The sequence below is a fragment of the Magallana gigas genome, chromosome 3 (genome assembly GCF_963853765.1).
Source record: "Magallana gigas chromosome 3, xbMagGiga1.1, whole genome shotgun sequence".
Classification (NCBI taxonomy): domain Eukaryota; kingdom Metazoa; phylum Mollusca; class Bivalvia; order Ostreida; family Ostreidae; genus Magallana; species Magallana gigas.
Window position 1 is genome coordinate 6,710,005 of NC_088855.1, and position 72,089 is coordinate 6,782,093.

General features: G+C 32.9%; 5 protein-coding genes across 12 annotated transcripts in view; 1 reads left to right on the top strand and 4 right to left on the bottom strand.

Moving 5' to 3' along the window:
* Window positions 1-3,457: 3,457 nt before the first annotated feature.
* On the bottom strand, window positions 3,458-12,465 carry LOC105321707 (small cardioactive peptides-like). 5 transcript variants are annotated; one of them, XM_011420116.4, is made up of 7 exons: window positions 12,276-12,465; window positions 7,320-7,352; window positions 6,800-6,838; window positions 6,442-6,504; window positions 6,224-6,340; window positions 5,768-5,848; window positions 5,395-5,651 (listed from the first exon to the last, which is right to left on the bottom strand). In XM_011420116.4, exons 1-7 carry the CDS (start codon window positions 12,339-12,341, stop codon window positions 5,526-5,528), a joined length of 525 nt encoding a protein of 174 aa, XP_011418418.2. In that variant the 5' UTR covers window positions 12,342-12,465; the 3' UTR covers window positions 5,395-5,525. The 5 variants fall into 5 exon arrangements, with proteins under 5 accessions (NP_001292304.1, XP_011418418.2, XP_065933711.1 ...); XM_066077639.1 differs by lacking the exon at window positions 6,442-6,504 and having other exon boundaries at window positions 5,400-5,651; window positions 12,276-12,463; XM_066077640.1 differs by lacking the exons at window positions 5,395-5,651; window positions 5,768-5,848 and adding an exon at window positions 5,981-6,026 and having other exon boundaries at window positions 12,276-12,460.
* A 20,902-nt stretch (window positions 12,466-33,367) lies between these two features.
* LOC105321708 (MICOS complex subunit Mic10) lies at window positions 33,368-38,741 on the bottom strand. 2 transcript variants are annotated; one of them, XM_066078272.1, is made up of 4 exons: window positions 38,580-38,741; window positions 36,143-36,190; window positions 33,679-33,817; window positions 33,368-33,482 (listed from the first exon to the last, which is right to left on the bottom strand). In XM_066078272.1, exons 1-3 carry the CDS (start codon window positions 38,653-38,655, stop codon window positions 33,684-33,686), a joined length of 258 nt encoding a protein of 85 aa, XP_065934344.1. In that variant the 5' UTR covers window positions 38,656-38,741; the 3' UTR covers window positions 33,368-33,482; window positions 33,679-33,683. The 2 variants fall into 2 exon arrangements, with proteins under 2 accessions (XP_065934344.1, XP_011418422.2); XM_011420120.4 differs by having other exon boundaries at window positions 33,708-33,817; window positions 38,580-38,740.
* A 3,519-nt stretch (window positions 38,742-42,260) lies between these two features.
* On the top strand, window positions 42,261-43,248 carry LOC136273302 (uncharacterized). Its single transcript, XM_066077721.1, has one exon. The coding sequence runs from the start codon at window positions 42,494-42,496 to the stop codon at window positions 43,235-43,237; it is 744 nt and encodes a 247-aa protein (XP_065933793.1). The 5' UTR covers window positions 42,261-42,493; the 3' UTR covers window positions 43,238-43,248.
* A 3,385-nt stretch (window positions 43,249-46,633) lies between these two features.
* Window positions 46,634-52,360, bottom strand: LOC105321709 (substance-P receptor). Its single transcript, XM_011420121.4, has 3 exons — window positions 52,061-52,360; window positions 48,943-49,625; window positions 46,634-48,426 (listed from the first exon to the last, which is right to left on the bottom strand). Exons 1-3 carry the CDS (start codon window positions 52,287-52,289, stop codon window positions 48,175-48,177), a joined length of 1,164 nt encoding a protein of 387 aa, XP_011418423.2. The 5' UTR covers window positions 52,290-52,360; the 3' UTR covers window positions 46,634-48,174.
* A 15,184-nt stretch (window positions 52,361-67,544) lies between these two features.
* Window positions 67,545-72,089, bottom strand: part of LOC105321710 (uncharacterized) — a 21,719-nt gene continuing 17,174 nt past the window's right edge. For all 3 annotated transcript variants that reach the window (XM_034483372.2, XM_034483373.2, XM_066078273.1), the window contains 8 exons: window positions 71,931-72,089; window positions 71,475-71,716; window positions 71,050-71,243; window positions 70,557-70,714; window positions 69,972-70,106; window positions 69,370-69,645; window positions 68,828-69,190; window positions 67,545-68,550 (listed from right to left, as the gene is read on the bottom strand). The exon at window positions 71,931-72,089 is cut by the window's right edge and continues 26 nt beyond it. In XM_034483372.2, coding sequence (XP_034339263.2) covers window positions 68,054-68,550; window positions 68,828-69,190; window positions 69,370-69,645; window positions 69,972-70,106; window positions 70,557-70,714; window positions 71,050-71,243; window positions 71,475-71,716; window positions 71,931-72,089 — 2,024 coding nt within the window. In that variant the 3' untranslated portion in view covers window positions 67,545-68,053. The remainder of the gene's footprint in view (window positions 68,551-68,827; window positions 69,191-69,369; window positions 69,646-69,971; window positions 70,107-70,556; window positions 70,715-71,049; window positions 71,244-71,474; window positions 71,717-71,930) is intronic.

The window sequence follows — 72,089 nt, forward strand, 5'->3', positions numbered from 1 at the left end:
GCTAAAATACATTACCCGTCTTTGAAAAAATGACGTATTTTTTGAAAGTTTTGTTGAAAGAACATTGCATGTAACACTCCCATCCCCCCCCCCCAAAAAAAAAAAACAGAAAAACAAAACAAAACCAAGATGCAACAAAAAACCAGGAACTAATATTTTCTAATGACGACCCGATAACGAGGGTCTGATGGTTTTAGCCATTTTTACACCACACCTGTAATTATGAGTAATACTTTAGAAACAAAATTTTGTTGCAGTTAGTTCGAACGTAACATGCTTATTATGGAACCCTTGTATTCATAGTAATGGCTGAGCAACAGAGAAATTGAAAAAGAAAATCGAGAACCGTCTCTCCAATTTTACGGAAGAAAACTAGAGAAAGAGATCATTTTGAGACCCTTTTAAAAACATTTTACTTCTTTCAAGGAATATGATTCTAATTTTGATGGGGAAGATGAAGATTAACTTTCATACAATATAAACTGAAAATGATTTTTGGCCCAACCTTACCCTCTCAAAACAGGTTGCTTTAGTTTTCAAAAGTAATTACATTTCAATGATATTTGATTTCCACAGCAACATCGCGAAATAATGCTTCAAATTGATTAACATAGGTATTATGTCAATTTTGCACAAAAAGCAAGAGAGAGTGTTTCAAAGATATGATATACAACATCATGCAAATCTTTCAAAATCGCTTTAAACTATTGTATATTTCTATTCTCTTACTTTGGCCACGGTTGTCATTTTTCTCGCATAGAGAATATGAAACGTGTGTTTTAAAATATTTGTAAGGATAGAGAAATTTTTTTTATAGTTATCCTTTTGAGCCTGATAAAAAATCTTTTTAAAAAATAACAAAACAAACACCACTTTTTTCAAAATGTCGAACGGTTACAATAATAATCATCTTTGAATATTGATATATTCACCAATCTCTTTCTATAATTTGAAAATTGACGTGCGTGGACAAAATGACGACGTCACATTAAATCTCAAAGATAGCTCACATAAATTCTATGTACCTACGTAACCTTTTTTTCATACCAAAAAAAAAGAAGAATTGTTTCCGATGTATGTGATATATTGGTAATAAAAATTGGTTAAAGCTCGTTAAAGAATTTTTCCTTTTACAAAAGAGAATTGATATTTTGTCAATGAAAAAGACTGCCTACATTTACATTCTTTTCCAGCTTAACTAAAACTTAAGAGAGCACATCTTAGGAAGACTTTTAAAGGAAGAGACTTTTGCATTTTCAAGCACCAAACTCCGTTTTTTTGGTAAACGCCCACTGTTAACAAAACTCATACACCCAGTTTGTTTGCTCTATGATTATCAGGAGTAAAGAAAAAAGACAAAATATTAATGCACTATTCAGAAGATATTGCCTTGACACATGTACTATACACACTGTCAAACTCTCAAGAATCCCATTTATTCCTTGTAATGAGATGTAAGATATTCCCTCTAAAGGGTTCCGTTTTAACAAGAAAATGTTTTCTTTCATACGAAGTTCTGTTACGATGAGATGAATTGAAGTAAAAGAAGAAAGAAATATATGTAGAACAATTTACAACAGTGTCTCTCAAAAGATACATTACCATATACAACTGTATATATGGCTATGTGATGAACGGATATTATTGTATTTTAGGTGATAGCTTATCTCTCCATAACAAAATTCAAACGCACTCGATAAAGCACATTCGAATACACGTTACTAGCGTTTATTTATAGAACGTACGAATCACAACAGCTCTGCTCCTAATCCTATCTAAAACAATCTTTAAAGTTCGTTATGTAACTTGTATCGAGGCGAATGTGAGAAGTTGTCCAATGGTAGATTATTTTATAATCACCCTTCATGAAACACAAATTGTTGTTATCATTTTGTCATAACGATGTCAATTCTGGTTGCGGAAGCATACTTATCTAGCCTTACAACTGTCTTCACTTAATACAGTGTACTAAACGACACAAGGATGGTCTTACGTCTGATATTTTTTAGAACGAATCTTTTCTTCTCCACTAATCATCTGCAAATTATAAAAACCAGTCTTCCGAACGACAAGCTATTTTTTGTGTTTTGATTTTTTTTTTTACATGATGGATGAAGATTTTTAATTGATAATTGACTATCATGTAATTCCATTAGCGAAGCTTATGACAATCTTAACGTTGATCCAAACGGCTGTTACCGCCATGTAAATCAATCGGAAAGTACAGCTCAGCTCTTTCGTCTTTCCAGTAACACCAGGCCAACGCGCCCAGGCTCCGCGCACCTGCTTATTGTCTCTTCATTAGTGTATATATTTAAAAAAAAAATACGTAAAACTCATCACATGTGACAGCTGATATTTAGGTAGTAAGATTTACTCGACATTGTTAATTAGAATATCAGTTCGGTGTGCTACCATTGCAGAAACAGAAAATGAATTTTTTCTCTAGCTGTAACACAACAAACGTTTTTCCACGAAATGAATATTTTAAAGTAGATTAGAATTTGATCAATGAAAAGTAATCAATAATTACATGTTAGTAAGGTTGGATGCTTAAGAAATAACCCATTATCTACTCTAAAAAATTTTACATGATTATTTTAAGTTAAAAACTGTGGTATAGTAAAAGTCCTTAATGTAATTTATTTATTTGTTTTTGTTGAGAATAGCCGACTAAATGGTGTCCAGTCCAAAAAGTCGAACAAGTTCCAAAGAACAGTTACCGGTGGTCCTTGGTTTCTACGAATTCACAAACCAGATTTGACAGTTTTATTTTGCATTATGATTATGAATGCAATATACACCGAGCTGTGGCTTTTATTCTTTTTTTTCTTTGTTTTCTTTTTATATGTTGCCGAAAATGATCAGATTCGAACCTTTACGAAAGACATTAAGAGAGGATTAAGTCATGATTCCAAAGCTTCCCAAGACCATAATATATTAAGTATCGTTAGAAGGTCTGTTGGTTGGTTTGTGTAATCCACGAATCCTTTCAGACCAGATCAAGATTGCGATGCTTTAAAAGACATCACCACTTCCCCAGTCCCGCTCCATAAGATCCCTCCTATTTAAAACGTTATTATAAAATGCAAATATCATAGCGGAGGCTCAGTAGTTTTTTCTATTAATTGATAACGATGAAATATTTATTTAACATGGCATAGGATCCTCACAAAAACAAAGATGGCTCTGTTTGTCAAGGCAAATGAAGGAGAATACAAGAAATCTGGCTGGTCCTGATAGCATTGACAAACATCCGGAATTAATTTTCTTTTTAAAGCCTTTTGTTTCTTCTCAACGTTCACCAGAGCCATTGTATGCATTGGAGTCGTCAGTATTGGAACAGTTGACATAGTGCACGGAGAAATCAGAAACTTGCTGAAAAACACACTCTCTGATTCCATAAATGGAGAGCAGAATCTTCTCTCAAATTGCAATTATTAACCAAAATCCGTTATATAATCAAATATACAAATTTATTTCACTGTACAATTATAACATTGAAGTTACATTATTAAATTGTCAATTGCATCAATAAATGACGCTGTATTAGCTCTTCTGCTCCATTGGAAGTGCAGCCTGTAATACAAAAAATCAAGTGCATGATTTAGAGAAATGTTTTGAGAGAGAGAGAGAGAGAGAGAGAGAGAGAGAGAGAGAGAGAGAGAGAGAGAGAGAGAGAGAGAGAGAGAGAGAGAACATTATTTGCGACTTCTTAAGTACTTTATGATAACCATCTCGATCATTATCATCATTTGCTATGAAGGTGTAATATCAAAGAAATAAATTAAATAACATACCACATCAGAAACACATATTTCGTAGACTGTTAGATCGGAATCCACATAGACTTTTGAAGACAAATGACCACAGCATTTGGCGGCGGGACAAATACGTCTGGGCTCGGGATCCTCTGGGCCCCAGGCCCTGGACACGCCCACATTGCAGCATGGAATGTCCTCCTCGGATTGTTCCTGGTCAGCTGATTCCTGATTCCTGCCCATCCGTGGGAAATAAAAAGCCTTCAAGCAAACAGACAACATATTGTATAGTTATTTGTTTAAACAAAGATTCATTTGTATCTTTTCTTAATTAATTGTTACAATGGCAACTTGATCTTTTCAGCAAATACTAACATCATTTAACATATTTGTACATGTATCAGATACCGAATAGAAACATTACCGTTTATCTGCCAAGATATTCGATTTCAAAATGGTACTTCAATGCAGGAAAAGGATTTTTTTTCTTTATTGAAACAAATGTTGAGCGTGGAATTGCAAACACAGATCGAAACCTTTTAGCTTAAGTCATGAATGTCATCTAGATTGGACAACTATTGCATCGATTTAAATACTTCCAATAAGCCAATAAAACAGACTTTTCATTGGGCTTTTTTAATTGAAATCCATTTTTTATGAGATTACCCGGATCCTGCTTTTAATTTAATGAGAAATAAAATACACTGAGTATACTATGCTAAAAGTAACATCACTAAAACCAAGCAATGTATGGTACTTCAGAATAATAAAAAAGTCGTATAAAAGATGCAAAATATTGGAACTGTCATTTGATACCATATTGCTCCAAAGTGAGAATATCAAATGAACAGCACTCTATTACATAAAAGTCTTTCGTAATCTACTCAAATACTAAAAAAAAATGTTTCTTCCCACATGTCATTTGATTTCTTTCAACATTCAATACCTTACACTGGCCGCCGCTACTCAAATATATAATTATGTATATCTGGCTTAATGGTATATACAAAGCCTTCAGAATTCAGAAGCAAGCAAGACAAATTAATGAAATATATACATAGAGCTCCTAATTTAAACTTCTATTGTGTTTTCCTCATCCCTTCAGACCTATCTACTAGTCATGCATGTTCTTCAATAAGCCGACTGTAGTGATCTGCATTTGCCTTCTCCTAATGGCAGCATACGCTGGGGAAATCCGCCAGTTGCAGTGCTAAGACAATGTATTTGGAATACAATTTACTTCTGGTCTTTACAGATATATTAATTTTATTCTAAAAATCGTCTAAATGATTCTATGGCGAAGTCTTGACATGGCAGAACAAAAAAAAAGCCAATCAAAAGCTAAGACTATCCACTACTGTATAACATAGAATTCAAATTTCAAACAAATCGAACATAACGTGACACAACAAAGCGGATATATTCTAAAATTTGGTTGCTTTATCTACCATACTTACCGATCGACCCATTCGCGGGAAATAGAAATATTTCTGGAAAGGTAAGCATACCAAAATGAATACAAACAAAGGCAATACTATTTAGATTATTTTCATTGCTTCTAAGATATGTAAGTCACATAAAATGGTAAAAAAATAACGACAACTTTCTTTTTAAAAAATCATTTATTAGACAAAATAGTAGTACATTTTATGGTGAAAAGACTAAAACCTAAATAAAGAGATCGTTTGAAATGATATGATGAATCAGCTATCTAAACAGTCTGTAATAAGTCTGTTGAATAAGAATGGGCTAAACGTGACAGATTCAGATGATGATGATTCTATTTGTCGGTCCCTCGTCATCTGAGTGGAGCATTGACAACAGCTTCTCTCTAATGTCATGTGGAAAATCGTCATCTGCCGAATTTAACATTTTTTCTGCATATTCTCTCTGTAAGGTAAGGAAATTTTAAAATGGCTTGATTTACGATTTTTAAAACATCAGATTTCAGTTGGATATGAACAAATCTTCACTTTCTATTGAAAAACAACTTGTCTTTAACTTACATAGGTGTGCATGTCAGCTAATGAACTCCTTTTTCTTCCCAATCTTGGAAACTGAATTCCCCTTTTATTCACTTCGCTTTCCTTTAACATTGTAGAAATAAGTGATGTTAAATTTAGCAAGAGATGATATAGCTCTCAAAAAATAATTTCTTTTTACATGTTATTGCACATATGTTTGTGTTGTTTTTCTTATCCATTGCACATGCTCTTTACCTGCTTTTTATTGCAATCGAGCAACAGCATGCATTGATGTCAACATCTGAAGGGTGAGAGAAGGACGGAAGTTTCAATGAAGAAAATGGCGATCAAAGATGGCGGCAGACAGGAGAGATATCAAAGATTTACTTCAGAAAAAAACGTTTCACACTGCATTCGCTCACGTCACAACAGATGAAGGAAAGATGAAAAAATATCCATGCAAATTTTTGAAGGCTTCTGTGTGCTGTGCAAAGTTACCTGATAACGGTCCTGAGGGGACAAATCATTTTGTCCCCTTAGAAAACTATCTATTATATCATCATTTAAAACCGGTTCAATTTCTTCGACATAAATGTCTGGAGAACTGTCAAACTTCTGAAATTTGTACAAAGCATGAATAGACAGGTTACAACCAAGTTCAAAATACGCGGCTAGCAATGATATTTTTTCTTTATTTCTAAAGTCCCCTGACGTACCTCGGGTGGAGAAGATCTTTTCCCACCCAAGCGTGGAAATTGTAAGGGCCGCTTGTTTACTTTCTGCGCAACATCAGTAGAAAGAATGTAACAATGATGACAAATAGATGTTTTAGATTTAAATTGAGATATGGCTTTAATTTTTGAAAAAATAATGAAAAATTAGAATTATAATATTTTGTTCCGTGTTAATGATAAATTTAGAGTTAAATTTAAATTTATATTAAATAGATAAAAACAGACTGAATAAGATTATAAGATATACATGCTTAATGATGAAGAAAGCAATGGAGAATAAGAGAGAGTTTCATTGAGCATGCGCTGTGCGTAAGTTACCCTCTGGTACATGTAAACCTACATATTCTTGTAACCTTCCCAAGCGCGGGAATTGAAATCCCTGTTAAAGGATGTCAAAAACAGTGGAATATTAAATAACAATAACAAAATCGCCGCACAAAAAAAATGAGCAAAACATTTGATTATGGTTGGATCCTGCAAACGCCCCTAAAGGCACCTTGGAACGTTTATTTCAGACATCACCAAAAACTGCTGCCATTGACAGGGGAAGCGTCCCTCTGCCAACGTCTTGTATCTATACCGTATTACATAGCCTTACCTGCAGGCTTAGACGTTTTGCGACTAATACGACATACTCTAGGCTAATTCTGCCTGTCCTTCGTAAATTAATGTAAAATTACTCCAAGTTGTCATCTGTGGAAGTTTTATATACAATTTTTCCTGCCTTAAAAATCATATGGAAGCTAATTCTTAATTTTATCATTTCTCAGATTTTTGTCGCTTGCATGTTTCTCTTATTCTTTGGGGTTTTTTAAATTCAAAGTTGAACTGTAATGAATTACGCGTAATTGAATACTTACAGGAGCACGCTTCTGTCTTAAAGCTGATGTTGGCTGAAATGAAAAAAAACAACGTGTCAATATATTATTCATTGTACGTCGGCATTGTTTTGAACACACAGGCGTAACTATACAATTCATACCTCAATTCAGTTACATACAATATGTATAGAACTTTACTAAACCGCATCTGCTGATCAAAAATAAATTCTTGTAAACTTATAAAAGATTCATATAAAAGCATGAAATGCATCCAATATATGGTGCAGCTATTTTTTCCTCCACAACGGCTCGTTTTTTGTTTGTTTGCTTTTTTTAAATTTATTTATTTTTTGGTTTTATTTTAATCATACACAAAGAAGTTTTATGATATTAGCAATTCTTTCATATTTTTCATGAATACACAGTTGTTACATAATTCCTTATACATGTAAATGTTATCTTTGTTGCAATGATATATGACATCTTAAATTAACGAGATGTATTCTTAAAAATAAACCACATCGGAGAGATTCGTAAATTATAATTGACGTAAAGTGTTGGGAAATTAAGTGTGAACAAAAGATGAATGATCTTAAGGAAACTAGCACCATTACGTAGTCACTTAAGTCAGGTCTATTTCAATCATCGAGGACGAGGACTTTCAATTTGAAACACTCCTTTGTCACCGATATGTCAGAAGAAACATGATTTTAATGTGATTTGCTGAATTTCAACACCCCGCAAAAGTCCATTTCTGCGGTTCCTCGGCGAGCAGAGTAAAAGGTTGGTCGGGGCCGGTGCCAAGCATTAGCTAGGATTCCGTAAGGATCCGTCTGAACGCCTCCCTAATGACAAAATGTTCTCTGTAATTATTCCCAATCAATTCTGACGAAGCGGAAAGGGCACTAAGGAATTTTGTTTTAAAAGACATAAAAAAAATTTTGACAGTTTAAAAAAAAAAACTCCCCAGCATAACATCTCGGTATCACAACTTGATGGCGATGTACATTATGTTGAATGCAAATTGACGTCTGTCATAACTTGATAGTCATTAAATGAGAAAGGTGAGATGACACTTGAAAATTTGATACGAAATACAAGGAAGTTTGGTACAAATACTTGGGATAAAAGGAAGTTGCATTTTCAAATGCAGATATTGAGGGGGTCACAAAAGAAATATTCGGATCCAAAGAAACAATAGATAAAGTTATATGACCATTTACAATGATATAGTTCTGGTGGTTAAATCAATATTGTCAAATGTATTGTTCATAACTATTTGCATCTGAAATTAATATATGCCATTATTGTTCTTTAAACAAATAATAAACTTGGCAGCTCCAGCGATATAGTAATAATTGATAACTGGTATATATAAACTGTAGGTGTGAGAATCCACCATAAGCCTTACAAATCTCTTGCCCGGTTACCATTCTAGATGTTACGTTAGACTAACATAATGATTGATTTTCTGTAAGTATTAGAAACTCTATCTATTTACCCGAGCTTTACCAATACAGGCCACTTTTAATCACTCCATATAGCCTATTGATCACTCTTAATTTTACGATGTTCCCTTTTTTACGATCCTCTGCTTTGTTGAATTAAACAATATATTAAGTGTGAGGAAATTTGATGCCTAATTGTAAGCAAAGTGATCCTTTGATGAAATGTTCAATATCCATTGTTTGGGAAAAGACATGGTTAATACTGTTTTGCATGTTTTTATACAACACTGCTTTGGTTATCAATATTCGATAGTGTGGGGTTAATAACCTTAACATTTACTAAAGCCCCCTTCTTGCCAAACATTAAGCAAAGGGAATTTGCTCTCACATTATTCAAACAAACCTGGAGAGGAAGCCATTATGGAAACGAATCCCGTACAATGTCAAGTTTTCTTCCAACAATACTAACTTGAGTAATGCAAAAACAATGAAACCAAAACTTTTAACAAGAACTGTTGTTCTCTTTTGAAAATACACTTAACTTCTATAAATATTATTTACATACAATTTCTTGAAGTAAGTTTTTATTAGTATTGTTCTTAACATAAATTTAGATTAAAAAAAAAAATAATAATGAGAAATTGATATTTAAATTTAAAAAAAAACTTAAGTTTTGTAAGTGACTGTATTACAAATCATATTTCATTTATTATCTGCAATTTGTAAAAACATCACAACTTAAATCGTGATACTTAAGTTCAGAACCTGGAACGAAACGGAAACCTGTGTTTGTCCATCCATGTCATAATGATGTTAACGGTGAGTTAAAGAGCTATCGTAATGAGTACACAAGAAAGCCCCCAAGAATGCAATCCCTGCCATCCGTAATCCGTATACAACTAGTATGTCTGGGCGAATCAAGATGGAGCAAAGTTGTTTTGCAAGTGTAGAAGGGCGAAAATAAACCTGTACACAGTAACATCATATTATTGTACTCGGTTAATTACAAAATTAGTGTAAACATTCTAGAACTTGTTTAAAAGTAAACAAGAAAGTCCCGTAAATGTAATCTGTGTAAAAATATCCCTTTGGAATATTCAGATACAAGATTAAATGGGTATCGAAGAGAGATGAGTAAACCTGTGTTTTATTTGAACATCCCAAAAGTCTTGTAAAACGCTAGAATAATCATAGAATCTGGAAAATATTCTTTTACAATTAACAATAGTTTAAAGTAAAAATACAGAGTTAGGGCAACAGGATAACATTGGTTTGTGCTTCTGAATGATTATTAATTTTTATCGATTTTCTGTCCTGTTACCATGAAACTTCAGAATTCATTTTAATGAAGAGATTATAACAATGTGAACTCAACAATGAGATTTGTTGACATAAAGATTTTATTTAAGAGAGAGACTCTCGTTATAGATTAAGTCAGCAAGCCTTGTTGAAAAAGACGACAGAATTTATCATCAATTCATTAACTTGTTTGATAATTATAAATTCTTTCTTTTTACTTTTAGAAAATCCTTTGAATACCAATAAACAGCAAGTAACCATATATCGTTACTAAACCATTTTGTTGACTCAGGTTTTTCTGTGCATTAAGTATAACATCAACATTAAGCTTTATCCATCAAACATCAAACTAAGTCAAATCTAAACTAAATATGGATACTGGTAAAAATCATCAGCGAGCGATTGAAACATAACGTTATCTATGTTTTACTATCTTCAGACCGATCCTTACTGTTAAAGACAGACGGAGGAGTTCCAACGAACTTGTCGTCTCCTTTCTCGCTCGATGAAATAAAACGCAACTGTCTTACAGGAGAAAAGGCGAGTTTATAGCCTGGGTGTCTGTTTAGTTTATTCCGCAGCATGATTTCGTTATTACTGAGTGGTGTTATCAGTGTTAGAATCTCAATCTGTAGTGTCATTTCATTTAGATACATTTAAAAACTCCCAAGTGCCCATTGAGGACAGTAAAGTATCGCTCCAGAACGACCGTAACTGCTGGAGCCAAGTGTTCATCGGTACATTGCAAACAGAGGATTCACGGACATACAGCAAAAAAAAAACCAACGTCATTCTCAGAACTGTAATTTTGTTTGAGGGTTTGTTTTTAAACATTTAAGATTTTTTCTTATCAAACATTCAGTTTATTCTTAATGGGGCAGCAATAGGCTTCAAACTTTTCCCATGCCATTTTAATAGTGTAAAATATCATTTTATATCATTTTTTGTGAGGGCACCTGTTATGACAAAACTAAACTTTAAATTATTAAACTAAAACTATTAGAATTATCTGCATTACTGCGCTATCCAGGCGTTATGATTAGTTAGAAAAAAATATCTGGTTGGTAGGTTTATTTCAATAAGGATTTATGTTTTCAAATGATTAATCAGGGTATGTTATATGTCTCAAGTAATAAACACAGAAATATACTGAAATACGTTAATCCCTCTTAATCGATTAGAAATATAATCACCTCTGATAAATTACCGAATTTAATCAAAATGTATCGCCTCTTGCAAAGACTCGGATAGTCCATAGTAATCTGCGCAATAATTGTTTGATTAGCTTGCTAATCGCAGCACATTTCTCGTAAGACACAATCGTTAACCGCACTCATAGATTGTAATCAGGACCGAAATATATCTCAATCTTAAAGACAATGTTTATCCGCGAACAAGCACCTTTCTTCTCGACACAACATTAGAGGCATTAGTCTTTAATCACCCCCTGTAAGTCTTGCCTTATATGATAATACATCAATGTCCTTTTAACAGATAGTCGCACAACACGATATTCAATATCACTGTCGAATTACACAACGTTTTGGTGTACTACTAGTATCTTTACCCTACATCCTTTCTTTGCTAATTGTGAGAGATACATTGATTGTGATAATTAAATCTAAATAGTGAAAAGTTTGTCAAGAGAAACTCTCTGATATTTAACATTTAAAAAGTCAGTTACCAATAGAAAGATGTGCTAGCGTGGGAGATTTTTGAAAAACGTTGTGTAACAGGATTAAAATGTGTCTAAAATAAGTAGACAGGTGTGGAAAACAGTTTTAAAAGAAAATAATTGTAGGACAAATGGGTTTTATATGTTGCCTACAACTAACACGAAACATTTTGTTCAAGTTTTATGAAAGGTTGTAGAGATGTTGTTTTTTTTTAAACATGAAAAGGAATATCAATGCAATTTACAGTCTTGTATTCATCAAATCACCGTGGTTTCATAGTTTCAATAGAAAAATATAGCATAAAACAGGAAAGTGTAAAAAAAAAATTGAAGATATCATTCTAAGTCAAAAGTTTGCCAAGATCCTTCGTAGTGAAATTCTCAAATTGTTCTTTGGCAAAATGTGGTTTAAACAAAAGAATGAGAGCATTAAACAAAAAATAATGATGAAAATAATAGGAAGACAGGATAAGTATTTTGAATAGTTTTCAAAAGCTAAGTAGAGTAGTTTAAACAGAAACATAAAATGAAAAGAGACGGAAAGCAGCAAGGGTATTTTGTAAAGTTTCTTACCTTTGCATCCGTTTGCAGAAGCAAGACAAAAAGGAGCATGAAAGATGTAATCCCGGACACAATCATAGTGATTTGTTGTTGCTCTGACTCTGGTGAATTCCAGTGACCCTCTGAAAGATCAAAGCACGTGTATGCAGACAAATACTTCTTGACCACCCACTTCCAGAACACAAAATGACGTCATCAATTATTAAGCACGTGACAAATTTTACAATCTTGAAATCTATATGGAGATGCCATATTAATATTTAATCGCAGACAACCAATGAAAGCCCGTCTACAAACCTTGCGACTAGGACACGATAATGATTTCCAATGTCTAGTTAAGCATTTAATAACAATCTCTGCCTGCTTCTGCGATTTCACTAAATGGGATGTTTGACGACTAAACAAAATAACTGATTGGTTTTTTGGTCTCCTAAAATGGTGGTTTTGGCAGGAGGTGCCAACATAGACGTATAACAACTGTTGGTCCAGTCTCATCAACACACATTAGTCCATGTAATCAGTACAACTCGCAGCTCGTGTGAATCAAACAACCCTCGCCCAGACTGCTGGAATTTTGCTATTTTTTTTCTCGTATGAGCTTCAAAGTGAAAAACACTATCAAATTATGAAATCCCTATTGTATAAATTCCATACCAGCTTACTGAGTATATTTCGGATGCCATTTTGGTAACTAATAACATTTAATAAATGTAATTGAAAAAGTAAAAAGTAAAAGTAAAATATAGTTGAACAAGTATCTTTTTATGGCCCAAACAATTATTTGAAGGGACTTGGATAGGAAAAAGGTATCTTAGCAAACATATGGACCAATGTATTGATACTCCAAAAGTAAGTGCCAACTGAACTTACGTAAAACCATGATACTGATATTTGCAGTAATATTTCTGCTGCGTCCCTACATTTAAAAGTGTTGTCATCATTGATACTATAATACACTTCTGTACACACTGCATTGAAAAGTATGTAGTTACATGTATCATTATTGAAGAATCAACGACTTATTGTTTAAACCTTGTATTAAAACAATTGCAGTAGAAGCAGGGCGATACATAGTATTCTGCATGTTTAGAAGATTTTGATCTTTGACTACTTCAAGCTTTAAAAATTTGTTTTGGAGAAAAAATAAAGAATTTTTTACAAAGTAAAGTTTATTAAACAAAACTAGGGTAAAAATATTTTGACAGTTGCAGAAAATAAATAAATTAATCCTTTAACTTTTTTAAGTGCAACATATATAAAAATGCAATAATAAAAAGAAAGAAAATAAGCCAGTTTTATCTATGAAATTATAAATTTAAGTCAACTAAATCGATTTTTTGAAATATTCTTAATTTTAAATTCAGTATTATTTGCCTACAAAATGTCTAGTTTATCAGTTTTAATATAAAAATGACAACTGTTATGCCTTGCTTAAAATATATTAAAAACAGAACAAATTGAAACTGGCTGAAAAAGTGTTATGAAAAAGGAATATGTAGAGATTCTGGTTAGAAAAATAATCTGTTAAGAGATAAATGTTTCGGACAAAATGTCTTACGAAAAGAATGAAAGGAAAAAACAAATATTTTAAAGTTACTTTAACTAAAACATTGTTGACTAGGGACCAACCTTTATTCGAGAAAAAATATATATTTATATATATTATAAACAAATGTTCAATAAAAGTAGATTTGGACGTTCAGTAAAACCTATTAATCATGGGTGCATGTGAGCTATGTCACCCATTTCGCATGCAAAATTTTGCGACATTGCAGAAAAAAATACATAACCCGCGTTAGCAGCATGCGGGTTATGTAATTTTTTTTCTGCAATGATCGCTACCTTCATAACCCGCATAACCCATCAAACAAAATTAAATTCTTAATATATTTTTTATATCAAGATCTTCCTTTTTAACAAATTAATGAACTAATCGTTAAAAGTATGTAAAAGTAACTAAAGTATTGCTAATGTACAGTGCGTTACATAAAAGAAATAGCCAACTCGTCTTATATGGGAACTTGAGTCTTACATCAGACATCAGTGTAATTATTTGGTTGGATCTTTGTTAAGTTGCTGAAGGTTTCCACCAATGGATAAACTAGTTAGAACTTGATCTTGTAGATTTCAGTCCTGTCAGTTTCTATACACCCGTGACCTACAATCAATTTTCGTATGAAATACTTAGTGGATGTAAATATAAATCTTATGAGATATAGACAGGACTTTTTTTATAACATTTAAAGAAATCTTAATTCCTTTTAATGTCAAAAAGGTCGTGATTTCCTTTTGGTCACAGCACAGGCACCCATAATCAAAAAGTTTGGCAATTACGCATTGTACGCAGCGGCTGTAGAAAGGATATGCCTTTTCGTGACGAAGTCTATTTATAATTCGGGCGTTACGTCTTTAGAATGATTTAGTGTATTTCCATACAGCATGCAAAGACTAAGAAGCAGGAAAACGGTGAATAGAAACATGCCGGTCACGCTGTATTTTCACGTGGAGTCTGGAGATGGGTTACCATCATAAACAGTTATCGCTAACGTGTGAAGATCAATTATTCAAATCTTCAGTTGAAACCGTTGTTAATTAATAAGGACAGCTGATTATTCATGCTTAAGACAGTATATCATTTATAAACATAACCCATTTGCATGAATAATTTAGAGGATTTTATGAGAAAATTAATATTCAACTTTAGTTGACAAATATTGGAGATAAACTTATAAATTGTATTTTGTAAATAGGGGATTGTTAAATTTGCCTACTTTTTTTTTTATTCTTTTCTGGGAAATCATTTTGGTATATTATATTTTTCAATATTTTATTAGTAACCATTTTCCGTGATTCTTTTCCCCGTGGTGTCGTTTTGTCATTTAAACACAAGGATGTTGATTTTAATATTTTTAATGCATGACCATTTTTGAATGCATATTTTTTAACACACGACATGTGAATTTTTCATTCTAACACCTCTTTAAGTTCTTTCATAGACTTAAAAAAGTCATCAAATTGGATAGTAAAATGTAATTAGTTTCAAATTTCATACATTTTGACATATGAATTAAAGATTATAGAATTATGTTGGACCGAGATGATGGTATTGACGGTACAATGAATAGTTTAAACAATAGAATACGTTAGCGACAAATTGGAAAAGCACTTTTGATCTGAATTGATTGTAGGATTGTATCATATAATTATATTGTATGAAGTTTTAATGATTGTAAATATTACTCAGATGTGATAAAAAAAATTGATGAGTCAGACTCAACTATTTAGTTTACTATTAGAGACAAAAAGAGGGGGGGATTGAACTTCAATTTTAAATGTTACACTGTATGTTGCTGTTGATGTTGAATAAGGCTTTGTTAGTATTAAAGCGATTTACAAAGAATCGTAAATGGTTTTAAGTGCATACCAGTATGCATAACGGTGATAATAAAATGCCGCTAATGCTAAGAAATTTTTAAAAAGATTAATTCAATTTTATTTTGATAAAATAACAATCCATTATTTCCACAACAAACTCACTTGTTTTAATCAATTTGCCTAGCACTAATACAGTTATATCTTTTATGCGGTGTTTTTTTGATCACGTAGTTTACAATACCGATTTGTTGCCCAAGTGTTAGGTGTGAAGAGACATGTTTTCCACTAAAAGCATCCAAAACAGACACTTAATGTTTAATGATAAAATGACATCATCATAATTTTTTTTTAATCAAAATCATTAATAGGCAAGTGGGCTATGGAAAGTGTTGATAAAATCAATGGACGACCGTTGCTAAGAAGTTGTTAAATAGTTTTGAAGATACAAGCTATTTATGTATATGAAACTTGTAGTTATATCAGAGTAGAGAGTGGAGCTGTGTGTGGGAATGTTAGTTAAAGATCAATCCCTTCTTTTACACATTTTGATAAATATTCTTCTTTTATGTAAAAATGTTTTGGCAGCATTCGCCATAAAGCATTTTTTATCATCAATGGTTACAGAATGATTTCTTTACTAAACCGCACAAGAAAAATTAAACATTTCATCAGCCAATCTTTGTAACTGAATTTTCTTATCTAAAGTTTTTCTAATTTACTTTACAATAAAGATTTGAAAAGCTTTGAAGAGATCATTTATTTTCTATTTTATAGATGAAAGATTAAACTTTAATTTTAATTACGAATATTGTAATGTGCCTTAAATCCTCTTACAAAATACAAATGACAAACTCTAATAGTAACATCATTAATATTGATCTTATATTTTAATGACGTTTGACATTCACCAAGCAGTACAACATTTTGAGAAAAGTTTAAGAAATTTAAGATGTTTGTTGCTTTCAAAAACATTTTCTGTGTTTCAAAGATGTTCGTATTATATAAAATTACTAACTAACCTGCTCGATATCATCAGGGTGTACTTCTCGTATAAAACGACACCAGCTTGGTTTATTGTGGTAAACATCAGTGTTCCTTTGTACACGACATAAAATATATTCTACTATTTTCCTTTTTTCTTTTGTTTTTATCAGACTTTTTCCATATTAAAGTGAAGTTCATTGTTTGTTTTAGTTCTATTTTTCATTGTAACAAAAAGATTAAAGTGCTTCAAGACCTTGATCCCGTTACAAGCCCAATACATGGCACAAAATGTATAGCGATGCGGTAAAACTATGAATTAATGCATCTTTTTTGCCTTAAGTGATCATGAACTCCAAATTTATTTCAATGAATTCATTGAAATCCTAATGATAATTTTTTTTACCCCCATTGAACACCAAATATTTTCAAAAGAATTTTAAAGATATTTTAAATTACCTTAATGATCCAAATAAAAATAAATTTAACTTCAATCTTCCCTCATTATATAACACTGAAAGGAAATGATATATTTTACTTTTTGTACACTAACTTAAATAATAAACGTCTCTGGCAATAGCTGTTTTCCAATAGCCAGCTAACATTTCTTATTTTCTACCCCTTGAGATTTTAAAGTTATCTTTAAGATAGATACTACCAAATCTTCTAGAACCCTAAACTGTATGATACAAAATAACAACTCATTCTTTTAGAATCACATAGATTTCATTTGCTTTCCTTTTATAACTGATGGCCATTAATCATTATACCGATATATGCCAATTTTATCAAGACAAATAGGTAAGTTATGTAAAATGTTTTTGGAATAAGTTCCTTTAAAACCGCACTCTATAATTGTTCTAGTGATCTTTTTAAGGTCCTCTGTGATACCTAATTTACATTACGAAACCAACATGATGATGCTGCTCAAAGAATAAATTCATATGAGAAAAAAAAGATGAAAAGAAATCTTTTAAATATTCATCAGACCAAGGAATACTGCCCACTTCAGAACAAACAGTTTACTTTTGTATGGGAAGTCAACTAATTATGTCATTTATGTTCAAATTAAGCCCCTAAACTTCAATTATCATCATAAACCATTTTGTCATTTTACAAATTATTCATCAGATATAACTTCAATTATTAATATTCATTATTATTATTTCTAAGCTATAAGCTCTACAACTGGTACAGAAAAAGCCCAACAAATTTAGCTTTTAAGTTTGAATTCATTTTTTACACGTAGCTGTTCCACTCACGGAGAGTCTAAAATAGTTACAACAATTTCGCTCTCAAAAGACAAAAATTGCTTTTAACAATGAAAAATTCTGACAAAGAGAAATACAATTCAGTTCATCATTACAATATTTATAACTCAGTAGCATTAGAATCGTGCTATGAGCAATGAGCCAGTTATTATGAATACAATCTATCCCCTACGACTACTACAGTGTATTTCCACTACGGATAGGGGTAAGTAACATCTGCAGGATGAATAGGGCCAAGTGGAAGTGTTTTATCGCCGGGAGGGAATCAGATCTCCGTCCCGATAAAGGTCACTTTAGGTTGATTAATCTAAATTATTCAACATGTTTACAGGGGAAGGTTTGATTTACCATAGTCTAGTACAGATAAATCGAAAAGCATGAAAACAAGACCCAAGGGGAATCCAAAAGGCAGGTTAAATTTATTGCTTAATCACAATTCTTCCCTTAATATTCAATTAATCGGACGTGTTGTTACTCTTATTCCCAAGACGAAACAAAAGTCACAAGAGGAAAAGAAATGGTTTAAGTTCTGATTTCTTTTTTTTTAGCATAATTGCAGTGATATCGTGATATCGGTGTTTGTAGATACAGTTGATCAAATGAGCAGAGTGTGACAATTTTAAACACCGGAATTCGTGGATTCGGACACATTAACTCGCCACTAGAGAATCTGTTGCAATTAAGAAATTGTCGCGAACCTTATGTAAATTTCATCTGAAATATATTGATGCTTAGTAGAAATGGCATCCATTTGTTCTTCTATTTAGATTCTATACATTATATATGTGATGGTATTTCTTTTCTGCCAACGTACTGGTACTTTATATCATGAACAAAAATACCAAATTTTTCAATATAAAATTGAAAATCGTTCTTTGAACATTATTTGTTTTCGTTACAGTAATCTACTCAAGATTAAGTTTCAAATTTGTTTAACCTTAATTTATTTATTTACTTTACTTAAGAATATAAAAATTCAGTCCTTAGGTATTGTCGTGACCAAAGCAAAAACAAAATGAAATGTGTTCGCTTTCACGAAAGCAGTGTACAGTTTTGTTCGTAAAATGTTTATTGCCATTAAGTCCCCGTTTTATTCCTTTAATAACATAGACGGACTCCAAGCATTTAGCATTAAATAACCATAGAGCTGAAACCAATATTGATAAAACCATGAAACATGGTGGTTCGATTAAATATCATAGAATTCCCAGACACGGTTCAGCTGCCCAAAATGAAATGGTCGAATGCAATAGCAGTTAAACGTTATTAAAAAAAATCTCATACTGCCTTTAACCAGAATAATATTGGACATCTAGGCAAAAGATGCCATGATTAAAAGGGGAAATTAAATAAAATACGGTGAGAAAACTATCTTCAACTCAGGAAATCAGGGAGATCTGGTGATTCAACGCCAAACACAGCTCTACCAACTCATCTATAAAATCAAAGTATATCAAACACTTGAATTAACGTTTTGGGCTCGCAAAAAAAGTCACAATATAGCGGGAAGCCTTAAATAAGCACTTGATCTCTAAAAATGAACCGTTTTATTTGCTGTAAGTGTAGATTAACTTTATTTTTTGATCTAGTATTTTCAATTGTACTACCTTTTTCCATGAACTGCAATTTATTCCAATTACCTTTTTATTTCAAAATTAATGCCGGTATTAAATTTTAATAAAGTTCGCATGGGTTAGAGAGATGTGTAACAATTTTTTCAGTGCTAATTATTTCTTATTGCTCAATGATCACTCAGCATCATCTTTAGGAATGCATACAAAGCTGACAGTGTTTATTATTCCATTACTTAACCGAAAACAACAATAAAACACACAAGGAAATGTATTAACTTAATTCCAAAGAATACCAGACTTGTCTCAATTAAATGATGTAATATAAGACTTGCATTTATCATGCGAATTAATGGATACCAGTAAAAATTTGTTCATATAAACACAATATGGCATTAGCAATTGAGTAATATTTTATGCTCCATAAATGCAAGGTGTCTATCAAACGGTTTCTTGAATATTAGCTACTGAGAATCCTATCCTAAAGCGCCCCATCTTCAGATTGTCATGTCTCGTTGACAATTTCATTTATATGTCCAGTTAGTAATACAAAAAACAGTGATATGCAGTGTCTCGTCTCATGAATTCCATGGACATAACTTACAGTCTCTTATTCCAGTAATGTAGATTTATGTCCGTTTGATTTATATTCAGTTATTCCGATACATTCTAATATTAACGTAGTCACTTCACACACATACTCACGATTTACATGTCATAAAAACAACGAAGTTATATGGCGAAGTATATTAGAATATTGAGAGACAATAAAGTGTTAGCAATGCAAATCAACCGAGTACTAATATCAGAAAGAAAGAAGCTTCAAGATCCTACGATAGAAAGCAAATCTGAGTGTTAATTGACAGTGTTAATTAAAAAAGAAAGTTAGATGGTAATTGAGACTAGTCTTTATCATACTTGTATGTCCTTGTAATGTAAAGTATACAGATATAAGAGATATTTTAATAAATTCTACTGTTCTAGGTATGCTTTGTAGATTTTCTAAACTTAATGTATTTTTAAATGATAAACCTTCTGATTAATATTTTTACATGATTATCATAAAACATATAAAACCGACGTATACGGTCCCAAGCAAAAATATCTAGACATGATAAAACGCCATCATTTCAGTGTAAAAGCTACACATCGACCTATCCTAATGTGTCAAAGATCTCAAAGGGACCTAAAACAGTAATAGACAAATAACATATTATACCAAATGAATTTCTGAAGATTCAATTTGTTCAAGACGCCTTTTGATAAATAGTCTCAAATTAGTGGTATTTGATGTGTTATGGGATAACGTTTAAAATACAAGACAGTTTAGTTCGGCTTAACTAATGGGTAACAAATGTAACAAATTATTTGAAGAAACACAGATTAGCCTCAGAATACACTGTAATGGAATTAAACTTGTTTCAATGTAATGTTATTAAGTAAAACATATTATTATCAAACAAACTAATAAGCATCGGTAATATCTAGGTTAATTTAAACCGTTAGTCCTAGAAACAAACAAACCCATTGATCACCACTGTCCAAAACAATGAATGGTATTGACTACCAATTAAACGTTTACAAACATGATAATTATATTTATTGCTTAAATATGTTTTAGATGTAGTCTAATTAATTTCTGATGTTTTAATAGGTCAAATTGTACTTTAAATCCATCAAAACTCTGAATGATAATATTACCATGTTTGCACACGAAAATGTTCAATGTACTATGTACACATAATAAACTGAGTTGAACAGCTACAATTAAATGAGTTAGATGTAGTTAATGTCATGGCTAAAAGCGGGTTTTTGATTCATATATCTGATATTTGCCATCAAACTTAAATCGTATAGATGGTGGGAGTAGCATGTGGGTTTAAAGTAGTTTAAAGTTTGAGATTAAACAAACATTGGGGACTTTAAAACATACCAGCAGCCAGGATACAATGAATTGATTAAAAAGTTTGAATTATCACATTAAATGGGCTTCATCTATTGCTTTAAAGCTCGCCTGTACTCTAGGAACTGTGTTAGGAACGTGTGTGAATGACAGTAAGCAAACTGCGATAAACTTCCTTTTAAAACAGAAGAAAAAAAACAAAAACATTGCATTAAATTTGCAAGAAAAAAAATACAATAAAATCAAAGAAGAGTTCAAATATAAATTAATTACCTAGGAATAATTACTCACTCGTTCCAATTAATCATCTCCAAGGTCGGCAGCGCAAACTTCTCGCCATGAAGAGTATATGTCACGTTCATCTTATATTTTTAGTAATAGTTAAAGTATTTGTTCCGATTTTCATATATTTTTTTTACAATTTTTTTCCCGGTCATAAAGAAGAAATGAATCGTCCCCAGATTTTTACATTTCGTATTGCTTGTGTCGATAAAAATTTCTGGTCCTCTATATGATCAATTTGATGGTTTATTATCAATTATTAGATGAGGCAACCAAGCATGCGTAATGTTGGTGTAGAAATGCATATAATGCCCATGATTTTTAAAATGATTAAAGTGACAAGTCAACACAAATGTCAGTATACTAGTATTTTATGAAGGGTTTATTTAAGTAATCTGTACTTGAATTAACTATTAAATATAACACTGAATAGCGGAAAATATATAAGATATACAAATGGAAACAAAGTTGTACAGATCTATACACGTTTTCATGCTTGAAAATACATTTTTTTGTACAAGTCAAGAAAGTGTTATAAAAAGACTTTTACTGGTTTTTGTTTTATTTGTGTTTTGTATCTTCAGCACTGGTTTGATCAAAATCACCATTTTTGTACCATCAAAGAAAATCCAAAATGTTGAACTAAACAGTGTGTAAAAGCTAACAGGTTGACTTAGAATGAATTTTTCATTAGCGGTAACCTTAGTTTGAAGGTGTAAGAGATATTTCAATTGGTTTGATGTAATCAGACAAGGAAAGGTTATCTTTTATTCCGAGTATTGAGGCAATGCACACCAAAGAGGGACTTTTGTGCAGTTAGACACTTTCATCACTAATAATGTGCAATTCGAATTGACAGGAGGAGACAATTAAGGATCTGGTTCGAAAATAAATTTTGTTTAAAAAAATAACTTCAGATAATTGATATCGACTATCCAAAACTCTTTTAACACGACTTTAAAACACTTAAAATAACAGAATAACACAAGTTTATGATAACATTTTAAAAAACTCTTTATCATCGTGATATGCTACCTATTATGTAATTTTTTCTAATATTTTTCATTGGTTAGGACCCATACCACCATTTGATTACATAAAGCTATTAAAACAAAATGCTCATCAAATGGTACATCCCTTTCTTGCATTGCTAGTTCAACTATGACCCAATTTACTTCTTTACTTCAAATTCTATCCCATAATTTACCACCTTTCCCTTCTACTGTGGTTTCATCAATATTCGTTGAATACCAATTTTCGTGGATTTCGTTGTTCAGTTGATCCATGAAATTAAATGTTCATTGAAACGCAATTTCTAGTAACATTTTGTATTGAAAGGGTCATTGGCCACGAATTTACTATCCTTGAAACTGTGATTTTCACTTTATCAACGAAAATTGATACCCTTGAATATTAATGAAACTACAGTATAAGCCTTTTTTTCCAAAGGGGTTAAACTCTGAAGGTTGACTTTGAAGGATTTTCAAATTATCTTGAATTCATTTTATACACGTCCACAAAATAGATTATTATATTTTCCTCAAATGTAATTTACTTGTTTTTTCAGTCTGTTTTTTTAGCTAAAAAGTTTTTTTAACATATGGTTTCCATTCATCTCTTTCAATTTTCTGTTTCTAGTTTGTTCTGCTAGAGAAAATTGCTGATTACCAAAACAATATTCAGGTTAAAGACTTCTCTCAAACAAAAAAAACCCCCAAAATTTAAAGAAGTGTTTCTTAAGCGATGCAAACTCTAAAAATTTTAAAAAATTTTTGGAACAGACTTTTGCAGAGTGTGTTTTAGTAAGTCTCTCGTTATAAGTATTATCATAAACATATTTCTTTTAGCTTTGGTTACATTATCATTGTTTTTTTTTCTACATAAACTCTTAATGAAATATAACGTATATATAAAATAATTTAGATATATTCACTAGAAACTATGTTCCTTATTATCGTTGTTAATTATTACTTCTTCAATCCGTCCCTGACCATTAAATAGATATTCATTTTTAAAACTATAAAAAAAACGGATTCATTTGTATAGCAGCTTGGGCCCTTTTTCACGTTACATGTTATACTAATACATGACTGATTTTATGCATTGACGTTAAATTTCAATAGCAGCAATGGTAAAGGGCTACACTTACATTTTCTAGCCGTGATGAAGGCTGGACGAGTTACCGTTCTCTATAATATAACTGTGCATGGTTACAAAAAAGATCAGCGAGTAATGTATTCCTAAGAGAAATCTGTTTACTAATACTCAAGCAAAAAATCACTGAACTTGTCTATTTAGCTATATGTAGCTAACATTTTAGTGCTTATAGTAACCACATATTCTAAAGAAAAATATAGGATATATCATATAGTCTTATAAATACCTTTTCTGTGCTTTATTATCGGTTTTATGATTATGATTCTTTTAATAGGAGCAAAAAAATATTTTTTGATCATGAAAAATCTAATTTGTTCTTTACGTGCTTTTTATAGGATGTTACTCTGGAAAGAACTAAATTTGTTGCTAAGTTACCTGTATCCATCCAAAGGTAACAATAAATATTCATTAAAAAATAGAAAGGGATTTGTTGAGTGGATAGTGATCGACATTTCTACTTCTTAAATTAAATTTAAATATGATTTCATTGGACATTAAGTAGCCATAAACATCAGTAAATGTTAGCTTTAAAAAATAAATATCTTTGTACTGATATGCGCACCTTAAAATTCTCTTTATAAGATTTCCCCCTTTAACAAAACGTGGTGTGCTCGAACATGTATGCTGTGATTCAATTAAAATAAGCTTCATAAATTGAATATGACGATAGAATACTAAACAATGGAGTAAAAACAAATTGTTGTTCTATAATTATGTAGAAACAGCATATTATAGACAGAAATCTGAGCTCTTTCATAAGACACACAAACCTGCCCTTTCTGTAAAGACAAAAATGTCCATACATGTAGCTTTATTACGCTCTAGTAATGATTAATAAAAATATCTTTAAAACTTTGACAGGAACCAAATAAAATGTTTGCCTAATATTGAACACTCCCATTTTATACCATATAATTCATCACTTTTGAAATACAATTCCCCGTTTCTTTAAAATTCTACCACAAATCTACAAATTCAACGCACAACATATGTTTACTAACTAAATTTTTATCAATTCTTAGAAAATCTAATTACACTCTTGGCAAAAACCTGAATTAAAATTAGAGGCATATGTTATTTGGTTCGAAACCACGTTTATCGTACCTAATGAACATTTATCAAAGTAAAGCTGTCACAGGATTGTCTACTTAATAAACTATTATTGTATAAATCATCGCCCTTAATTTCAAAACAATTTTAAGATTCAAAATGTAATATATATTTGAAAACCAATCCGCTAAATTTATGCATCCAAAACTAAAGGATTAAAAAATAAAAAGTATGATATAAATATTTGATATTTCAATGTAGAGCTATTTAGTCTTACTCTCTAATTTTTTAAAAAATAATTATACTAGCACTATAAAAGTATTACCCTTTTGTCAATTTTACTTTAATAATTGTATTATCAAGTTTCACTGATTAAGTAAAATACCATCGAAAGCACATTGCACATTACCAAGTTCGATTTTTAAAAGGTTAGTTAATTAAATCTTTTTTGATAAACCATAATGACCGACGCCAAAGATAAAATACAAATGAATAAATATACAATATTAACTAAATATTTTACAACCCCTACAAAAAGTTGAGGGGGATATCAGGCTGTTTTATATAAAGCAAGACCAAAATGTAAACATTTCTTGAACTGGTTTGTTTCTGCCAAAAACCGACTCAAGTAAGGTTTTCTACTCTGTGTGAGTTGATAACGAAAGGGAAAAAGAAAACGAGATGAGCGTGTTCACATAAAGTAAAGTACTAGTATTTCTGCTTGCTCTCAAATGTGTTTTCTTATTACCTCGTCTATTATACGATGTACCATGATTTTCTCTACATGTATATTTTACTTAATTATCCATATTTTTTTCAAATTTTACTTCATAATTGTGCTTTGATCAAAGTTATAACCACTGATGCAGTCTTTTTATACGGATTTTTTTTTCCAGTCAACTTCATATCAATTACTAGCTATATCAGCACTTGGATCTATATTCATTTGTATCTTTAATGTCTGGTATGAAGTATGGCAAGAAATATAAGGACATTGAATATTATTTTGAAATTAAAATTGAATATGACAACTGATTGGATGTTCTTTGGAGTGAGAATTCCAATCGTTCACGGACAAAGTCCGGAGAACTGCAAAGCAGAACAAGAAGGTCCTAACTCCTCATGTAGCCGATCCTGATCGGAAACCAAAGCAAAAATGTTATTACATTGCTCTTGTTTTTGCACATTCATGTGCCTTAAGGTGGGACGACCCTCTAACAAGAGAGATAAATTCTTTAGAAAATAATCCCTGTTCTAGATAACTCACAATTATTATAGGCAAACGTGTAGCGAGAAAAGAGGATGGTACAATAATCATGGGCTCCCAATCATTTTGGAAAGCGACATTTAAATTTACATATAGAAAAACGAATTTTGAACGAACTGATCTCCCAATTTTGGCAGGGTGCAGAAAGTTTTAGAAAACTTTTTTAAAAAATACAGAAAACCTAACATATTTATCAGTTTCATTAAAAAAATAAGGCAATAACAATGCCTCCGTCCAAATGGATAAGGATTTACTAGTAATTTGAATACTACTTAATTCAACTACTTAATAAGTACAGTACATGAACAGTATGTTTTTTATGCTTTATGTCAGAGAACCTTTGGATAATAGATTTGATCACACTCGACCGTATTTGATCACCTCATAATATCTTTAAAAAATATTCCTTATTATTAATAAATTTCCATTTGTTGTACGATTAGATATTTAGAAAGTCATTGAAGAAATGTATTGGACTTAAACATTACAAATCGATTGACTGCTGTAAAAAAGAACTAATAAACTACAACATAAATGTGTACAATAATTTAACCTTTTTCTCAATAAATGGTTGTAGATTGGACGACAATGATCTCTTCTCATATTTGTTCAGAAATTTACAACTTCAATTACGGCTGCAGCAGCGCAACTCTACTTGATTAAAAATGATATTGTTTTGTACTTGAGAACGCAATTTGCATACAAAATACACGTAAACCCTTTTATTTATTGTGCTTTATCTTTTGACAACAGTTTTGGTCAGAGTTTTTTTTTTCAATAAAGAAGGTAGTTCAACAAATGTTTACATTTTGATCCACATGTGTATAAAATGGTCGGGCATCTCCCTTAACTCAAAAGTCTTTTGGAACAGTTTCCGTCGGCATCAAACATCTCTGTTCGCCCTTGAGCATTTCCTATGCTTTAGCTATGGTGCATTTGAAGCGAGAGCGGATACATGCAAGAAATACTACTAAATTATGTTCTTCATTGGGAAAAAGATGCTCATTCAGCCTAAGGGTGTTATCTGGAATATTTGTCCAAAAAAATAACTTACGACGTCATCTTCAAAAACAGCAGATAGGATCTAACAAAGCATTTTGTGACAGCCTGGGGAGACTTTCGTGAAAGATGTATAACGAATATCGAAGCAGCAGCTCTATCAATCTACTACTCTCAGTCAGCATTGCTAGTTCGAAAATAAATTCCTAGGTAAGTCAACAAACCCAAAATAAAATCAAGGATCTGATTCCAGCAACACACTAGCTGTAGATGCTTCCACATTCATGGTCCTCGGCAAAGCTATTTACTTCAAAGGGAATTGGAAAATTAAATTTAAACCTGCGAACACGCCGGAAATGAAATTTTAAAATGATAAAGTTAAATATATACCATCCTGCCACTTGCCCAACATGAAATGAAAGACAGTGACCTTCCATACCAAGGTGAAGAGCTTAGCATGCTTATTCCTCTACCAATGGCTGTAAATGGATTGAATCATCTGGATATTCTTCATGCAATGGCTATAAACGGAATAAATGATCTGATAGAGGCTATCTTAACTTCTCATAAAGGACGTTATTACCAGACTCAGAGCAAAAATGTCGAGTTTTTCTTCCAAAGTTTAAATTGGAGAGTAACTTTAAATTGGAGTAGTTTCAAATTCTCTAGGCATGCCGTCTGCTATTGACAAAAATACGGCAGATTTTTGCGGAATGGACAAAAGTAAATACAGTCGTGTATGTGTACATAAACGAAGTGTACCATATAGCTTCTGTGGAGAAGACTGAGGATGGGTCAGATGCCGCCGGTGCTACAGCAGTATAGAGATGACAGTAATATCTCGTAAGAAATCAGTGGCACCAGAGTTCAAAGCGAATTATTCTTTCCTTGTCTTTACTCCGAGATACATTGAATGACGTCATTCTTTTTTCCGGTAGATTCTACAAACCAGTGGAAGCGTCTGGGAAAGATAGACTTGGAATTAGACGTTTGGATATATTCGCTACTGTATGGAGAAGATACCGTATTACAAAGATTGCAACGATAGACTTATATAATTGAATAAAATACCTATTATTGACGAATTGACGGAAATGTTCGACAGATTCACGTGGCATTTGTTCTAAAATTAGCTTCTTTTTAAAGAAGTTTTTTTTTAAGGCGACGTTGTGGAATCATGTATTGTTTGGGGTCATAAGTTGTCAGTTAAACCCCATTTTAAAACTTTACACTGTCTTCTGTTCGTGAACACCTCTCCAAGTTTTCTCTCAAGCTTCATCTCCGACTTGCGAAATAAGTCTTATTTTCGGCCGCAGGAGTGTTCAGTGCATGTATTATTCTAGTATAATCTTTATAAAAAGAGCGTTTTATGTTTTTCTTTTGAGTTTGTAATATTTTACTTAGCATCTATACTACTATATTAAAATAACAGACTCGAATATTTTTAGGCTTTAATACCGAGAAATCGGAAGAGTACTGTCTTTTGTTTTATATATTTTGAACATTGTTGGTACTTGGAGATTACCAATTTGTTTTTATTTTTTCTCAATCAGGCTTCGCTAATTAATAATCAACGAAAATTCCTGTAAAAAATCCGGAAATCGTCGGAATCATTCACGCTAAATCACGGGATGCTCTTTAGTTATCTATTTCGTAAATGCCCGACATAATATGCAATGTCAACCTTTGCACATACGGGTCGAAGCCTAGTCATTTGTTAAAGACATGAATAGAAGTTGTTTGAAATCAAGAATTAAGGGGATTTAGATACATTGTACGATTTGAGCTTTGGATTTTTTTTTCTTTTTTCATATTTTATATCTAGAATGGTTAATATCGGAATGCTTCCTCAAATTTTGAAAATCAAATGTCGAGTTACTAGCAAGAATCAGAGTTTGAAATTCTTTGTTTTGTGAACAAAGCTCGAGTCTTGTAAGTTGTTGTTTACAACACACACATTGTATGTGTTGTGTGGGCATAAGCTTCAATCAGTTGTTGCTCTTTTTTGTTGGTAATATTATTTATGAACACATTGAACCAGTTTATCGTGTTTGCAGTTGTCATGTTGTAAATTTTGTATCGACACCCACCCAGTAAATTCAAAATTTACAACATGACACATGAATAATTTCTTTCGTTCAAGAAATAAAAAAATTGCTATTCCTTTACATTTTTCTAAAACACATACAAGTGATTACAGTGAATTCCTACCTCTGTATCTCGCTAGCAACTATTTGATTTTTAACATTCAATTTTTGGTCAATCATTCAAAATGCAAAACTTACTATTGTGTTCATATAAAACAAATGTTGGTCTCAAAACGTGCCTTGGTCCCTTTAGATGGTTTAAAAAATCATTGATATATACTTTCATTTTGTTTAAAGACATCAATTTATATAGATTAATTAGATTTCATTCATTATTGATTTGACAATGTCAGTGAATACTAACTCCCTAGAAAAAGATTGTAAAAGCTATCAAGACTCATTTTTCTGATGACTTTCTGCAAACGATACTCTGAGCACTTTCAGTTACATGCCGAAATATACTGATATGACTTCATAAAGGCTTATTTGACAAGAATGGCATCATTTTAAGACGTTATCTTATGGAAGGGAATTACCGCCAAAATTCTATGTATCTTGCTTTTATTCTTATTATGCTTACTTCTTAATTCTTCATTACATTTACACTTGCATGTCACTTTATTGTTTTCATATTCATGCTTATTTGATTTCACTTTGATTCTCTTTGATCCTTCATTGTTTGCTTAATTCTATGTTGCAACATTCTCTTCTTATTCGTGTAAATTCTTTCTTCTATCTCTGTTACAAACGTGAATTCAAACACGCAAACCATAAAGCACTTTCAATAAAGACGAATACAAGTTGCATAAATTTAATGCTGCATTATGACGCCAGGCGGCAGTGTGTGCGCTACAATTGCTGCTCCCGAAGATTTATTAAAACGAAAGTAACAAATGGCATAAATTTAATAAATTCGTGAAAACATCTCAAATTAAGGGCTTAGTATAGGAATATGAAATACATGTTAATATAATTAACTTATAGCAAGCCACGATATACGCAGACTTAAAAAGATACGGATTTTTTTGTGTACATGTAGAATGCCTCCGCGCGGTTCTAAAAAATCAGAGGGGGGGGGGGGGGGGGGGGGGGTCTGAGAGATAATTTTGTATTAATTTTTTTATTGGTTGATTAAATAAGTGTGAATTTTCCATTGGGGGTGGATCTGATCTCATTCTAGATCCGCAATGCAATGATGTACCGTATATATATGCAGTAACAAATTATTTGCAAATTATTTGCAGGAACGCTTAACTTTTAGAAGAGGAACATGTCATAAGTACTTGTCGACATGCAGGACTTTATTTTCATTTGAGGTGAAAAGAGGTGGGATGATGCACTGTTCTGTCCACAGGTACCCGTGGAACATGTAGATGAAATAGAAATAATTAATAAATTTAAACCAAATTTAAAGATGTTTTTGAAAAACAATAAAAGGACTGGGGTACGAAATACTTAGAAGTAGCTTTTCTTGTACTCTAGTACGTGTGAAAATTATCACTTGCATGAATCACTATGTACCCCTCGTTAGGCTACAGTACTGTGTATCCCTGTTTAAATGCGATGAATTAATATCCGCGTGAAATTCCGGGTTAAAAAACTTAAAACTGCAGGTTTTAAAATCCCACTTATTTTTCTAAAAGTTTTGAACTTGTGATATGAAAACTACGTTTGGTGCACGCGATTTTATATTCTTGCGATTCGGCACAGAACGGTGGAGTCGCAGAAGTAAACGCGGTAAAATTAACGAATCTAAATTATCAGTGAATTAATTACACAATGAGTAGACGAAAACAAACCAGGCAAAGAGATTAAAATACGGTATGTGATATCGATATGACTGTTTATACGTTTTGGTTTAAAATCTAAATCAAATCTTAATAAAAATTCTTATATAAAGTTCTAAATAAAATATTTTTTTCTTCCAAAATACAAAACATTAATGATGTATGCTTCTTATTTACACAGATTTTTGAAGTGATAAAAATGTGTATGTATCACTCACAGCCATGCTTATTGTAGGTTTCTTTATTTTAATATAAATCATGTACATGTAACTGAATGTCCATGTTTAGATTTGAAGGTGTTTAAGCTATGATAAATGTAACTTAGAGACATAAACCTCATACATGTCGTCTTGATTAAATGAATAGTTGAATTGACCGATTTCCATATCAAGCTTGCGATGATGATAATTATGATACGGGTGCTAATTATGAGAACTGTAAGATTATATCGTCTCATATAAATAACTGATGCGCATACTTAGAATTTTATTTTATTTTAGGAGGGGGGTCCAGTCACCCCACCACCCTTGAAAATTTAAACTTTTTTAAATTCACATAGTAAACCTACTGAAAATAGAACTCGAAATTACCCCCCCCCCCCTCCACCCCATCCCCGGCAAACAAAATTGTAAATTATCCCTTAGTACATTAACCTCCCCTCCATTTCTTGATCTTAACATATAAACATTGGAGCGAAATGTCATGGTGCGAAACATCCCACATTTAGCTAGCTACGTTGGGGTTTTTTCGGGGAGCAGCAATTGTAGCGCGCACACTGCCGCCTGGCGTCATAATGCAGCATTAAATTCATGCAACTTGTATTGGTCTTTATTGAAAGTGCTTTATGGTTTGCGTGTTTGAATTCACGTTTGTATCAGAGATAAAAGAAAGAATTTACACGAATAAGAAGAGAATATTGCAACATAGAATTAAGCAAACATTGAAGGATCAAAGAGAATCAAAGTGAAATTGGATAAGCATGAATATGAAAACAATAAAGTGAAATGCAAGTGTAAATGTAATGAAGAATAAAGAAGTAAGCATAATAAGAATAAAAGCAAGATACATAGAATTTTGGCGGTAATTCCCTTCCATATTATCTTGTGGCATCATTATTCGATCAGGAAAATAACTGCATGAGACTCGAATTCCAGCCAGAGTTTGTTTGTACCAAAGACAATAGATAGTGTGGACTTACAATATCGTGGCTTATCTCCCTTTGCTCAACACATCAGTAAGACGAAGTAGTATAAAGCAATTATCATTTGACATTCAATAACGGGCGTATATTTTTTTTACTGAAAATTCCATTGTATCTTAAGTTTTTCCTTTAGAGAGAGAGAGAGAGAGAGAGAGAGAGAGAGAGAGAGAGAGAGAGAAACGCGGACAGAGAGACATGCGGGCAGACAGTCATAGTCCATGGCCACATTCTGCAAAATACATTTTGCAGACAAAATACAGAACAATTCACAACCAAAACATTTGCATCAAATAAGGGGAAAAAAATGACCAAGTTCAACAGCTGGTATTTTTTTTTTCAAAAACCATCAGAAATCAAAACCCTAGCAATATGCACACCTCTGATATATGTCCAATTAATCCGCAAAAGAACAACTTCTTATCTTGAAAATGTAGGAGGAGTTATCCGTAAAATAAGGGTACCCTTTTGGCAGCCGCCCGGCCGCCATTTTCACCATTTCAATAACCGGATTTTTCCTTTGGAAAACCCGATTAAAAACCATGTGTACACGAGTACAACACGCACTGATTTCCTTTTAGTTTTAATAAACTGCATTTAAATCATTTGTTTAAAAAAAATTTAGTTGATGTATACATCATTCACTGATGTATTTTTTATAACTTGTGTGGTGACTTTTTCCTGATTGATCGAAACTTAAGCAACAATGAGATCACAGATCACATACTTTTTTAAAAACGCAAATTAAGAAACAATTAATATTTTAAACATGAGCCGTTACCGCCTATCATAACTATTTGAACTGGGGGCAGATAAAAAACAAAAAACTGATTTTTATTTATTTTACAACGATTGACAAACAAGTTCTACTTTTTATATAAATATCTCATGTCATTGATCGCAAGTAACATTATTGTAGAGTCATAAAAAAATAATTGAAATCATGAAAATTTTTAGGAAAGATAAAAATGTAATATAAATTTTTGCGCTTGTCATATAAATGGTAACCGTTTTCTGTTAATAAAGAAAAAGAAAATGTATCTCCTTTTTATGATTAATAATTGCTGTTATCTATATAAAAATATTTTTTTTATTAAAGGGGGGGGGGTAACTTAATAAACAGCACTCTGCAAAATTTCACTTCGTAAAATAAGTATAATAAAAGCTGACACGTCGTTAGATGTTTCTGGGAATTTTTTTATTACACATCTTTTGATCACAGACATATATTATTCAAAGTAAAGTTCTGATGTCTCATGTTTTATGGCAATCAAGCACTGGTTGTAGCTTTCTACAAACAAAAAGCACAAGTGTAAATCAATATTCAATTAGATACATGTATAAAACATATAAAACTGCATATTATAAGATGGCACACAGAAAGTAAATTAAAGGTAAAATTTCATGAACTGATTGAAAATACTACTATTAACATCAAAGTTGACCTTCAACTTTAAATATAATAATTTTGTTATATTTCTACCTACATCTATTAGTTGTGAAGTTGGATATCTACCTGTAGTCGCCTTAACAATGCAGCATTTTTATTCTGAAAATCGTTTTCAGCATTACTATAACCCATTCCAAATCCTGTTCCAACTCCAAAAGCAATGGGCCATGTTCTTCCTGGAAAATAATGAATGTTCTCTCTATAGACTTTCATCATGTATAATATTCTTCAGTAGTTATAAGCATAAAACATCCTTGTTTTCAATTAAAGTATAGATATACTGTTATACACAGAGACTGCATTAGTATAATTATAGCTTCCAGTGGTTATAAAAGTAGTAAACATTACTCCCTGATAACAAAACATACTGAGTGTTTATGTGTGAGGATCACATTCAGCTGGGAAGTATCAAATGAAATGAAAAGAAAGTGCCTTTGATCTTAACCTTTCTTGAAACAATATGAGCAATCCATAAAAGCAGTAAACAAACAAACTATATGGTGAGGTGGGTGAGCAATGTTCTAAGATTTAATGAGCCATGATACTCAAAGTAATTCTTTGACATTTAATGTATCTTTATGAAGATCTATCATATTCCTGAAGGCATATCCTCATTAATTTGGCTTTGAAAAAAATCAATGCAGAACTAGCTTAATATTTTAGCTGTTTTTAATTAACAATTAATTGCTTTTATAATAATCCCTAATCCACAAACAACAGACACAGATAAAGGTTCAATAGTCTGTCCAAGGTTCAAGTTTCTGTCATCATATAGGCGTTTTACTACTAAATACATGTACCTATCGTTGAAGAACAATTAAAATTGATATAAGGCACCAAGTCTCAAAAATTATTTTATTGACATTTCCCATGTTTTTCACCTGAAGAAATAACTTAAACAAAATCAATTTCTCACAAGGTTTTGTAATGAAAAGAATTGAAGAGCTTTGATCCATTCTGACATTTTTCAACATCTTGTGCTTTTATCTTAATATTTATATCAAGCTTTTTCATGTTTGCAATGCATAATCCCTGTTGACTTTAAAATTTTTGCCACATTCTTCAACCTAAAGGGGGCATTTCAAAACAGAAATTTTTAACTTTTTACTAGATAGTATGGATATCACATTATTTGCAAAAATCAACATATAGAAGAAAAAACAAAGGAAAGGAGAACCTTACAGACCTATCAAATGCATGGTTACAATCTTGAAATATTATTGATACTTGGGCGAGGGTAGGAAAATGTAACAGAAGTCGAACCCTCTTAACATTTTCTACCAATGCTCAAATATTGCTTACATTTCAAGACAATAAACATGCATTTAACATGTATTTTATCTATCCTGCTACAAAATAACCACATAAGCACTTCAAATGAGCTATTTACGACTAATTCTGCTGCATATCTGCAGTTGAAACCAATCTGCCATTGGTGGAAAAGAAATACAAGTTGGAGTAACCAGCCATGATTTCAGCAGCAATAATTTCATTGGTTTATTATTATACTCAAATGTAGTGTGACGTCAACTTTTTTGAGTTAATGTCCCACTACATTTGAGTATAATAATAAACCAATGAAATCATTGCTGCTGAAATCATGGCTGGTTACTCCAACTTGTATTTCTTTTTCACCAACTAACATAAATATCTGAGGTGTCTCATGTAGTAAAAAAAGTCATGGCGAAGTGAATGTGTCCATGCAAAGTTTGTGGCTTTATTGCTTAATTGTATCAATCATAAAAAATAGCTGATTGGTACACAATTTTGACAGGAAATAGTTTACCTGGCATGAAATACACAACCAAGCATCAGAGTTGTAAGAGATTGAGCTATCAATTTTAAAATGTTTTAAGCCTTGTTTATTTAAGCAATATAAAGCATGAATCTGTCATTAATCTGATTGGTAGAGATGTACATGTAACGATACAGCAATATATCGATCGCATTGATCATGAGGGCCCACGATACGCATATCATATCGTCACCTGTGTATTGTGATATACTGTATGAGTTGACTTTCTAGAATAGTTACATAGTATTCATAACAAAAAGACATACAGAAACATCAATTAAAGTTAGAAATTGTTTGTTAATTTTGTTCTTTTAAATCAACTGAATTTTATATATCTACCGTTTGTTGATTGATTTTGTAAATAGTTCACATAACTTCTTCATGCAATGCTATTTTTTTAGAAGAGGCAACATAGATACCAGTTTATTTATAGTCGACAACTATATCGTGATACATGATGTATTGCATTAATATATCGTGATGCATATCATATCGTTAGGTAGCTGGCGATACTCAAGCCTACTGATTGGCTATCATTTTGCTATCAATTCTATGTTTATTCATACTTAAAAGGTCACTCTGAGCATAGCCCAGCCTCTACAAGATGTTGTTAGATCTTGTATAGCATGTGGCAAAAGAGCAATTTTGCAAGTTAAGCTCAACTCTAATATTAATCAATTAATAGATAAATGAAAATTATACTCACTCTTAAAGAGAACCAAGGAAAATACACCACCTACAACCAAGCCAGTTGCTAAAAAAGAAAATCAAGGGAAAAAAATGAAAAAATAAGCCTCATACAGGGTTTTTTTAACATTTTCAAAACAGGATTCAGGGTTCAAAGACCTTTGCATTCTGATATTGTGATGATGTTTATTAAGTTCAATATGTGAAAACTTTATTTATTAATGCAATATGAGCTGTATTTTTTAGAATTTAATTTTGCTGCAAAAACCTGAGTGTACAATAAGTAAGCATGTAACTTAAGCTTTTATGATAAATAAGATTTGAATACATCATTAATTTTTTGTCAAAAGAAAGATTTCTCTTCTAATGAATATATAGATAGAATGTTCTATCGTTAAAATGACAGATGTCCTACGGACCCGGTTTAACGATAGAATTCGTCCCATATACTCGCTTCATAGCAAATAAAAAAATCATATCGCAATGTATCTCGCCTAAATTTTCATATGATTGGTCTTAAATTCCTATGACGTTGCTCTTTTATAATCCCATATTACCACATTAACAGTTTTTGTAACGAAATAACTGCCACTTTTGACATCACATTTGAAAATTCGCTGTTTATGGTTGCCATGTTAATGATAAAATCCGAGACATTCCGAGTGTGATTTCCGACAAAATGGCAGGCAAATTCAAACGTGTATTTTATGCCTTGGTTTAACTCATTAAATGGATATTTTGTGGATTAAACTACATATGCATGTTCATTTAAGAAATAAACAACGTTATTTAGTGAACATGGCGTTATGAATAGCAATTGCTCTGTTGGCATATTCCATGATGCGCGCTAGCGCATCATGGAAAATATGCCAGCAGAGCAGTTGCTATTCATAACGCCATATTCACTAAATAATCGTTGTTTATTACTTATATTTGCATTTTACCACTCGCAAATACCCTGTATTAGCCTAGACCTTGACATTTAGTTATTACATCAAAAGTAAACATTCAGACTGTAATGTATCTTTTTAATTCACATAGATTTGTTAACAGAATCAATGATATGTTATAACAGTAATTCCTTTAAAATGTTATCAAAAACATGTTTTATTGTTATACTTTCATGTTAAATGCTGAAATATGATTGGTTAAGACGCAGTTAATAATATTTTCTATTACCCTCAGCGTTAGTAACGCACTTAGCAACGGGTAACATTAAAAAATGTTACATGCGCGAAAATTATGCGCGTACGGTTCGCTGTAGAATTCACGTTATTCCTATATAAAAGCAGTAACATTTTCTTAAAAATTAAGACATTCAGTATAACAAAATAAATAGTGCCTGTTTGGGTGGATAACAGTTGAAATTGACACCCCTCGAAAACCATTGTCAACCTCCGCTTCGCGTCGGTTGACAATGGTTTTCTCGGGGTGTCAATTTCAACTGTTACCCTCCCAAACAGGCACTATTTATATAATATTACATGTAAATACGTCAATGTTATAATGGAGTTGGAGAAAAACACATGATGTATCGTATACTGGTTTAAATCTATAACGTCATGGAAAAGTATATATAACGTTACACCTTTATGACGTCATAGTATACTGACAGAGCAATTGCGATTATAGAGAAATAATTGCAGCTCCTCCGTATGGGCTTACAGTGGGAAAGAACAATGGAAATGCAAATATAATGGTTTGTAATGTATAAAAATGTGTTTTTCCCATGCAGATTACTTTTAACAGACTTAAAATCGACGCGAAGCTGATCCGCTTCGCAGCTGCTACATAACAAGTATATGGGACAAATTCTTACTGTGACCTAAGCGTAGCCTGGTCACAGTAAGATTATTCTTTCTAATTAATATAGAGCAGATCAATTTTTGTACAAGACGATAATAATTCAATTTTGCTTCAATCAAGGCCTCTTGACGGCTTTTCACTCAAAAATAAGGCTTATAGACATTTAAAAACCATGATATTTTTTGTCATTTTAGTAGTAAATAACATTTTTGTAAAAAACAAATTCAGCATGAAAATTGCAGCTCATATTGCTTTAAGGCAAAAACATTAACTTCAACAATGCTGACTCATTGGCCTATTTTTCAATTCGCACTGTCATTCCATTTCCAGGCCGAAGTCTTATGTGACTCTAATTTACATACAATATACAAATATCAAGCGTTATTAGATTATGTACAGTATCACTATCCGATGCATTACATCATTTATAAATTTTATGATTTTGGTGTTTCATTTTGAACATTCTTAAGTTTGTAGTCCTGTTTAATATACAATCTTTAAGCATATTAACTTTTTAAAAAAATACTTAAAGCATACATATTTTGTTATGATAAGAATGCGAAAGAAGTCTAATTCGAATTTTCTCTGCATTTGTTTCACAGCGACCTTGTCAATGTACATATTCGTTCTGTTCTTGGGGAAAGCCTTACCCATTTTCACCCCCGTGTCGACAATAGCTCTGTTGACCTTTTCTCCGTATTCATCCTCTGATCGTTTGGATGCCATCTCGTCGGAGAGTGTCCCGGTCGTTGGTCCGGGTGAATTGTTAAGATAGTGCGTATGCGAACTTAGTCGTACGTTTCAATACACAACAACTCGGGCATGGATTCAAAGGTATAACATCGGTAATATTGTTTGACTCCTTGCAGTTAATGAAAATAGCAATGCAAAGCTCTTCTGGATTAAACCTTGAATATCTAATCTGAGTCTTTACAGATGCATTCTTTTCAAAAATTCCCTCACAATGACATTATCCAATAATGTAACTCATGTATAAAGGGACTTAGACACGATTTGAGCTCAATTTTTTTTCAATTTTGTTTTTCCATTTTTAATGTTAAGAATGGTTAATATGAGTACTTTTAATGCTTTATCAAAATTTGAAAGTCAGATATTGAGTTGTAAGCATGAAACAGAGTTTGGAATTTTTGTTTTGTAAACAAAGCTCGAGCCTTAATTGTTATTGTTAATGATATAGGCCTAAGCTTCAATCAAATGTTGCTTTCTCCGATCGATAATATATTTTTTAAACACATTGAACAAGTTTGCCTTGTTTCTTACGAGTTATTTTGTCAAAGAAATGGTAATTCGATACTTTACATTATTTGTTTACAATAATAAGAATCTAGCTTTGTTTACATAACAACTTGATGAAGTCTTACCTCTGTATCTCTCTTATAACTTAAATTATAACATTCAAATTTTGGTCAATCATTCAAAATGTGCAAGCAAACCATTTTATATCTAAAACATAAGAAATAAAATTTCGATCTAAAATCGTGTCCAAGCCCCTTTAGAGACTGAACATATATATATGACGACTCTACAGAAAAAGTTTATGCCTTGACAAAATATTTAGAGCCAATAGAGGAAATTTAATTTGTTACGTCCCTCAACAAGTGTTTTTCTCTTGCATGTGAACAGCCTGCATGTATAATGTACCTCAAAGGAGGTAACGGTTGTGTTATGAAATAAGATCGAAGGTTTTCCCAAAACTGCCTAGACAGAACACAAAACTTAAAATCTGTTCACTGCAATTTCATAATACAACTAAGTTTTGTTCAATGACTTTTTTTCCAAACAATATTAAGAAAATCAAATCCCTGCTTTATTTAAATTTATTTTGTGAGAAAAAAATTAGTATCGACAAGTTTTGCTAGGCGGCGCAATGTGCTACGTCAAAAATTTCCAGTCTTGCATGATACATGTACGTTGTTGATAAACCCTTTGAAACATTGTTAACGATTTCGTTTTCTTTTCGAATTAATCGAAATTGTTTTGAAAAATAATATTTTCCTTGAACATGTACCCTGAATGTCATAGGCTTCGGAACCAGGGGGGGGGGGGGGGGGGGGGTTGGATAGGAGGGACTTTTTGCAAAGGTAGACCTAACCATTAGGCACACAGCATCAGAGAGGGGCCATGCAGCCCCCTTTTTTTCTCGCAGCAAACATACTTGTTCATAAATTTACCATTAAAAGATTGAAATATTAATAGTAGTGGTATTTAAAACTTGGTGTCAAAGGTATGCTAGCCCCCTCAACCCCCCCCCCCCCCCCCCCCGATTAGGAATTTCATGACTTTGGGGGAAAACAATTTATAGGTAAGATTTTTTGGAGTTATAGGAATACCCCCCCCCCCCTCCCCCTTACGGATTAGGATTTTCATGATTTTGGGAATTATGCGGTTTTTTTTGTTTGTTTTTTGGCTTGTCAAGATTTCTGAAGTTTAGTTTAGCCCCCCCCCCTTTTTCAATTTGCTTCCGACGCCACTGAATGTACATTCAATATGCATTTCTAGTTTTGTTCATAAGATATCAGTAGGCCTATTCCCAAAGCACGATGATCTGCACTAAAAAAATATGCTCATACATGTATTTACATCTACCGATTATGATTCCCTCTATTTCCCTCTATGTAATTCATAGCTGTATAGAAACTGACGGGACTGACCAAAAGTCGATTGGTCGAAACCTACAGCGACTGAAACTGACAGGACTGAATCGAAATCAACACACCTCGTTTATCGATTGGTAGAAACCTTTAGAAGCGACTTTAGAAAACTCACGAACATGATGACGCCACACTTTAATTCCCATAGGAGACGATTTGTCTGTTTCTTTAAGCTAACATACTAATGTACATTTACAGTAATTTAGGCATTTTAACTTAATTTTTACAACTGATTTATTTATTGATTTGTTGAAAGAATGACGTAAATATAAACAATAAAATGCTTCCTTTGATGATTTATGCGGGTTAGGAAGGTAGCGATCACTGCAGAAAAATTTACATCACGCGGGTTATGTATTTTTCTACAATTTCGCTACCTTCATATTTCGCATAAATCACCAAAGGAAGCATTTTATTGTTTAAATGTGCATGTATATTATTGATTGAAGTATTTATATGCCATCTTAAAGTTCTGATGTCTTAAAAAGCATTCAAAGACAATCGATTTTTGAATTTTATAGAATAAAAATACTTTTTTTAACTCGTAAATCCACACTTATTAATCATCCCACATCCATCCCTTTTTATTATTCCAATTTCAATTTTTGATTGGAATGAACATCATAAGTTAACTTAGGATTGCTGACTTTGCTAAGGGCGCGGAGAGGTTATATATATTATTTTCGAAAATATCTTTCCAGCTCCATCCATCAATATCTCCATTTGATTAAAAGACCAACATAAAAGCAGCATGTACGATTTACACGTATTTCCATTCATTAAAACAGTATCAATCACCAGCTTATGATCGAGAAATACTCATTTAAAAGGGCTGCCTTGTAAAGATGTTGTACCATGCATAGAAGTCCTTCCTTGTTCTGAGTACATGTATATAATATAATGAACGTTCTCATAGCCAAAATGATGTTGCTCCTCGCCATAACAATCACACCAAAATACGGGTTAAAATTACAGCGCTCTAATTTTTATTTTATTTGCAAAAATTAACTAGATATTGAGAGATGAAAAAAGTGTATCGTTTTTTGGTTTTTTTTTTTTTGCTTTTGCATTGAATTCACACAAGAGGTAAAATTACATAGATTAAGAAACACTTCTAATTCAAATACTAATTTGTGTTATTGATTTTATGTTGTAAGATGTGAAATTTTAATTTTTGCTGAATTTACCTGCATGCTATATTTCATTATTATCATATTTTATCAATAACGTGTAACACACAATAAAACGATTTCGTAACTTTTTAGATTAATCCTAAGAGTAACAATGATTAACACAGCGCAGCTATTTCCCGACAAAACTTCTTATTCGAGTACAAAAAGATTTTAATACCTCAAAATATATTCAAATTAATCAATAAGTGTTAAGTTTAGAATGTGGATTGCAAACCTTACAGCTGAAGTATATATTTGTATCGACTTTTTGTGCATATGTTTTAATTAATAACATAAGGTAGGAAATATTTGACCAAACGTATTGAATTGTAGATAACAAACAAAACTCTTTTGTCCAACTCGATTCTGAGCGACTTCAGGCTTGATTGTGGCAACGTTTCCATATTGTTAAAACTTTAAACGTCATTGATTAGGCCTTTCTTAATTTTATCAACCGCCAACAAACCTAAACGAAAATGTTACACATATAAAAACAAACAAGATACAGTGAAAGAGTCTACAGACCTAATATCATGCTCATGGGGACCACACTTGTGCGGCATATATAATAAAAATGAGCATTGCTGAAGAATGTGAAGTACTGGATATAAACGTAGATGATTTTTAAGTGCAAAATGACATTAAGAAAAACTCATGTGATTGCCTTTTTCGACTTGGAACATTTGCGAATAAATTCTTGACTGAAAGTGCCTTCTCCGAATGCCCCAGACCACAAATCGGAAGGTCCAAAGAGACCGCTTAAACTGCCCAGTGGGCAAGGGAACTGTGTATAACTCCCTGTTGGACATCTCCAACGCCACCCGGGCAAGGGCGATGAAAGTGAACCTAATAGAGACCGAGAAAACCAAGAAGCTCCAAAGAATCCTGGAGAAGAACCAACGTCATACTGACTTTATCCAAGGAAGAATGAAGGAAAGAACGGAAAGGTCTCTCCGGGAACTGAAGGCTTTCCAACAAGTTCTCAACAATGATTACCGAGTGTCAAATTTCAAGACAATGGACAGAGGATTCCGAAGAGAGCTAGTCCAAACCCCTCGAACAGCTCGGAGATTCAAGATAGAAACACGCGTTTACTACTCCGGGTTCGATATGAAGACTTTCAAACCAGAAATTGATCGGAAACTTCGACAAATGGACCCTTCGCGAACCCAAAGGATAATGAGGAAGATCCTTCTGGAAGAGTTTAAAGACCGTAGTGACGTTCTGATTGACCGGAATCTGTCCGAGAAAACCTTCCTGCAAATGTTGGACGATCATAAGAATCTAAAACAGTACATGCATCATCGCAATAAGTCTATCGTTACTTTTGAAAACGCGGAGAATGATGCTGAGACAAACGACAATAAAGAGATTCAGAAGGAGCATAGCAATGCTGCGTCACCAGGAATTGATGCTGCCGATGCTGTGATAGACAAAGTAGCTGGCTTCAACCAACAGCATTAGCGGGGTTTTCTCCATACTGGAACAAACATAAGAGTATATTTTTTATCGACAAAATTTGAGGACACAATTTTTTATGAATTAAATACTAGTATTTGGACACGACTCCGGATATCCGTTATCACCATTAATTTTGTTTTCTGACCTTATGCTGCAAGCTGTGATATATAGTGTTCAGGGTTTTATATTCCTATGTCTGTAAATGCATGTATGCTCATTTTTCTTAGCTTCTTTTAAGATTTTGTAATAAAACACAATCAGTTTTGGGTTTATTTTTATTGTAATTTCGGTATAATTACAATGAGATTTGGGCAAAAGTTCTACAAATTATGTAGCCTTCTTCCTATACAATAATTGAAATACAATTATTTTACATGTAAATAAAATGACATATATACATGTCTATATAAATATAAAGATTCAAAATGATTTGCAATAAGGTTTCAGTTAGTACATTTTGATACAAATGTTAATACATCCTTTTGATTTTAAATAAAAATGTGAACTAAGGAGAATAAGTGATTGTGTATATTACCAATTTTCATATCGCCACTGCTATAACATTATATAAATAGTGCCTGTTTGGGAGGGTAACAGTTGAAATTGATACCCCGAGGAAACCATTGTCAACCGACGCGAAGCGGAGGTTGACAATGGTTTTCGAGGGGTGTCAATTTCAACCGTTATCCTCCCAAACAGGCACTATTTATTTTATTATACTGAATGTCTTAATTTTAGAGAATCTTATATTGCTTTTATATAGAAATGACGTGAATTCAACGGCGAACCGTCCGCGCATAAGTTACGCAACAATTCGTTGTGTTACCCGTTGCCAAGTGTGTTGCTAACGCTGAGGGTAATAGAACGGATTACCAACTGCGTCTAAACCAATCAGATTTCAGTATTTAACTTGAAAGTATAATAATATGAAATATTTCACCTCTGGCTTCGGCATATTTTAGCGTATGCAATTATGGCGAAGTGTAAATTATATTTTGAATCTTGTCTCCAAAGGAAAGTATGGTGATTGAGTTGTTTTTTTGTTTTTGGGGGGGGGGGGGTTTTTTGGGGGGGGGGTTTGCTGCGTTTGAAATATTATCGCAGAGGTGATAGCATGAGTGAAGGTCTAGAGTGAATTCAGCTCTCTAATATTCAGAGGTCAGGGAATATTTGAGCATGCGTGGTTGTGATATTTTTATATATCAATCTAAAACATTTTTTTGAGTCAAGCAATTTTACGTCCTGAACTTAATGTACCCCAACCTGTTTCGAAATGAAGGCACCGAAATGAAATTTGTTTCCTTTTATGTGTGATTGAACTTCATGAATAAATAATGAAACATTTGATTTTCTGTTGTTTTTCCATTCCATTTTTTACCACTGTCATGCATACTTTTCATAATTGTGACTATATAATGAAAGAGCAAGCCAGAATATTCGTATTCATATTCAAATGCATGTAGCTGGCTAAAATATTGTGTATGGATCAAATTCTTCACCGATTCAGTAAATTTGTCTCCTTGCTAATGCAATGTTTTCTCTTCAAAATGTGACCTAGTGGTTACCTCCGGGGGAGTTTAAGGTAGAAAAACAAATTGTCTTCTTATGCAAAGAAGTCGACACGAAAAGACTTCACAAACTGTACATATGCTATAATGATAAAGTATCAGCAACAAATGGCAAAGTAGTATACAGTGCATTGTACATGAAACGAAGTATCAGCTAGCATCACCTTATATCCGAAAGGCGGATGAGGTGTTTCCTAGCTCTATTCACTTACATGTATATTATTTCAAATAGTTCTTCTTTGGTAAAATTATTTGGCTATAATGGTTTTCCGATATTTCACATGTTGATGCAAAACTATATACATGTACCTTCAGTAACGGATCCGATGTTTTGTGCGGAGAGCTACAGCTAGTTTGTTATACAGCTGAGAAATACACAACCGTAGTAAAATTTCAATTAGGATCCTAAGTATAAAAGATATGACTAATGACCATTACCGAGCTAAAGCATGTATGGATCTTAACTGACCTGGTAGGAGTTACGTATCAGCCCACCGTTTAAATTTAACATGCGCGGTACGCGTGGTGATTTAGCACGTTGGGTAATGTTAAATAAAAATACTGACCAGTAAATGGGTCAAATTTCAGATTTTGTCATAAAGTGTATCTCAATATAAACATTTTTTATAAAATAAACGAAGGAAATACTGTTTTTATTAAGTTCTGCTTCCACCACGTTTTGCTTGATATTCCGATATTCATAAACCCCTTGGTGCCCAAGCTACATTCATTCACAGGAATAAAAAAAAAATCAGTTTTTTAACGCCCCTTCTATCGTAAAAGGTTTCGATACACAAACAAAAAATTAACCAAAAAAATCTATGGGGACTTTCAATGCAAAAGACATTAAAAGTACCCGGCTGTTAATGTTGAAAATGTGGCAGGGAGTCCCGAGTTTCCGAATTGATAAAAGATGTTAGTTTTTCCTATTATAGAACAACTTTTTTTGTTTCCGGGAATCACCAAAAAAAAACAAAAAAAACGTGTAATAAAGAATAAATATAAATAAGAAATGTAGAAAATTTTGCCATTTATTGATTTCAATTGTTTCTCACTGACAGGTATGTGTATTTATTATTGAAATCAACAATAAAAAAAAATGGAAACGAAAACCTATAACAGACTAGAAACTGCTTAACCAGAAAAAATATATTTGTATAGGAATTGTATATGTTTGCATTTAGAAAATGTACATATATCTTTTTGTTTTACAAAGGTAATTTATGATGATCAACATTGAAGTGCATTCTGTACACAAATATTAGATTAAAACCAGGTATACGAAATACCTCAGAGTCTATCTTTTCAAAACACAAATGAATGTTAAACGTCTATATAAAAGCATTTGCAAACAAGTTTTATCAGTTTTCACGTGTTACCAAATGTTTAATATATCTGCATTGTTACGACACAGGGTAGCTTTTTCTACTTTGCCTTATCAAATAATTAGAACTATTTGCATCGCAGAAGGTTCTCAATTGTTGTTTTTATTTTTCAGGACTAAAACCCTGGAGTTCAATGATTCCTACTTCAACTTTTATGAATACCTGGCGTAGCGACTTCAGAGTTAAATCACGCTAATTGATGGTACAAAATTGGCATGATGGTAGGGCTAGTCCCTGATGAATATTCAGCGCCAATCACTGCGTGTCCAAATTAGAAGTCTCGTGTACAATACAATCTTTTCATTTGTGATACTTCATTTCAACTTATAAGCTACATGCTCTAAATACACATGTACTGGCAAATTCTTCTATGGAGGAAGAATCGCCCCTTTTCCTTGCCTACATGTATTTGTATATAACCAGTTCCATAAACAATGTGATTAGACAAGTATATATCCTTGATCTCATGTAACTAATGAAAAAAAAGCGAAATTTCATACGATATACACAGGTCTCAGACAAAGATTTTCATGTGTAATATAACCCCTTTATCGTTTATTAATTTTTATTTAAAATATGAAAGCGAATAAATGGAAAGTTATGTGAATCATGAACAGATATCAGATCCCAAGTGTACTTTTTTGTTACTTTGAAACCCGAGATAATTTTAATCATAAACTTAATACTTGACAATACATAAAATATTCATGTTTTTATCTATTTACCCAGAAATCATACTTGTAGATTATTGTTATCATTTCGAGTGTTGTAACCATCAATTAAGAAATCAAATTTAATGTAATGGTAAAAAATTGATTTTCTGTAGTCCATGTTTATCTGTTTGACCCGGAGTGTCAAAGTTTTAAATTCCAAAGGAAACCCCGTATTTTACCACAACAAACGATTGTTGAAAATGAGAAAATTTATGACTTAACTAGCAATCCAAAAGCCCACATTTATCAATTAAACATCAGCAACTTTTGAACTGGACATTCGATTTTCAACAGAAGTCCTCCACCTGTGCGATACATACAGTAGAACTTGTCCGATGTTCAAAAAGAGTTCAGCTGCACTATCAAGGACACTGTATAGAAATAGAGATACGATACTTAACCATTCTTCACCATTATCTTTTTTTCATAAAGAAAATGACCAAAAAATCTTTTATTTATCATACATTCATTTAATAAGTGTATTCATTGTACAAACAGATTTAACGAATACTGTTAAATCGTTCGTTCTTTCATTCGAATACATAACACTTTTATTAGAGTTAATTCGTCATTGATTTCAGCAATGCCAATAGTAAAACAATACTGCATAAAACATCGTTCACCTAGGAAAGGTAATTTTATCAGGAAGAAACTACCGGGGCTGTCGTAAAAACATTAACAAAGAAAATAACAAGAAATCAATTTCATAACATTTCAAAAATTTACGTTTTAAGCGGGCTTAATAGATACCTTTTTTGCATGGACAATATTAGTCTCCTAAAGAAGAAGAGCTCTGTAAAAAGATGTCGGAAAACGTTCAGATTTTAGAACTAAAAATTAATATATGAAAATGTTCTTTGTTAAAAAATAGTTTACAGCTTAAATATCACATATATAAAGATCTGATGAATAAATTTGGATAACCACCCAGCCTATTTGTCTTACTTAACTTTTAATTACTAAAATCAACTACTTGTCTTGAATTTCAATAAAAGTAAAGATAGTTAAAAAATAAGATACGTGTAAATCAGGTCCTTAACAAATAACAATGATACAATCAAACTCGTTGATTCATAATTCGTTAGAGTCCTCATCTATTTGCATTTTACTTGTATACAATAGTACGACGGACAAGGGCAGTTTGAACACAACATTGTTCATTGAACACAACACTGTCGGTTTTCTAAAGACGATGAAAGGAATCATTGTCAACATTACAATCTAAGATTTTTTGTGCTGATTTTAGCCACAACAAGAACACAATTTCTGTTTGTTTAATGATTGTCTGTAGTTTGACCAGCGCTTGAAACTGGCATTTTATTTTTACTACGGTACTCAGAATCCACCCAGACTTTATTTTTTCTGAATTTCCGGAAACAAATGATGTACAGTATGGCTTTCCTGAAGTTTGGATTAAAGATAACGTAAACGATGACGTTATATCCGGTACTGAACGTAGCTAAAAATAGCATGATAAGATTGAATGCTCCCTTGGCGTCTTCACTGTCGTCTGATCCGTTGATTTTCTAAACGATAAAATTATTCGAAATATGATCAAACAGTAGTTTATATCTATCTATATGTAATTTACCAATGGAATGATGAAAGTTTATTCCTATATCAAATTAATAATTTAAAATATTTTTATTGCAACTTTATTCGCATAGTAACAAAGCGGTTCAAACAATAATGAAAAAACGTGTCCATTATATGTATTCATGGATCTACCCTTTTTTTTTTTAAACAAAAATATTTAGGCATGGAGATAAACACTACAAAAATATTTAATTTTGTTGAAATAGAATGAAAAATAATTGAGATGTAAAACTGAAAGATAAAGAGTTAGAGACAATAGCTTCTTTCTTGGTAAGTTGCTCTTTTTGGTAAGCATTTACTTAAAAGTCAAAGGAAGTAAACAGTTTTTTTTTACTCATCATATCATTCTAGAATGTATTTTCTGCGTATTTTTTTCTTGGTTTTTATTATGTTTTAAGACAATGCATGGTATAGTACACCTGTAATGTAAGCTCTCGGATACTTACAGCGATAACCAAGGAGACGAAATAAGGCAACCAGCTGATAGCGAATAATACGGCAACAACAATCAACATCTGAATGATTTTCATGCGTTTTTCAGAGAGAACGCTCTTGTTAAGTTTTTGATGTTGCTCCGTTCTCTGATTTGCCTCCAACTTCGACGTCGATGCTTTTGATTCTGTAGTGGATATCGTTGTAAGGTTTCCATTTGATAAATTTCTCGCAGACATTTCCTGATTGGCCTCTTTATGCGTCTGGCTTTTATTTTGTGACGATTTAATGGCCGTCGACTTCTGTACAGTCGAAGTCTTCCTCATTACAAATTTAATTATCAAGAAATAATTGTACCACATTATGATCAATGGAATGACGTAGGAGAGCAAAAGAACGCATAAGCCGTTGAAGATGGAGAGCGTTGAGGAGAAGGTGCTACGACATGACTCCATGGTTTCGTTGTGGGACAGGGGAATAGTAATGACGTCATATTCTACGAAGGACGGCGTGGCCACTAGAAATGCCCCCACCCACATGGCGATCACTAACTTCCGGCAGGTGCCCAGCGTCATCTGGGGTCCGAGGCTGTGTACGATGCTCTGTTTTCGTTCGAAGGACACAGCGACTAAGGTGAAGATAGACGAGGTGATGCACAGTATTGGAAATCCATTGATCACTCGACACATGAATTCACCTACAATTAAATAAAATGCAAAACGTGCTAGTTGAGGGTCTTCCTCGTCCTTGGGAAAAGTTTCTCAGTTCAACTGAAACTAGTTTCTTCTTTGACGATATATATGACGTTCTTTCGTACAATTTTTAAATGGCAGAAAACTGATATTGATGTGCTTTACACACTGAGCTACTTTAAGTGAGACAAAGATATCCATCGATAGAAATATGATTACAAAACAACTGAATTCTCACACACACTGAGACATTAAAAAGCGTCAGTCATAAAGGGGGCTCTTCGAATTGCAGAAACAATACAATATTTTAATTCTTATTAAAAAAAAAAATCCAGTTATATACATATTTTTTATCTATAGGGCAGAAAATTAAGACGAACGTACAGGTACATCATGAACTGATTTTCGGACACTATCTATTTCATTTGAAGCAAAGGAAAGATTATAAATCCATTCTTTGTAAATTATTGCAGAATATCATGTCCCTAGGTTACAATTCCATGCTTAAAGTCAAAATCAATACTTCAAAGCGAAATGACAGAACCGTAAATTAATAACGTAAAATTTGAGACGAAGTAAAGATTTATTGACTAATTTGATACACAGTTCTTATAATTACTGTATTCTAAATATCTGGGACCGAATCTTTTCATAGAATAATAACACGTACTCAAGGAAAAGCGCTGAAACGCAAATAATTTCACCTTTCTAATTCAATGCCTCTTAATTGGCTTCATTGGGTCCCCGTGTCGGCATACCTACCAGAACAAGTTGTATAATTTGTGCCTCAGTAAAGTAAGGTAGTTTCTTGGAACAGTATACAGTTCAAAGTTTACAACAGCAAAGTATGAAGCAATGGTGAATTTTACGAGACTTTTGAAAAAAAAATTAAGACAATTTGTCTAGTTTTTTTTTTAAAGTTAGGGAGAGGGTTTGTGGTATGACTCTGACCTTGTATTTAGGTATCAGGTTTCTAGCCTTTGGGTTATTGATATTTGCCATATTAAAAACAAAACAAAATAACATTGACTTACCAGGGGTTTTATTTGTCGCGAGGTGGGAATTCAGTAAGCACAGATTCCTTCATTAATCAACAAATGAAGGTCGTTTTTCTGGCAATTTAAAGTAAATTTGACTCGATATAAATCACTTTGATTCTCTTGCAGCCCGTCTTTGGAAAACACGAGTTTAAAAGTGTTTTAAAGTGGTGTCTGGTTTTCCTGCTTAATACAAACATGTATAAAGTCTTTGTGCTGTATACATGTACACGTGTTTAGATTAATCTATATAAAAATAGTTATTTTAAAAATAGTTATTCTAGTATAGACTTAACTAAAAATAAATATAATAAAATAGTATTTTGATACAGCATCCTTGTACCTGTACTAGACTAGTCTCTCAAATCACATGGTGCAAAATAGACTGTAAAGAATTTTACATTGCTAATAGTACATGTATATTGTATTTCTTATCAAGTAATAGCATAACGTTAAATGACCTAACTGAATAATGTTAACAAGCTACCTCAGCTTTAAACCGATAAGAGAAAATTCAAAAAAGAATACTGAACCCACTTTTTCCATTTTTTATATTAATTGCAGTTGATTAAAACGAACTTCCTTTGATGTATCAATGAGCGCTTCTCCGATTAGATTGATTTTATTAATGTGAAAATCAACTTAGCTGCACCAATAAATTCTTATTTGCAAGAGCTCCTTAAAATGGAATTTAATGTTGTCGCTACATCTTCTACAGTTTTTAATCGCCAACTAAGTTATCAAATCAAAGTTTAAGGACTTCTCGCATGTAAATTTCACTTATCATTTAAAAAATCAATTGTCTTACGCTATAGATAGCTATACAAAAATGGAGCTTGAAAGTACACTTTTATCTAAAAAAATTAAAAAATAAATTGTGAATATTAAAATTCAGTTGCACAGTCTTTTGCCCCAATCATATGGATTTCCATAAATAAAAATACTTACAATTGAATTATTACATAGTAGTTATGGAGCAAAAAAAGTGCAAGTGTCTGTAGGTGTCACGAAAACTCTCTCTAAAGTATTCTGTTTAATCTTTATTTTTTAAGTTTGAACGGTAAATACATGTATACATTATGTATTTCGTTACTTTCAAACCTATAATTGCTTTTTTTAAAACAAACTTCCACAACCAGCTTTAATTGTTCTCTACAAAATTTAAACAGTTTTTAAGTAAAATACAAACATGAAAATAGTAAAAAAAACCTTTACCCATTAAACATGACATAAAAAATATTTGCTTTGCTAAAAGTATTTACATATCCAATATGCGCATTACTAAAGTTTCAAAAAAATGTTAATTGTTGAAATACAATTAACCAAAAAATTGGGATTAAATTTTGCAGTGCTTCGACTGAAAATGTGTCAGTGCATGAATACATCAATTAGAAATGCAATACCTTCGTGAAAATTTTCTGCATGCGACAGATCATGAAGCCTCATCGGTAGAACAACAGCTCCTAGGAAAATATCGCTAAAGGCCAGGTTTCCAATAAAGACGTTTGTGACGCTTCTCATCTTCTTGTTTCTGATGACGATGAAAATAACAATAAAATTACTGACCACCGCAAAAATCAGAATAAGCACCATACAGACGAGAAAAATGCCTGCGTCCAAAGTCAAGCCCATGGTGTACAGAGTTAGCAGTGAGCTGACACCAGTAGATGCTGACTGTGACTTCTGAGTCTAGATCTGCCGGTTGCAGACCTTTTTAAAGACCTACTGGGTGGAAACCCGATCGATATTTTTAGAACAGAAGGATACCATGAATGGGTTAGTGTTCGGTAGTATCAAATCGGATTACTTACAATCTGACCAGCGTAAATTAAGTAGGTATTCTAATCTTCTTGATTTAACGTGGTGCCAAGAACATCGTTGTTGTTGCGTCGATGTATATTTCCACTTTGAAATACGTGTGTACACATCTTAAATTACATATCTTTAACTTGATATGATAGAGAAAGTCAAATTTAGACAAATGAAGGGTATTTGTATCGAAGTTCTAAAAGACTTGTTGTTTTGTTTCATCGGGATCGAGGTTCTGAACACGAAGACTTGGCCTCTCTCTCACCACCATTAAAGAATCTATATCTTTCATTAGATATATATGTTCATCATTAAATCCATCTTTTCGGTAATGATACCGCTTATACCGCTCCTAATGACTTTCTGAGTATAATTTACAAAAACATAATTCCTGTCACAAAAAAGAAATGAGCAAAGCCAAATATTAACAAGTTGATTACAGTATTTTTACCCCGTATATTACTATAGTAAGCCTTTTTGATTATAATATTTTTAGCTCGTAAAAGCCCTTTCCAATAAAAAGAAACTTTGTAATTAAGGTAAACAATTTTGAGAGAGAGAGAGAGAGAGAGAGAGAGAGAGAGAGAGAGAGAGAGAGAGAGAGAGAGAGAGAGAGAGAGAAAGAGAGAGAGAGAGAGAGAGAGAGAGAGAATAAATCATACAATATCATTCTTTTTAATTCACTTTCTTACACCGATCAATATCCATCTCTGATGACAAAAGTAATGAACATTTCCGTTTTAATCAATGGCGAATATAAATCATTTTGGGCCCGTAACATAGATGGTACTACAGTTCCAGTCTTTTTCGTGGACGTTTGAGAGCTTTTAAAAAAACAAAATACTATAAATATTGAATGCTAAGCTAGGATAATTTGAACAAACTTGTTTTTGCTTTTGAATACGCATGTTATCATTTTCGACAATATATTTAATAGGCCAAACAAACACAAAAAACGAAACAAACAAACAAACAAACAAAAAATACAAAATCAAAGAGCCCCTAAATGCTTGTTAACGTAAGAACCACATCTGGCAATGTCAAATCCTTGCTTTAACTATCCTCGGTGAATAGACCGGGCAATTCGTTCAGTTGTCCATTGAGTATTGTACTTTTTTAACGCAGGCGCAGTGATTAAAAATTAAATGTAGGCTACATGAAAATATTTTTTTGTGCTTTATGCACAACGAAAGGAAAAAGGCAAATTTTCCAATAATTTGTATAATATTGTTAAAAACTGTCACGCTCTAGATGTCGTCCATCCGAATTTGTTCAGACCGGGAGCTACAGACCTGCAGCTAATATTCGGTATGTTCACATGTATATATGCACAACATAATAGAATCGTCCGGACCGCTGTTCGTTATAGTCATTTAAGCTTGATATTTGAAGTCGGTTTACATTGATAATCATTAATCTTCCTTTCAAGCTGAATCATCTTCATTAAATGCACTAATCAGAATTTTCATTTAAGGGACATGGTCACGAATGGTCACGATTTTGGTCAAAAATTATTATTCCTATTTTTCCGATTTTAATGTTAACAATGCTTCAATTAGGCATTTCTAATGGTCAACTAACATTTTAGTGTCAGTCGTCGTGTTATAAGCTAGATACAGAGCTCAAAATTCTTTGTCAAGTAAACACACTTTCAAAACATGACGTCATGTTTTTGTGTACGTTATGAATATTAACGGAACTATTCCAGTTTTAGACTCAAAATGAATGTAATAATCGTTAGCTAGATATGATTATTTATTTATGCCTTAAACGATTTAGAAAAGAGAGAGTCAGATTTAACTTTTTCAGGTATAGTGTTCCAATGTTAACACAAACAGGGCACGAGCCTGGTTTATATGACAGAGAATACTGAGCTCTGTATCTTGCTTAAAACACGACCACTGACACTAATATTATTGGAAGGTCATTAGAAATGTATTTAAAGCATTAAAAACAATAAAAATTGAAAAATGGTTTATGCTGTAATTAAAAACGGTACATGTAATATGATTTTGAATACTAAATAGCAGAAAATAATTACCATGCATATTACAAGTAAGTCATATTACTAAAAGAGCCATCTGTGCTGGTGTGTCAGAAAATTTAGAAATCTTTTTTAATACGACCTAGATATATGTCGTTTTGCAACAGATACGTGATTGCTTGTCACGTGATTTAGCGAACAAATCATCTAAAAAAAAAACTACATTGCTAACACTAATGACCTTTCATTCGTGTTTGATTATTATAACACTTTTTAGAAACGCAGAAGGATATCAAAATGAAAGTTAACTTACTGTCGCGTTTTTTTTTTTGGTTTTTTTTTTGGTTTTTTGTTGTTTTTGTTGTTTGTTTTTTTTTAAATATCTGGTTAAGCATTAAAAATTGGCAAATATACAATACCAATTAGCTTTTTATTTCAAAGAATTGACATAATTTTTGAATCTGATTTAAAACATCTTACAAGAATGTTTTCATATTTGATGAAATTGTGATGTTTCCATCACTACAACCAATCAATTATCAGATAAAGTTATGATAACGTACCTGCTCTGGGTAGTAACGCAACCTTTTTGATTTCAATTTTGAAAATTATACAGATTTTAAGAAAATCTACATAAAAGTTTGGTTTGCAGTGGTATATGGCCGCTGTATTCAATTAATATTTTTCCAGTTATACTTGAAAAATGACGATTGCTACCTATATTTTTCCAGCTATACTTGAAAAATGACGATTTCCACCTAAACCCTCGTGAAATAATGTACGCATTCGTTAATTTTAAAATAAAAAAGATAGATCTTTAAGATAGCTCGGAACTTTCTACCACAGCATAGTTAAATCCTGTTACACAATTTTCAAATATTATACCCCCTGTAACGTATACATTTGACATAATTTTTCACTACACATATTAAAAAAGATGTACTGTCTAAAAATCTTAGACTGATAACGATCGTCCAGTTGGTAAAAAGTAAAGGCGTAATGTGTTTTATTTTAAAATGCAAAACAGTGGAAACGGAGGAAGTTTAATGCTTGATATTTGAATTATTAATTTACCGATTTAGTGGAGAATTTACCAATAATTGATGAGGTCATTCCATGAATTTACACGTAATATCTGTCTTCTACGTAAGTATATTTCGAAAGGGAAAAAAAGTCATAAGAAAGGAAACTTAAAAAAAAAAAACCTTTTTATCTACATCTACTGATATTTCTTCAGTATATTTTAAGAAATCTGATCTTGATCTTAAAGCTACCAGTTAACCCCAATGAACGATCTATGATGGCGTAGAGTTTTTAATTTACTATGCTAATATTTACAAGTACGTTAAACTTGTCATGAATGGTAAAAATAAGCATGGATTGATTTTAAGTTAGTTCGTGAAAAGATGTCCTCTACAAGAAAATAAGTACATGTTGGTTGTTTTGTAAATGAATTGATACTGAATTTAATCTCTAAAAAGAGACGTGAGAAGCTGCTTATGATAAGTTTTGTATTCGATCCTACGTACCCAAGATTTAATCAATTTACTATGTATCTTAAAGAGAGTAAATAGTTACATTATTGACGAAATTATTAGAAAGGGTTATGTGGGTAAATATTTAATATAGATAAGAAAAGCATCTTCAATTTTCAAACAAAGTAATATTTCAATAATTGATAATTCGTTTTTATAGAGATAAGTAATATAGTAAGAATAGACTTCTCAATAGAAGAAAAAATATTATTTTTAAAAAAACCCACGAGTTATTACATGTAGCTGTCCCCGTCATCTCTGGGTTTTTTTCCACCTGTTAGTAAACATTTGTTATATATCATTGTCAATGTACTTTACATATGTACATGTACCATACCATTATATCAATGTTTTGTTTTTTAAATTATATGTACCATACCATTATATCAATGTTTTTTTTTAAATTATATGTACCAAACCATTATATCAATGGGTTTTTTTTTAAATTATTTGTACCATACCATTATATCAATATTTTTTTAAAATTATATTTAACAACATATGCCGTATGGTGTGTGTCTTGTGCAAATAATGAATGAATGTAGATGTAAACATCTCTTTGGGAGTGCAATTAGCGCAATTTCTAACTAGCAAATCAATGCAATTAATATTGAGTTTATTGATTATGATGCAATAGTATTCATAGAAATGAATCAGAATGTTTATAGATAAAACATTTAAAGAAATTTGAGAAGGAAATAATCAATGAATTCTTCAGTATTCCCCAGCTTATCACCACAAACCAAGTCAAAGTCCATTCAGGTAAAGGTTATCGCCTGAAGTAAATTGTCAATTTCAGTGTCTAATAATTTCAAACCAAAACGTTATAAAAAATTGTCCAGCTTATAACAGGCTATTGAAAAATAATGTCATTTGAAATAACTAACATCTAACACTATGCCAGTGCCAAGGTAGCATTTTTGAGCCCGTTTATGGAGCATATGATATACCATTCCTTAACGAATTTATTATTACCTTCGGCATTGATGTTTCTCACCTGTCAGGTAAGATTTTTACCTTTAAAAACGCCTACAGGAAATAGTTTTTCCCACAGAAAAAACAATTTTCTCATAAGATAATTACAATCTGATAGTAAATCTCAGTTGAGAAAACCCCCTGTCTGAATAAAATTCCTGTAGGAAATACATGTCATTTTTTCCTATCGGAATAATTCCTGTTATTGTAATATGTCATGTACAACAAGGAGAGGACTCTGAGTTTCTGGAACTTGTGTCCAATCCTTTTGGCATTATTAGTCAATAAAATATGTTCAACTCAATAATTCCTGTATGATTTTCAATAGTTCTTGTAGGAAAATTTTTTCTCTAATGGGAATGATAATTTTCCTATCTGAAATTAAATTTAAAATACCTCACCTATCGCTAGGCCGTGTTTTATCATTTGATATATATGGATTTTTACAAAAATGCATCCTAAGTGAGAGCAGAAATGTCACCTTGGCCCTGTCAGACAGGTGTCATTATCCGGCACAGTGTTATACGTATATCGACAATTAAAGATTCATTCAAATGCTCAAATGAGTATCCCTGAAGTACTAGTAATACTAGGTGTGTATATACAGGATACTTAAATCTTCAACAAACTCCTACTTAAAAGTCCAAAGGGAAAATAAAAAATAGGGGCAGAGCAAACAAGGACCTCTACAAATTCAAAGGCAGTATCAGGTGCCATGGAGGAGTGAGCATCCTCTGCTGACCATTTACACCCGCCGTGTGCTTTTTGTCGTAATTGGGAAAACTAAAGAATTCGGTGATTAATATTGACCTAACAATAGTATTACAAACGTCAGTGAGCATTCGACCTAGCTGAAGATTGTATTATTTTATAAATTATCCCCTCGCGCAACTTGTTACAAAGAGGGAATGCTCAACTAAGCGGCGCCTTGTTATGTTATTAAAAGTTTAATTTGTTTGATTGGATTTTTTCTAACCTTATGATACAGTAAAACTGAACGCACCTTCTATAAACTCAATTTCCTCTCTCCCGACAAGAATCGGGACACATTAATATGGTTTAAATCGTGAATTATATTTATATCAATGCTAAAATATATTCATCAAGGAATAAAAAATCATTCTTTGACTTCAATGGGGGTATCAATTCGGTTCGGGTTTTTTTTTCCTTTTTTTAAATGAGCAAATACTTGATTATGCCTGTCTTACCAATATTTTTCTACGATAACTGTTTGGCACAAGGAGGTCACAGAAACCAGGTTAGTGAATCGTAAGCAACTTGTTTCATTGCGTGACTGCGACCATTTTGTGTTAAGGGTTATACCGTGATAATTTCTCTACTACTGCCGTGCTGAAACGTTCCTCTCTGATCGCCGTGGTGAATCTGGGAATGTTTTGTCATCTTTAAAAGTAAACTAGGTCCAAAAGTGTCATTTTACATTAGAAGTAATGATTGAGTGAAAGATAAATCGTGAACAAAGAGGTGAACATTGTAAACAGACTTGTTTTGAAAACAGTGGATGTTTTATGTTTTCTCACACAAAGTATTGCTCTTCTATTGTACATCCTTTCGATATACTAATTAACTTTTATTTAATGTAAATGTATCTACAGTTTCAACTATCTTTTCGAAACATGAATAACAATTTGTCTTTTCATGGATATTGGAAAATTGTACTTGAGAAGGAATTTGTACCTTAATTAAACGTGTGCCTCAATATATTTCAAATCAGATGACAATGTTTGATTTATTTATTATTTTTGGATCTAGTTGCCGTGATAAATCAGACGAGTCCTGCCTACAAAAGCGGAATTATATGAGAAATCCTTGTCCGGACCATATCTTCTCTCCCATTGGTCCTTGGAAACTTCACTCACAGAGTGCCTATGGTCAAAGAGTGTGCAGTGACCTTGAATAAGGTTTCTAGTTCAAGGGTCAAGGTCATTATGGATCACGCAAAATTTCTTCTTTTCAGAGCATACATATTCTTCTGAGTTCACTTAGCCCTGTTTGGCTTATACTTGAGGGTGTGCAGTGACCTTGAACTAAGTTTCAGGTCAAAAGTGAAGGTAATAGCAGAGTTATATGAAAAATCCTTGTCCGAAGCATATCTCTCTCCCTTTGGGCCAATCTGGCTTATACTTCACGTACAGTGTGCCTACGACAAAGGGTTTGCAGGACCTTGAATAATGTTTGTATGTCAAGTGTCAAGATCATATTGGATCATGCAAAATTCATACATATACTCTCCAATTGGCCCTATCTGGCTCCTACTTCACATTAACAGAGCTCTCGGGTTAATGGCGTACAGTCACTTTACAATTTGAACCTAGTCAATGTTAAGGTGATAGCAGATCTCTTTATAATCAGTTATTTCCCATTCGCTTATCTTGCTCAGTTTGAACCGTATCTATAAGTGGTAATGAGATTGAGTTAAAAGTTCTGTACCAGCTGGTAAATTTTTAAGTTATTGGTCAAGGTCAAAGCAAAGTTCTCTGAAATGTTTTTCATCCTATTGTCCATTATTTAAGCGGGGCCCTTTGAGATGGTCACCATCTCAATGTTGTCTAGTATTCGGATGCTCCTTCGCGTAAGTAAATGAGTATTGAATTTATGTAATTTCTACATTTTTCTTTGCATCATAGACTATGTCTTATAAAAGCGCTTTTGCTCGCGTATTGTCATCTTTGTTTTTATGGAGGGTGATCGTGTTCAAAAATCCAGACATGTAAACTTGTAAATCCGAATATGCAATCGTGTTGATGTGTGAGCCTGAGCATGAATATGTGTAGTTCTGATCGTGTAACCTATAAAACTCGGGCATAAGCACGTGTAAGATTTGACTCGGTTCCTTCGCATGATGCATATTTTGCAACTTTATTGTTTACATTAGTTAATTAAACCTTCAACTTTGCACACTTTCAATCCGTAGTTTCTGCATTTGTAACTTCAGGCTCGGCAATAGCACATCTGACATGATACAAATTGACAAATGTAAAGTCTACATGTTTGTCGAATTTTGACATGACCTTATATGGAAACAGTGACGTCACTGATAGAAAAAGGCTAGCAGGTAAAGGCATGCCGTAATCGCCGGAATAGGGACGGAATAAATAAATAAAAATATTAGGTAAGCCTATAATCATATTATCTCTGGATAACAACATTTCATAGAGTATTATTTTTCGGAAAATTAAATCATGAGATTGGTGTACATTTTATCAAGAGAATGTATAAAAGATGCGAGTAAAGAATTCGATCGGCTTCAGATATCCTCTTAGAACTGAAAAAAATTACACTGATTTAATGACTTTGTTTGAATACACGTGTATAAAGATATATACGCATTTTTATTCATAGGCGTCTGAACCGGGAGGGGGGGGGGGCTATGGGCGGGGGACTTAGCCCCCCCCCCCCACTTTTTTGCCAAGTTAGACCTAACCATTAGGAACATAGCAACAGGGAGGATTCAACCCCCCCCCCCCTACTTTTTCCTCGCAACAAACAAAATTGTTCCTTAAAAGACCTTAAAGAGAATGAAATATTAATAGTGATATTGAAAATTAGAGTCATAGTAGGTATACTAGCACCCCCCCCCCCCCCCACCACTACCACCACGGATTAGGAATTTCATGATTGGGGGGGGGGGGGATGGGCAGGTAAGATTGGAGTTATTGGTATACCCTCCCCAACGGATTAGAATTTTCATGATTATGGGAATTCTTGTCAATATTTTTCATGATTAGTTTAGCCCCCCCCCCCCCCCAACCCTTCAATTTGCTTCCGGCGCCACTATTATTAGGATACATGCAACAAATTGTTAAAGTATAGACCTCGGCTGAATTAAGAAAATATCTCCAAATGCATCCTTATCGCTACCACAAAGTTGTGACAAGACCCCCCCGAAAAATTTGCATACTTCTGATATATATGTATAAATGATCTGCAAAAGAACAACTTCCTATCTTGAAAACTGTTCGAGGAGTTATCGGTACAATAAGGGTACCTTTTTGACAGCCACTCGCCCGTCTGCAATTTTTACTATTTCAATAATCGGAAACCCGGTTAAAAATTCACTCTCAAAATTCTTAGAATTCAGAAGCAATGGAGTTACATGGGACCTCACGGCGGTCTTCGAACCCCATGCCGCTCAAAATATATTTACCCCCTTAGGAAATTTCTTGATCCGTCTCATTTCTAGAAAAGAGTACGCATTTACTTATATTCCAGTTTAAATTACATGTCAATTTTTTTTTTAGAGATATAAGATATTAGGCATTTCCTTTTACAATACCATGAGAATTATATTACGGAAATTAGCGCATTCGTCACATCGGCAACGATTTTTTTTATACAAGAACCTCTTTCTGTTTGGTCCAGTTTCAATCATACCTCAATTTTTTTCTTTTAAAAATTATAACGGTGTTTTCGATAGAAAAGATGTCGTTCATTAAAAGCTTGTTCATTATTGCAACAGTTTAGCTGAATATTATGTTTATTTTTCGTTCATTCCGGTCCGGCGGTTACGGCATGCCTTTTCCCGCAGCAAGGCAGTTGCCATATAAGGTCATGTCAAAATTCGACAAACTTGTAGACTTTACATTTACGTCAGATGTGCTATTGCCGAGCCTGAAGTTACAAACGCAGAAACTACGGATTGAAAGTGTGCAAAGTTGAAGGTTTAATTAACTAATGTAAACAATAAAATTGCAAAATGTGCATCATGCGAAGGAACTGAGTAAACGCGTGTTTATGCCCGAGTTTTATAGGTTACACGATCAGAACTACACATATTCATGCTCAGGCTCACACATCAACACGATTGCATATTCGGATTTACAAGTTTACATGTCTGGATTTTTGAACACGATTACCCTCCATATGTTTTAATATGCCTTGTACGTGTAACAAATTTTGATTATGCGTTGAACGCTTTTCTTTTTTGTTTTACGTCTTTTAATTTATTTTATTTTTAGAACATAGATGCTACTCATAGACTTAAGTATTTGTACAAATACGTTGCAAATTAAAATCATTATTGTCATTAAGAACCCTACATAGAAGAAATATAATTTTCCATATCCGTATAGAAAATTTACTTCAGCCTGATGCAGTGAAAAAGTACAACCAATAAAGAATTGATTTCTGTTACAGAAATATGTAAGCCACAATTGATTTCAGAAAAAAAAACAGTGCACAATTTTGTCAAACTTAAATTCAGTGAAACATTCATCTGGCCATTCGTGTTTAAAAATCTGCTGATTCGTGTTTTAAAACATTTTCTAAATTTCACACTAAAGGATCTCTTATATTGACAATTTCTTGTAAATAGCGAACTTCGGTGGATACACATACTGAAGACACTGATTTCTTTCACATTTCATAATTTTAACACTTAGATAAAATAAAGTAGCAATACATCATTAAATTGTTGCGGTGAGAACCCATTGCTATGTTAACAATCCCTAAAGGTGGAACAATAACCATTTAAAGCTGATATAAAAGAAAACATTAGAACAAGTTCTCAGCTAAAAAAAAATCCATAAACAATAAAGATTTTTATGCAAAAGCGTTTATAGCCAAATATAAAATAAAAAAGTTGTGAGTAAATGAATATTTTATGACGTTTACCATGGTAACTTCAAAGTATTCCCAAAAGTGGACTTTTTTTTTCAGTCTTCCTTACATTGATGGTATGTCATGAGAAACTTGTCGTATCTGTGCAACAAAGAAATGAAATATAAAAAAATGATCGCTGTTGGTGTGGTTACATTGTAGAAAAAAAGAAAATATGGACATTTTAACACACTTGGGAATAAATATCATACAGAGAACATAATGCATTAATTTTTATATTACGATTCACTATTTCAATTAAACATTTTTACTCTTTGATGTTGAAAAATAAATAAAATATATCTCAATTGCACAAGTAGTTAAACACAACCTCATATAGATTAGATTATAAAGTTTTAAATATTGGTAACAGTTATAACAATCTATTATTATAATTTTGATTTTAGCGAATATTTAATAAAGAAACTTCTAGAAGTAAAAATTAACTCACTCTTGGTTGACGTTGTGTTCAAGCGTACTATGCTTCTCACTTCAAGTCAACATTGTTTACAGAATTTGTATTTTTTTAAGTGCAGTCTGATAAATTCGTTTTTTGATGGCGAATCGTCATGCGCTTTGAATGATAGGCATTGATGCACAGTGAATTTAGTACATTGTACACAAGTTGTTTCGCGGTTTCATTTAATTAAGTTCAAATAGAGTTACGAATCGGTAAACCAACACCACGTCAATAATCATACAGAATCTTTAAAGTGTATCTGACAACCGTTTGATCGCGTCTTTTCAAACATTTGTATAATTAAACCTTGCTGTTATCATCTCTAACATGCAACATTAATTACAAACGGTCACGAAAAGCCAGGATAAAATTCATTGATATTTCCATTCATTAAAAAACATGAAACGGCTGTGCGTTTAGATCTTTATTTCTGTAATATCTAGTGCCACACCCTGACACAGAGTCTAAGAGATTTGGTTTGGGTATGTAAACAGAAGCGAGATGATAGGTGCATGATGAATAAATAGCTACCTTATGGTTGGTCACGCATAATTGTATCACTTGTTGGGACCTCGCTCGGCAGGAGGCCTGTGGTGATCAGTCTGTCTGTCCGTCCATTTGCCCGACATCCATTGTTCGGAGCATATTTTCTCTCTCCTTGTCACAATCTGGCTCATTATTCACCCACAGAGTGCCTTTGGGTAAAGGGTGTGCAGTGATCTTGAAACAAGTTGTTAGGTCTAATATGCGTATGTATTAATACCGGGCTGAAGCTAGCAGCCACTAACAGCAGGCTAGCCACTAAGCCCGTAGAAGCTAGCAGCCAATAAGGATTTTCATCAAAGTACTGAGAGTACTCGAACAGAAAATTTTATTTTACTTTATTATCGGCATATTTTAATTAATATCAAAAAGATTTATGCATGAATAATTTCTCTGAGCATGGACAACTTCAGATGCAGTAAAGCTCGCCTGGATAAAATTATCAATGCCTTTTTATCTAATGAATTAAATTGAAAATTGGTATTTGTCTATTCGTATGCTTTAAAATTGATCCCAAAGTCTGTTTACTTTTCTCCAAAAATAACATGCATCAAAAATACAAAAAATCGTAAAATGAAATGCTAAAATATGACAAAGTTCGGGTGAGCTAACTGGACCCTTGTAGGGGTCATAGGTGCCCTCTGACGCTTATTATGAATACCTCTTGAGGTTCTCTACCTAATCCTACTGTTTCCAAGTTCTTGTGATCATTTTCAAGCGAGATATAAACCCCTGAAATGAGCCCGAACCCCTGGGAGCCACTTGGTGGTACCCCTACAGCCCAAATTTGAGACTGGGAAATAATAGCCCCATAGCTCCCCTACACTGCCCTGGTATCCGTGTAATGCACACTTCAAAGATAAAAGAGATAATGACCCGCCTTTAACCCCTATATCATTGTGAAATGCTAAAATATGACAAAGTTCGGGTGAGCTAAACCGACCCTTTTCATGGTCATTGTTGTATTCTTCGAAGGTTCACTTCAAAACATGGCTGAGACAAAATAATCCCAATTTCACCTGATGATTTTCGCTGTTTTTGACTGCGACATATGATAATTTTTTTATGAGAATAAAATCACAATGTTGGGTGTTCTGTTGCCTCATTCGTAATAATACAATGTCTTGTTAATTTTCGATTGATGTTGTTTCCGGGGGAGTGAAAAGGCCCGAGGATAAATTTGTAAACACGCACATGTAAACAAAATATCTTGCCACACTGGATTGGCTTGGGGTTTTTATTGTATTTGTATCGTTTTATGCCTTTTAATTTATTTATCATGTCTTTTATATCATAATATGTTTGTATATCACTTTATACGATGCATATAGTTTTTTCTATTTGTATCAATAAGACTACACTTAAGATAATATCATTTTCATAACTTATGACCCGTATAGATGTATTTCATTTCTATCCAACAAAGACGCATTTATAACTCTTATCCAGGCGAGCTTTACTGCTTCGGAAGTAGTCAATGCTCATACAAAGTATTGAGCATTAATCATTTGGATATTGATTAAAATATGTCGATAATTAAGTAAAATAGAATTTTCTGTTCGAGTACTCTCAGTACTTTGATGAATTTCCCTCTACGGGCTTAGTGGCTGCTGTTAGTGGATGCTAGCTTCAGCTTGATTGTATTAATCACAACAAAATTTTATAGGGAAAATTCTTGTCCGGATCACACATTCTCTCCTCTTGTTCCAATCTGGTTCATACTGAATAAAGTGTGCCTTTGGTTAAACCCTTTAAGGTGTGTAATGACCTTGAACAAGTTTGTAGGTTAAGGGTCAAGGTCATTAAGACTACTTTAAAAATCTTCCAGATCGTATAAATCTTTTTCTCTGGCGTATACTTCACGTACACAGAGCTACTATGAAAAGAGTTTGCAGTGACCTTAAACCGAACTTCAAATGTAAAGATCAAAGCTGATATTTATCAACTCCAGTTTTTGACCCTAAATTCTTTCCCATCGGCTTAATCTTGCTCAGATTGAACCAAACAAATGCCTAACCAGTTATCAATAAGTTTGAATGAAAGTTTTATGCCAACTGGATTTTTTTAAGTCATAGGTTAATAAGGTCAGATCAAGTGTTCTGAAATGATTTTGATTTTAATTTTCATTATTTAAGGGGGGTTATTAGAGATGGTGGTCACTATTTCAATGATGTCCCGTATTTGATGAACCTATAAAGTATCTCTTTTGAAATAAGATTTCTTTCGAAGGCTAGAATCAATGAATTATTCTTATTACACATTTTTTTCTGTTAAAAATGTGCTTGCAGATTATTCATTTGCAACCTAAAGATACTCCATTTTTTTAATATAAAAAGCCATATGAAGTAATAGAGTCCTCGTGTACACCATTAGTGACACCGTGGATTTTTTTCAACCCCTTGCATCACGTGTAACTACTGTGTAAATTACAAAATCAGAATTGACATACATGTGCGCACTAACGGCTTGTTACCTTTCTTTCTTTGTCTTTCGCCATCAATCTGATTTTTATGGTTTATCTCTTTCTCAGATTATAATTATCCAAACAATGTCACCTAGATTTTTCAATTTCTTGTGAACACTGTTACGTAATTTAAAATCTCTCTTAACAAACTAGCATATCTTGTCATGCAATAATGATTCATATATATTGCCCAAGTCTCTCGTAATCACCATTGGGGAGAAATATCGGCAAAGTCATTTGTTTTATTCCTGCCTCTTTCTAAAAACCATAAAGTTGTGTTCATACCAAGTGATGTCTTCTCACTGGTTCGATGAAAATGCAATTTTGTTTCTTAGTTTGGTACAGTCTTTGGATATGGCTTATTGTTCACTTGTGTTGATTTTTTTAATAATTAGACGGTCTCTTGTTGATATAGAAGGAGAAAATTGCCACAATTTATTGATTTTCATTTTTTCAAACAGAAATAAGATTCTTTCCACAGAAATAAGACCATGGAGTTTAAAATTAAAGTGAATTACAGAACGCCATGTTCGATCGATGTAACGAAATGTCTTCTAGTTTTCGCGTTCGTGGATTTGAAAAATTATCATGAAAAAAAAAACCAAAAAGAAAAAAAACAACAATAATCAGTCTAGTATTTAGGAACAAGATTATAACAAAGAGATCGAGTAATTACACAGGTACATATCTAGGCTAAAAATTGAACTAATTTTACAATAATGAACATTTTGAGGTCTCTGATTAAGGCCAAGGATAACGTAAACTCTGCGATTTAATGCAGTTGTAAATTTTCCAGATTCTCTCACGCGCAGAACTGTAAAAAAAAAAATCCGGGGAAGGGGTTGGGGGTGTCGACGGATAATTTTGTATGCGGGGGGGGGGGGGGGGTTATCTGACGTATTTGTGATAAAAAAATCTTAAATTTTAAAACGGCAATAATTATATTTTGAATACTATATAGTACATGTACATTGTTATTTTAACTGGGGGTCAAAAGCCACCTTAAAATGATTTTTCTTTTAATCTTTTGTTTGGTGTGGATTCAATCTTTGTTCACAACAAATTTATTTTATCAAACAAGATACATATCAAATCAACAATAAAACAATATTATAAATCAACAAAAATATTTTAAAAAAAAACATTGAAAATACTCTTCTCTGATATTGCACTAAAAGCACATACAGGGAAAAACATAAAGACAGCAAAAAAAATAAAAAATAAAAAATTTCTGTACTACAAAAGCAGTGTTTTCAAATTGAATGTTGATGTACAAAATGATTTTATTATTGGTCACTGATTTGTTAAAAGCTACTTCACACATGTATGACAAATGGTCCCCGTAAAAACAGCTCCAACATCATTAGGCAATTGCTATATGTCATCTGACAAATAGTTTATATACATGTACATAAGTAAGAATATAATAATGGCACTGCCTTTCAACATCTAAATACTGGTACTTTATTTGTTTACACATCTCTTTTCAGACTGCAATTCATATAAATTTATACCGATAACACATATGCATGATCCACATGCTGCCTCTCGCGTACCGCTTGCTGCACCTAATTTATACGATACAGCGTCAATGATTTTCTACTTGCAATGCAATTCATAGACATTGTTACTTTAAAGATGCACATTAAGATACATGATATTAATCTTTCCAAATGGTTAAAAAAAAGTCATTAAACTAAACTTAATAGTAAACATATAATTCTGCTGCAATTTATTATATTTTATCTTACTAAATGGTGAAAACGATTGTTAAACCTAACAGTAAACAAATAGGTCTGCTGTAGTTTATTACATTCAAAATTTAATTAAAGGGCAAACAACAATATAACACCTCTGTAGAACTAATCATTATCGGTAAACAAGGAATTCTGCTGCAGTTTTTTATTAACATTGTCTGTTTCATTGTGAGTGAACAGAAAGCTGCATTGAAGACACCAACATTTTCCATCTCCATCTCATCTTCTAGAACCGCATGCCATTGTTTGCGGCCTAAATCATCATCCACAGCCGGACCTGTTTCTGGTCCATTCTGAGACTGATATTGTCGATTCTCACCAATCGCACGCGCTCCAGGTCCCCTGCATTGAACACCCTGTAGATGTGGAAGTTCTCCCGGTGTTCCTGGGCAAACTGAATCTGCTGGGAGGAAATCTCAAACATGTCCTTGTCGTCTGTCTTAGTCGTCTTGACCTCAATGAAAGTCTGAACAATACCAGAGTCTGTTTTGCGTGATATTTCCATGTCGTAAGGGGCTCCTTTCTCATTCTCTCTGTTGCACCATTTCATCTCCATGATGCTGGGGTCTGCCTCTTTCTGTTGCAGGAGATAATGATAGACTATTTGCTCACCCCAGCGACCTATTTCGTGCAAGCTTGTCTCATCCTGGTCTATATCCTGTAAAATTTCTGGTGGGGCCTTAAGGTTTGAACCTTGACCCAATTCTTCATAGGTATAATCACTGGCCATTTCCGTCCACACAGGATTATCTGTATAGAGCAATTACAGCATCTTTAGATCAACAACATCATATGAAATGATGCATACATTTAAAAGTAAAATATACATTTTAACTTTTTGGGATTTTAGTGCAAACATGTAGATATGTATTAAATTATTAAAAAATCTGTAATTAAAATGAGTATTGTTCATTATCAATTTCCAAATGTGTATTACATCTATATAACACCATCTGATGACCTATCTCTAGACTAAGCTATGGCACATGAAAAAGAATTCTGTTACAGTAGGGCAATCACTACTTACCCATCAATAGTCTCTTGGAGTCTGGCATGCGTGAGGAGCCCTGGCTGCTGTCCGTTGGATGTCTACGTTTTCCGCTAGATCTTGGATCTTCCGAGTCCCTATCCTTGTCCCTATTCTCCACATCCCCAAGGTCCTCCTGTATGTTATGCCTTTTGTCATTGCCTGTCCATTCCTTGGGACTCTTTGCATCACCTTTCACCCTGTCACCTTCACTGGCGGAGTCTGCTGTTGAGTGTGAACTTCCACCGTGTGATGCTGTACCTTGGTGTGAACCCCCTGAAGCTTCTTCTCCATCCAACACTGGCCTCTTGTTTTCTCCCTTTGACTCTGTATCATTCTCTGATATCTTCCTCTTTGTTCCTTCTTCAAAATTAACAAATTTTTAAATGAAATGTTCAGGTACAATGTATTACATTTAAAGAAATTTGGAAGAAGAAAGTGATCATTATCAGGTCCATGAAAAATAGCAACATTTTAACCCTGTAAATCTTTTCCAGTTTCATTTCAAGTTATGAAATCCTAGCTCTGGTAGACTAACTTACTTCCATCACTGTCCTGCCTGCTGACCATTGCATTCTGGGATCCCTCGGAACTCTCCTGTCTATCGTAACCTTCTCCTTTGGTCACCTCACCACCAACTGTTCCCTCCCCTGAAGATTTACCTCCCCTTGATGTATTTTCATCTCCAGTAGAGGGCTTTACGTCATCCGTGACCTTGAACTGACTTGGTAGTTCCTTTACTCTCTTCATGTAATCTGGGGCCTGAGGTGGAGGCCAAACCTTAGACTCTGTTGGCTTCTCCTCCCTTTCTCTTCGTACTGAAGTTATTAAAAAGACACATTGAAAAGAATGCAGTCCTTTATTTTGCCATAATTAAAAGGTAGCTAAATAACCTAGCCAATTATATAGTATATTTTACCTTTAGACAAAAATATTTTTACTTTTCTTAAAAATCTGAACTTTTAACAATTTGAAAGTATAAGTACAGTCAATTGTTATTAGTAAAATAAATTAAGAAACTCTGAATATGATTAAATGGACCAATTACTGATCAACTAGCCAACACAAAAATAAGGAATAAGAATATACATGAGGAATGTCCTGTTAGGTGAAATATCTTGAGATAGAGACACACAGCACTGACCTCTGTTCTGAGCGGTGCCCTGGGTGTTGGACATCGGGGGCCATGATTTCAGGCATGGCTCCCCCTCTTCTGTCTGTGACACCTGTCTCTGCCCCACAGGTTCTGAGTCATATGCACCTACATCTTCTTCTATTTCTGGGAAAAGATGAACATGAACATCTTCTGTATTGGGTAATCATTGATTCTATATTAATCTGTCTTGGTGAAAAAACAAACCCCAAATTTAAAATGCCTCGGCATTTTTCCAATGAATATTTGAGCCCGGAGTACTAAAAATTTTGAAGTAGCCATTGCTTAATTGCTGCTTATTGTCTTCTATATAATTTCATATGACTTGCTATAAAAACCTGCGAATTAACATTCTATAAGTTCATATGACTGATTTTTCCAAAATATTCCCCATGCCACAACTCATTTTACTTTCAGAAAAGCAATGTGTTTTGTCTTTGAGGGACAGACAATTATTTTTTTGAATAAAATATGCTCTTCCAGGGTTCCACGTCAAAATCAACATTTCTCATCCATGTCATCAGATACAATGCGTATTGTAAACCCTAAATTGTACCGGTATTATGCAAGACTTACCTTGCTCCAGTGACCTATGAACATGATAAACTGGAGGTTTGACAACCCACACAGGCTTCTCGTCCTCTGGGAGTAGGTCACAGTCATTGCGATCCAATACTTCCTCCAAGGTGTGGGGTTCTTTGGTTAGAGCTGTGGTGAGGTCATTCAGAAAAGACCTACAGGTACAAAGGTATACATGTAGTTATGTTATGGTTGATCTAAAGAAAATGAAACTTTAAATAATCTAGAATCATTTAAAAAATGAATCATTAACTCAATACAAAATCATAAGTGTAAACTACATTTTGCCCAATGTAATTTTTGCCTTTCTACACAGCTAGCAGTTTTGCCGTTCTTGAATTCACCCAGACACAGTTGTGTTTAAAAAAAGATAATATGACTCAATCTAAAATTCGCCCGCTGGCAACAAGGGCGAAAGGGGGGAATATTTCCTATAATACAGTATTTGAATCCATCAAATTTTTGCGTCTTGTAAGGTATGATGAATTACCTTGTATCTCTGTAGCATCTTTCATCTGACATGGATAACATCTTGGCAATTTCTTTGTTGATGTCAGGGTAAGATTCTGTGTGATCAGTGTGGAAGTAGAAGACATTTTCTTTAGTAAGCAGACACTTCTCTTTCCTCAAGACAAAGACATCTGGTGTGTGATTCAAAGAATATTTTACTTCTAGAGTTTTCACCTGAAAAATACATGTACAATTAATGTAACACGTGACTATATTGATTGAAAATGCATGAATGACCGTTGTGTAGTGTATATCTCATTTAGCACATTTCTAAATCTACATGTGCATGATATTTTATTACCGGTAATAAAGTCTTGATTTAGAAAATGCTCAATTATATCTGAAACACTAGACAGAATACACAGCCAAATGTAAAATGTTTACAGTTCTGATAACAGTTCAAACCTTGAAGAATTGCATGGCTGCCAGTCTTTGGGATATATCCTGCTCCTGAAGTTCCTGATATATATCAGGGTTGTACTTGTAGAGATATCTCTGCAGGACTGGAACAGCTCTGTGCATGTACAGCTGAAGTTCTGGGCAAGGTATAAACATCTGTGTTATCTCCCGAACATCTGTGCACTCATATAGCTCCTTCACAGAACAGAACTCATAAAATGGCTTTAGTTTCTCACCCAAGTTTCTGTCTGCAATAAAAAACTACAATCAGAAATATCAACAAACAGTGACTTCATCACAAGAAGATAAGAAAATGGAAAAATCACATAATACAAAAAAGGGACTCTAGTACAATAATGTTTTTATTTTATTCAATTGAGAGAGATATACCAGTACAAAAGATGCAACACATTACATTTAAGTTTAAATTTCAATGACAATGATAAACAAGATGTAACTTGCCTAACATGGCAGTTCTTCCTCCAAGCCTTGGTTGGGGGGTTCTATCCTCTAGGACCACAAAGTTGACCTGGTCATTCTTCTCAAACATTTTCTCAAACTCACGGTTGTCTGCTATCATTGGATGGTCATCAATACCCACCCATTTATTGTTGGTTGTGG

Excerpts from the sequence above, each read along its gene's own strand:
- LOC105321707 (XM_011420116.4), bottom strand. The coding sequence starts at position 12,341 with ATGATTGTGTCCGGGATTACATCTTTCATGCTCCTTTTTGTCTTGCTT. Across the intron at positions 6,505-6,799 it reads TGGGAAGGTTACAAGAATAT|AAAGTAAACAAGCGGCCCTT; the intron begins GTAGGTTTACAT and ends GATGTTGCGCAG. Across the intron at positions 5,849-6,223 it reads CCCCTCAGGACCGTTATCAG|GAAAGCGAAGTGAATAAAAG; the intron begins GTAACTTTGCAC and ends ACAATGTTAAAG.
- LOC105321708 (XM_066078272.1), bottom strand. The coding sequence starts at position 38,655 with ATGGCATCCAAACGATCAGAGGATGAATACGGAGAAAAGGTCAACAGA. Across the intron at positions 36,191-38,579 it reads CGACACGGGGGTGAAAATGG|CAACTGGCTTGGTTGTAGGT; the intron begins GTAAGGCTTTCC and ends TTTCTTTTTTAG. Across the intron at positions 33,818-36,142 it reads TTCCTTGGTTCTCTTTAAGA|GAAGAACATGGCCCATTGCT; the intron begins GTGAGTATAATT and ends ATTATTTTCCAG.
- LOC136273302 (XM_066077721.1), top strand. The coding sequence starts at position 42,494 with ATGCCCCAGACCACAAATCGGAAGGTCCAAAGAGACCGCTTAAACTGC.
- LOC105321709 (XM_011420121.4), bottom strand. The coding sequence starts at position 52,289 with ATGGGCTTGACTTTGGACGCAGGCATTTTTCTCGTCTGTATGGTGCTT. Across the intron at positions 49,626-52,060 it reads TGCAGAAAATTTTCACGAAG|GTGAATTCATGTGTCGAGTG; the intron begins GTATTGCATTTC and ends ATTTAATTGTAG. Across the intron at positions 48,427-48,942 it reads TCGTCTCCTTGGTTATCGCT|AAAATCAACGGATCAGACGA; the intron begins GTAAGTATCCGA and ends TTTATCGTTTAG.